At 38.9% G+C, this 72089-nt stretch overlaps 1 protein-coding gene and 2 pseudogenes across 2 annotated transcripts; all 3 read left to right on the plus strand.

The window, feature by feature from the left end:
- Nucleotides 1–7574: 7574 nt before the first annotated feature.
- Nucleotides 7575–9740, plus strand: LOC143303273 (uncharacterized). The gene has a single exon (XM_076622283.1). The coding sequence runs from the start codon at nucleotides 8155–8157 to the stop codon at nucleotides 9721–9723; it is 1569 nt and encodes a 522-aa protein (XP_076478398.1). The 5' UTR covers nucleotides 7575–8154; the 3' UTR covers nucleotides 9724–9740.
- Nucleotides 9741–15616: 5876 nt separating this feature from the next.
- LOC143303265 (glutathione S-transferase-like) lies at nucleotides 15617–17255 on the plus strand (annotated as a pseudogene).
- Nucleotides 17256–51597: 34342 nt separating this feature from the next.
- On the plus strand, nucleotides 51598–53175 carry LOC117153222 (glutathione S-transferase-like; annotated as a pseudogene). The gene is made up of 3 exons (XR_013059335.1): nucleotides 51598–51826; nucleotides 52138–52305; nucleotides 52563–53175. The product of XR_013059335.1 is annotated as a glutathione S-transferase-like (transcript).
- The last annotated feature ends 18914 nt before the right edge of the window (nucleotides 53176–72089 follow it).

Below are 72089 nucleotides of genomic sequence, written 5' to 3' on the forward strand. Positions count from 1 at the left end.
TCCACAACTTCATAGCTTAATTAAATACAATTCTTCGGCGATATAATTACAAATACATTTACAGGAATTGTGTAATATGATAAATATCTCGTTAAAGAAATTGAAATCGTAAATTCCGCGGATAACCAGCGTTTATCATATAGAGACAGGGATTTGCAAAGAATAAAAGTTGTAGAACGTTGAAAGGCGTTGAGAGAAACGTGATGTTATCCCGTTATTCGTTAACGCAACGCAGTTAAAAAAATCCCGTAGGAAGATTACGATAATAGATAACCTGAGTCGAGTGTTTGTCGGGGGATCTAAAAGATTCTTTCGAGTTGAGCGTCTGAGATTGCAGAGAAGAAAATTTGGAAGCCATCGAATTCGTGATGTCGATAGAAATCTTCAGTTGGAATCGTTGTATCATAACGTAGTCTGCTTATTGTCGATAAGACTTTACTAAACTAAAAGTGACTACTAAAAGTTTCTATCCTCTAAATTCTATCTACGATTCTATAATCTAAAAACTGACTTTTGCAAACAAACTATAACATTCGCTTAACGGAAAGACATACGTATCTTGTTTGTACTCGTCTTTTCACAATGAATTCTTGAACGTCTGTCTCTGTGGTGAGACAAATGCAAAGTCATCTCATCAGTTACTCACCTTGCTTCAAATCTCCAAGAGCATCGACGAGCACGTCGCATATCATCGCATCCCATTCGTTCCTTCCCATTAGATCGTACTTCTTCGCCAAGTATCGCGCCACAGCGTTACTCTGCGCTACCGGTTTCCCGTCTATCTCCAGCACAGGCAGCATTTTATAAGGCATTGCTAAGAACAAACATGGCTCATATGAACACTGTGTAGGGGGAAACGATCGATAGGAAATCACAACACAGCTTCCGAGGCCGTTGCGTTCTTGTGAATAAATGAATCGAAATCATTTCGGTTTTAATCAACATGGCCTAGTAAAGAAATACAGAAATGTCTTCTTTCTCCTTTTTTTCTTTTCTTACGATTACGATGGACAAGGTATCGCGTGTTTTTGACTGTTGGGAAGAACCTAAAGTTTTTAAAATCAAGGATAAATGATCGAGTATAAAATTTGTAATTCTCACGGAAAGGAACGAATCTGTCCGATGCGGTGTACTGAATGTACGAGGAACGATCAGTATCGTTTTGCAGCATTGCATAAGGAAGACCTTATGCAATGATAGTGGACTTACAACTGCGAATAAAAAATTCACGTCGCATAATACCAGACACGGAAAAGATATTAGAAAATGTACACGGTTCTTGTAATGAAAATTGAAATGCAAGGAATATAAATCGAATGTCTCTTGCGAACGTAATTTTGTGTTTTACACCGACAGGATTGATTTACAGACTTACGTTGATTTTTGGTTTCTCTATCTGCAAGCGACATATAAGATTATATCGAAGACTAGGTTGCGTAAAACTTTTATTATACTATTTACGATAGAAATGTCGCAACGGAAGATCGAATTTTATGTCTGCTTTGTTCTTTCGACTTTTTAGCTATGTTCTTGTTCATTTCCGAACTGATTTCAATTTTTTATCCTTTTTTTCCGACAAGTCCTAAAAAATTTTTAAATTAACGAGAAACGTAGAAGTATTTTTGTATTCCTATTTTAAGTCACCTATTTACGGTTTTCTCAAAATATTCGAAATGCTTCGATTCATTGAAAACAATAAAGATTGCAACACAAAAATTCGAGAATCGTAAGTGAATTAAGTTGGTATTCGATAAACACGATATTACGGAAGCAAAACTTAATGAAAAGTTCGACTTTATTCCGTATGAAATTTTACTTTAAGTAAGTTTAGCCTGCACGTGAAACGAAAGTTTTATATACAGAAAAGTTTGAGTAAATGGTAGATACCTGAGAGTTGAACGATGAAAGTAAAAATCGATTCTTCACGCTTACAATCCTTGTATTCAGGCCAGAGTTCTTCGGGGATCCTCTCGTCGGTATACTCGATGCCAGTATATGCAAATATGTACCGTATATGTTCGGCACGACCACGGGCATTGAAGTAGATTTGTTTGTAGGTAGGTTCGTCGCTCATTTTCCTTGCTCTGTCAACTTATCGAGAAAAATGATACAATTAACTCGTGTAATTAACAGACTGTGTGCGTGTTTGTGTGTATAGAGAACAATTTATTTATAGATGGAATAATTCGTATAATACGCAAAATAAATCATTTAGAAGGCTGGAATATGTGTTTTTGAAACAATTAATTATGTCGAAAAATATTTCAAACGAGATATAATTATGAAAAAAATAATAATTAAATGTATGTAAATGCATGTAATAATAGTTAAATGTATGTAAATGTAATAATTAAATGTAATTAGTTTCTTTATACGCACGCGATATTATTGGCGATATATGAAGGTCAACTTTATTTTTTTAAATAGATATATTTATACGTATATTTATAGATATAAATACATATATTATATAGATATAATAGTATATATAATATATATAATAATATATATGTCGAGTCTGAATCTCCGAGTCCGAGCTCGAGGCGCCCTCCCGGGCAGGGCTCGCGGGAGATTGCGATTCCGTGTTGGAGTTCTCCATCGTCCGGTCGCGGGTGGGTTACCTTTATTGTCGATAGTGACACTAGTGACGAGGGCCTCAGGCTTAATAACGAATCCGCGGCCAACGGGAGGACTATCATATAAAAAGCAACAGGATACACGAAATAATATAATTCTGACTAGGACAACATAAACGCAAGAAGTGTTGATATTGAAAAAAATATTTAATTTTGTATATAAATATTTTCATATTTAAAAAAGTTTCCGGAAGCAGGAAGATTTACAAACAAATAATATCATAAATCGAATGTTTCATGATCCTTTTCTAATTAGAGTGTGTGACAGCATGTGAGAACGTTTCTTAAAAATATGACTTATTGCAATTACTTAATCGCAATTATAAACGATTAAGACCTTCTCACAACGAGGCAATCTATCCAAAGTGTAAAACTCGTTATACTTGATGAGAAAACAAATCTCTACTTAGGTTTCATTTCGTTTCATCGCGTTCATAAAAAGTGAATTTGTATGAACACATCGTGCAATTTAGTAATTAGGACCGTTGATCTCGCTGCAACATAGATGGATAGAAAAAAGCCATTTAAAATGATACAACGTCGGGAAGACAATTATGAAAATTATAAATGGAGCACAAGATAAAATTGTTTAAGATTAATTCTTCTTTTTTTTTTTTTAATCGCGAGTGTTTGCAAACGAAGTTTCAATCTGTTTACAATGATAGCAATGAGAGGAGGATGTCTATGAAAGTTATAAATGCGATATTGAATAACATTTCTGCGAGTGGGTTTGTTTTTCGTTACAAATGTTTTTTAAACGAATCTGCAATCTGTTGGAAACAACGGAACAGTAACGGGACGACTGATAGGGAAATAAAAAAGATCGCGTTTTATTTGAACAGACAAATCTTTGAAATCTATTCGAAAGTCTATTTGAATTGGTACGAGCTCGAAAGGAACGGCGAATACTATAGAAGAAGGATTAATTAAAATTCTTATTAATCTGTACGCTTTGTATATTAAATACCTTGATCGATGCCAAGATAACAAATTATTATACGAAACAGTGAAGTATCCACGTCTGACATTAATATTGAGTATTACCATTACTGTAATTTAATTTTTAACCGATCCTGAAAATTCCTTAGAACGTAAAAAGTATAAAATGTTACTGTGCATTTCAAGATTAAATGCACTGTAATTTAGAAACAGTTATGAAGCGGAAACAAATAATTTATTCAGAATAAGAATTCTACGTAATCATGTTAAAAAAAAAACGTACTTATAACGCGTTTAAACTCCAAATATGTAAAGACAATAAGGGAAAAAAATTAAACGAAGAATCGTAAATTCACACAAGATTTTATCCAAAAAAAAATTGGCCTGTACCAATATTTTTATTTGTCGTTACAAGTTACGAGAGTATTAAAAAGTTGGCCACGAATGGACCAGAGATAAGAATTTATCAGACTTGCTCTCGTAAATTTCAAGACGTTGCATCGGATATTCTTGAAAATCTTTGGACAATGGCCTCGATATTTCGCAGCTTCTATCCTCGAAGCGGAAGAACTCGGCGTTAAAAGCGACAGAACTGGAGAAACCCGGTGACCGCGAGCCTTTCACGCTCTCGACAGATTTCTCATCCCTCGTAATCCTCCCGGTGTCACCCAATTTCCACCCTCGTATTGCGATTTGTTGCTTCCAACGAGGCGACACCTTGTCTTGTGATTTCCTTTTTCGTCGCGTGAAACACGACCGAACACTTGTTCAAACACACAATTCGTATTTATCTAACTCGACAAAACGCCGTGTCATTGAAACAATAGCATTCTTTGGCTTTTATGTAAATTCCAATAAATTATGATAATGTTCGTGGAGACATTATTGCTACCTATTTTATCTGTCGTGATCCAAATTGATTTGTGGCTACGTATGTATATATATATATTTGTATTTTCTTTTGTTCTTTCTTTTTAATTTATGTGATCTGAGAATTACATTTCTGAGAGTTCGGTGAAATTCGATGCTTTATTTTTATCAGTAGAATCTTCCTTGTCATTGTCAGAACGCAGACGTTTACGCGTTTACGGAAAGTTTAAGGATACAAAAATACAGAAAAATGTAGAAAATATGCAAGAATATGTAAAATATCGAAAGTACAGTACTTCTAATAATACTTAGTAGCATGCTTACAAACAAATTTCTTTTGTATTTCTTGAAATTGCGTAAAGATTCGCGGTAATTATCGGATTTTTGTCCTCTTTTATCTGCTTTTTTTATTCGCAACTTATATGAGATATGAATTAATATTCAACGACGTGCGCTCTGTGCCACGAAATGAATTATCTCGCGTTAAGACTGCGGCAATTCTTACGTTTGATATTTCATTTAACGAACAGCCGCGCGTTCCTGAGTTTAAAAACCGCCACTCTGAACTTACGCTGAGAATAATATCAGGAAAAGCGAACGAGAGATGATTAGAAAGAAAATGCGAGGAGCAGTGAGGGGGATATTACTAGACTGCGCTTTTTTGTGCAAGTATAGCAGGATGTTTGGGAGTGTAAAATTTTAACGAATGCGTATAATATGAAAAAAATATATGAAATATCCAAGGTATAGTTTTATTAAACTTACTTTTTATAATGCTTCGTAGGTAAAACAATTTTCTATCCAGATTCCACTTTCTCAATTATATTTTAAAAAATGCTCGATAAGGAGAACAATTTTCTACCCTTTCTAATTATATCTTCCAAAATTCTTGATAGGTGAAACAATATTCCACCGACGATTTACTTTTTTAATTGTATCCCCCAAAATATGGACCTGCTTAACGTTTAGATATTATTATTTTTTTCGTTGTTACTTGATACGGCTAGCAATTAAATAGTGAGAATAAGAAGAATTGGAAGTGCCATTTTCGAAAAAGAATTTTGGTTTTAAATTGGAAATTAAATTTGGTTTGGACATATATGACACAATTTGTATGGACAATGAAGAGTACGAATCTACGAATTTCGAGGTAAAAGTATTGATATATGTATCGATATTTCTGGTCGTTACAATATCTCTAATCAATACAAAGTTCTAACTGAATGTTAGAATGTTAAACGTTAAAACGTTTAAAACGTTAAAATGTGTATCGAATCGTTGTAATTCCAAAGATGTCAATTGATGTAATGTAATAATAAAGTATAAAGTATAATAAAGTATAAAGTATAATTTCGTCTGTGGTATAATCTTTCTATTCCATTTTGTTACGTCGCACCGCGAGCAATATGGCAACGAGATGTCACCGGATACTCGCAGCGTATCCTCCATAGTTTCAAGTACCTTCCATAAATCTCATAGATTTCCTAGAAAAGGTCCTTCAAACCAAACAAACGTCTGTTTCCGAAGAATTTCTAAAGACTATTGTCTACCCCGACTGGACAAGGGAAAGTTAGTTTTTCTCACGTATGCTGCAACTTTCCTCCCACTAACCACTTTCTCTCGAGGGCGGTTAAGACCCTTCGTTAACCAATTAACAACGAAGCCACTTCCTTCACTCTCCTAACTAAAATCGTCACCAACAAATCCGTATGGTCCCGTGCGCTAGACACACCCATCCTTAGCTTTCCTCCGAGACAGCATCGTCTCCCAAGACAGTTCTGATTTCACATCCTTCGAACGGTCAATATCCTTCCACCGGGTGGGGCACACCCACAGATCAGTCACTCATTCATCTCGTACATATTCTCAACGCGAGAATTGATTGTAATATCAACAAATAAATAAAAAAAAAAAATCTGGTACATACGCACCAGCGTAACTGCCTTCGTTATAAGTTGTTGGAATAAACGGTGAAATATAACTTACTATACTGTGTCATATTCATTTAACCACCTCTTATCTTAACCGAAACAGGGGAACGACTACTTCGCGGCGTCGATTCACCGAATCGTAGCGAGAATTTACGCCTCTCGCTACTGCGACTGCGTCTCTCCGCGAATGGTCGTAACACATTGATCGACAGAAGTACTAAACTCTAATAACATAAATTTATATATTTTCTATTTCCCAGCCACCAGTTTTATAGATTTTTTATCTTCTGTACTACTTTTATCCCTTTTATTTTTTCTTACATGAGATTATTGTAAATTTAATATCATTTGTTCGCAATATTTGTTATTTATCTTTCCTTGAATTTGAAATTTCGCGCTTCAATGTTGTGTGTTGTTCGACGTTTTATCGAACGATGTTTATCGAACTAGTTTATGAATACATACATAATCATTAAAGAATCTATAAACCTTACTAGTTTGTTTTTACTAAGTTTTGTTACAGAAAACATGTTCTCATAAATTTTCAACTTTAATTTATGGAAATTTATTAACCTTAAACTATAAAATCATTCAATGAGTCTTTCCGGATGTTTTTATGTAGTCATAATTTCACATATCAGCACAGCTCCACCAATAGGATAAGAGTTACGTGGAAGCAACAGGGGGGAAGAAGAACATATAGATATCTAAAGGTTATTGTTACGCCGCGCGACTCTCTGCCTGGCCCAGGTCACACACCGCGGGCCAGACGGACACCAGAGGTCCGCTCGTCCGCACGGCGTACCCTCATTATCCTTAAGCACCGTCCATAAATCATAGATTTACTAGAAAGGGTCCTTTAAACAAAACAAACATCTGGTCCCGAGGAGTTGCTAAATACTATTGTCTACCACGGCAGGACAAGGGAAAGTTGTTTTTTTTGTCACGCACGCGGCAACTTTCCCCCCATTAATCACTTTCTCTCGAGGGCAGGTAAGACCCTTCGTTTAACCAATTAAAAACGAAGCCTATTCCCTCACTCTCCTAAATAACATCGGCTCCAACAAATCCGATGGTCCCGTGCGCTGGAGGGACCGATCCTTAGCTTTCCATCGAGACAGCATCGTCTCCCAAAGGCACTGATTTCACATCCTTCGAACGGTCAACATCCTTTGAGCGGGTATACACACCCGCAGATCAGTCACTCACTCATCTCGTACATACGCACCAGTGTAACTATCCTCGTTATAAGTTGTGGAATAAACGGTGAAATATAACTTACTATACTGTGTCATATTCATTCAACCACCTCTGTTATCTTAACCGAAACAGGGGAACGACTACTTCGCGGCGTCGATTCACCGAATCGTAGCGAGAATTTACGCCTCTCGCTGACGCGTTTTCCTCGCGACCGCGTCTCTCCGCGATCGGTCGTAACATTTGGTCCTTCGAGCCGGATTCAGTGACAAGTGAAAAGTGTGGACACGTAACCGGTCGAATCATTCGATCCTCAAAGCCGCATCACGCGTCAAGTGAAAAGCGCACACCAGTGACACCCACTATCATACAGGGCCACGTGAATCCAACATAACCAGCAGCGGAAGCGTTACCCCCCCAGCGAGGTCAGTAACGTCAAGGATCGTCACCCTTGAAGAGGTATTATTCGGTGGTTAAAACGCAACCACGCAACCACGCAACCACGCAACCTCCTGCCGCAACTGGACAATCTTCAACAGAAGTAAGTTATAACCATTCCACTCTCAATTATCTAACAAATAATGGCCACCGGAAACGAGCTTACCGCCTTGCGTCGACGCCGGGGTTATTGCATCGGCCACTTTACACGCTTATCGAAAAAACTAGACGAAATTGAACAATCCGGCTGTCCGCGAGAGAACGAGCTAATTCAAATCAAAAATCGTCTGGAAACATACGAGACGGAGCTCCGCGCCATCCAAAACGAGATTGTAAGCATAGATGAGGAAGAGATCGAGCGCGGCCTCGAGATAGCCGACGAGTACGAGAAATTAGAACTCCGAGTAATTACTCAACTGAGCAACCTACGACTAATTACGACGTCACAATCGACAAATGACGAATCAGCTGCCGGTCGCGAGTCTGCTTCGCTGAAACTGCCGGAGAATCGAATACCCACATTTGATGGTACGCTCGAGAATTGGCAGTCATTTTACGATTCCTTCTCGTCAACGATAGATCAAAACGAACAACTAACACCAGTCCAAAAATTCTATCACCTCCGATCAGCCTTGACTGGGAGGGCCGCGCGAAGTATACAATCGCTAGCCATCACCGAGTCAAACTATGCCATCGCTGTTGACGTACTCAAGGAAAAATTCGACTGCCACCGTCAAATCTGCATGCGCCACCTCGACTTGCTTTTGGACTATCCAAAAATAGTTAAAGAGACACCCGAAGCCATAGACGACTTTCTCGAGACGTTCAAGATAAACATCCAAGCGTTAGAGAACCTCGGTGACCCAATCACATCCGACACCGTTCTTCTCAAATTACTTACATCAAAGTTACCCCCAGCCATCATTCGCAAATGGCAACGCACCTTACCAGACAAGAAGTTACCGTCATACAAGCACCTAATAGACTTCTTGCAAACAAGGACAAACGGCGATCAAACGAACGCTCCAACAACAATGGGAAAAGGGGATACCTACCAACACACTCGTCACCGACAAAACGCACGACATGAACGAACACACATTACAGATTGGATGTGGATGTGTTCGACCTGCAAAGGATCTCACGAACTCAGATATTGCAAGGTTTTTAAGGCCAAATCGGCTACAAAACGCCTCGAAGTTGTAAAACGGGCATCGCTCTGTATAAATTGCTTAGGCAGAGGCCATTCACTCACACAGTGCACATCCGGTTCATGTCACATGTGCGGGCAACGCCATCACACAAATTTACACCGAGCGCTCACTCAGGTCAGTCCACGGATTTCAAGCGATCGGGCCTCAAGCGATCGGTATTCAAGCGGTGGGTCAACGAGCGGTCGGTCAACGAGCGGTCGGTCAACGAGCGGTCGGTCAACGAGCGGTCGGTCAACGAGCGGTCGGTCGTCTGGAGATCGATCGTCGGGCGGTCGTTCGCCGCACAACCGATCCTCTAAGGGACGGTCTCCACCTGGGTCATCGCAACAGCACTTTACACATCGATCGAGACGCACAACCGAATTTTCGCGGAGATCTACCCAGTCGACTCCAAAAGACCGAGAATCTCATCCTCCGCATGAATCTCGAGCATCGTGGAACAAAGGCACCGACCGAAGCTCATCGCCCAAACACCAATCGAAGACGAGGAAGAATTAAATAAAAAAACCTGCGCATTCCTAGCCGCTCTACGCCGATTCAGCTCTCGGCGAGGATACTGCGCGAAAATCATCACGGACAACGGCCTCAACTCCGTCAAGGCCAACAGAGGGCTGCTGAAAATTCGGACCCTACGAACCCAAGAGAAGGGGCACAAGTTTTCTCGACGACCAGCAGATAAAAGGGATTTTCAACCCTTCAAATTCTCTATCCCGTATCACCCAATCTGAGTGATCTCCCTATCCTCATTCCCGGTCACTTCCCAATAGGTGATGCACTAACGAGTTTACGGGAGCGTGATTTCAGGACAGCTTTACCATGCCGGCATCCAGTTGGCAGCGTATCCACCCGATCAAGCACCACTTCAGAAGCTGAGGGAATCATAAGGAACGCTACCGTGCACACGGCAAGCCACGGTCACGACATCCAACGGTCATTCTCCACCGAGGGTCATTACTAAGAGAATGCGATTCGAGCTGGTCATCGGGTGGAATCCAGCCTCCCAGGCAACCTCAAACCGCCGCACCGCGCTTGATGACTCTTCACCAAGCAGCACCGACGTTCCCTTCGACGATACCTCCTGGGCCGAGGTGTTTAACGACACTTCCAGAAGCAAGATTTACGACACTTCTTGGGTCGTGAATTTCACCTGGAAATCGCTCGGCATCGGCGAGGAAGACGGCGATCCAGACTACAAAGGGGACAACGTGCCATCCAGGCAACGGGCCTTCGACCGTATCTTCGAAGTCACCCTGGCGACAACGGCCTCATCCAGACTACCACAAGTCATACGGCAACGAGCATCTTGGAACGACGTGCCACGCAGCGCGTCCTACCAACGAGCCAACCCGATCACGCAGAATAAGGACAATCAGCAATCAACAAGGAGTCGGGCGGCTGCTCCAATTAACTCCACCTTTAATGAAATTTTGATCGGTACCCTCTCAACGGGGGGAGGATGTTACGCCGCGCGACTCTCTGCCTGGCCCAGGTCACACACCGCGGGCCAGACGGACACCAGAGGTCCGCTCGTCCGCACGGCGTACCCTCATTATCCTTAAGCACCGTCCATAAATCATAGATTTACTAGAAAAGGTCCTTTAAACAAAACAAACATCTGGTCCCGAGGAGTTGCTAAATACTATTGTCTACCACGGCAGGACAAGGGAAAGTTGTTTTTTTTGTCACGCACGCGGCAACTTTCCCCCCATTAATCACTTTCTCTCGAGGGCAGGTAAGACCCTTCGTTTAACCAATTAAAAACGAAGCCTATTCCCTCACTCTCCTAAATAACATCGGCTCCAACAAATCCGATGGTCCCGTGCGCTGGAGGGACCGATCCTTAGCTTTCCATCGAGACAGCATCGTCTCCCAAAGGCACTGATTTCACATCCTTCGAACGGTCAACATCCTTTGAGCGGGTATACACACCCGCAGATCAGTCACTCACTCATCTCGTACATACGCACCAGTGTAACTATCCTCGTTATAAGTTGTGGAATAAACGGTGAAATATAACTTACTATACTGTGTCATATTCATTCAACCACCTCTGTTATCTTAACCGAAACAGGGGAACGACTACTTCGCGGCGTCGATTCACCGAATCGTAGCGAGAATTTACGCCTCTCGCTGACGCGTTTTCCTCGCGACCGCGTCTCTCCGCGATCGGTCGTAACAGTTATTTTTGTCTCATTCAAGTTTCTGTTAACCGGCTTGGAAATTTCCTGTGCTTGTTTCGACTTTGAAGTCTTAAAAAAAAAATTGTAAGTAAATAGTATATATATAGTATATATATATCTCGAGTCAAAGTTTCTCTTTATAAATAATAAACCGTTTAAAAACTATATTTTGTATGTTTTTTCCTTATTCATAATTAAATAATAAATATGAAATACTTCTACAGAAAGCCGACATCCTTCAATTAACCGAACAGCAGATGATTTAAAAATTAATAGTTGAAAGAAATAAATGTTATTACATGTTCATAATTGATCGATAAATTTAAGTATACAATTAGATAGATATAGTATACTTTATTAAGACCTAGATAAAAGACTTTTTTCTCGTTTCTCTTCCCTTACTTAATCACTAAGAGTTATATAACGTTTATTCGATAATTCTGCTTCTCCTGACCTTTCCACAAATGGTTGTTTATATCTCGACATTCTTGGTACTTTTAATCAAATTTTAATAACAGTACTTTACTCGTCAGAAGTAAATAAAAAAGCTCTAGGTAGAAGCAAGGATTTACTTACCTTTCCTTTCTCGAATCTCAGTTAGCAATGTCGTTCCTCTTGAAAGATTTTCCAAGTTTCCAAGACAATTTCCACGCTGGTAACATTGTATACATTTCAAGTATCGTGACCACAGGAACTTGTTGAGGCAATATTGAAGAAAGCAAAGAGAATGAAGAAATTGTAGGAACTATGAGAGACTACTCCTTCTTTCACAACTTATTTTCTCTTCGTTTGGGGGGAAAAACACAAATGAACGTAACGGTTGGTTTCATATACGTTTCAGATATCTGCTACTATCGCATGGAGGAGAATCCTGAAAAGAAGGAAGCGAGGAAGAATCAACTTTTGAACGAAACAATACCATTTTACTTGACTAAATTCGACCAGATTATTGGCAAAAATAAAGGATATATCATTCCTTCTACCGTAAGATTTTTTATCCAAATTTAATGTTAAAATTTTTAGTCTTTGTGCAAACTGGGCTATGTTGTCCATAAAAAATTATTGAAACTTTGTTGCGACAAGACAGCTTTAATTGTTGAGAGCAGAGTGTATCTTTAAAATTCACTCCTGTTAGTTTATGTACAAATGAATTTGCCAAGATTTTCAGCTTTTAGATAATTATTCATGTATCTTCCTCATCAAGTTTGATAGAAATTATTACTATCGTAATCAAAGCAAAGATTAAGATATGTAAAATCATTTCTCTGGATATGACACTCTTGTTTAATGAGTGATAAATGATACCATTCGAAATATCATATTTATATAATATATAATGATACTTATAAGTGTAATCACTTAAGTACAGATATCTGAATTTTTCTCACTGTCACTGACATAGATACGTATTATCGTCCCTTAGATTACTTGACCAGTTTATTTCTTTCATCACTGTGTTGTTATATAACAATAATAAATAGTCACATTAAATTAATTTAGTATGATTATGTTGTTTAATAATACGTGTTCATTGCAAAATATTTAGCGATTGAAGGGCTCATAGGAAACATGAAAGTGAAAGAATACTAGAATCTACAGTTTACGATTTCAATTTCTTTAACGAGATATTTATCATATTACACAATTCCTGTAAATGTATTTGTAATTATATCGCCGAAGAATTGTATTTAATTAAGCTATGAAGTTGTGGAATCGTGAGAAGGATTATTTTTATAGAACTGTCTAATTTCCATTCGACATTGATTCAGGATACACATTACTCTTTTTTACATAATACCAGTTTTGTCATTTTTAATTAACAAATACCTCCAAAGGTTGAAGTTTCTAAAATTATCCATTAAATTCTGACAATAAAATAAAAATCCAAATTCTTCCTAAAAAGCTAGTGATCTTTAGTTAAGAGTTCGATTTTTCACATTTTTCAAGGTAAATTAAAAAAATTGTTTAATAGAGGAGGTACAAAATAAATGTATACAAACCTTTTTTCAGACGACATGGGCGGACTTCGTGTTTGCAGCGGCCCTTGAAAATTTCGAGTATATGTTTGGGGCATCAGCTTTGGATAAATATCCACCTCTTCAAGCATTGAAGAAAAGAATTCATAGAATACCAGCCATTTCTGATTGGCTGATTAGGCGCCCATTCACAAACAGCTAAAAAGCTAAAAACGTGTGGAAAAAAGATGACCAGTACACCAGTATATATATATGTACGCTGGCATCGCTATGTTGGTAAATGTTCGATGTTATACGTGTCGTAAAATGTAACAGTTCTATTTAAAGAAAAAATTTCGTTTCTATGAGTACGTTAAAAGTTTAACTATAAAAAGTCTCATCTGAGCTGTGTTCCTTTATGTGAAGGTATTATTGTGTGTAATATTGTGAATTACGACTTTTCCTCTCCGATATTCGTGAATTGAATCACGGTCAACTCAGCTTGAACTAAAATCCTAACTAAAATCGTCACCAACAAATCCGATGGTCCCGTGCGCTAGACACACCCATCCTTAGCTTTCCTCCGAGACAGCATCGTCTCCCAAGACAGTTCTGATTTTACATCCTTCGAACGGTCAATATCCTTCCACCGGGTAGGACACACCCACAGATCAGTCACTCATTCATCTCGTACATACGCACCAGCGTAACTGCCTTCGTTATAAATTGTTGGAATAAACGGTGAAATATAACTTACTATACTGTGTCATATTCATTTAACCACCTCTTATCTTAACCGAAACAGGGGAACGACTACTTCGCGGCGTCGATTCACCGAATCGTAGCGAGAATTTACGCCTCTCGCTACTGCGACTGCGTCTCTCCGCGGACGGTCGTAACACATTGATCGACAGAAGTACTAAACTCTAATAACATAAATTTATATATTTTCTATTTCCCAGCCACCAGTTTTATAGATTTTTCTATCTTCTGTACTACCTTTATCCCTTTTATTTTTTCTTACATGAGATTATTGTAAATTTAATATCATTTGTTCGCAATATTTGTCCTTGAATTTGAAATGTCGCGCTTCAATGTTGTGTGTTGTTCGACGTTTTATCCAACGATGTTTATCGAACTAGTTTATGAATACGTACATAATCATTAAAGAATCTATAAACCTTACTAGTTTGTTTTTACTAAGTTTTGTTACAGAAAACATGTTCTCATAAATTTTCAACTTTAATTTATGGAAATTTATTAACCTTAAACTATAAAATCATTCAATGAGTCTTTCCGGATGTTTTTATGTAGTCATAATTTCACATATCAGCACAGCTCCACCAATAGGATAAGAGTTACGTGGAAGCAACAGAGGGGAAGAAGAACATATAGATATCTAAAGGTTATTTTTGTCTCATTCAAGTTTCTGTTAACCGGCTTGGAAATTTCCTGTGCTTGTTTCGACTTTGAAGTCTTAAAAAAAAAATTGTAAGTAAATAGTATATATATAGTATATATATCTCGAGTCAAAGTTTCTCTTTATAAATAATAAACCGTTTAAAAACTATATTTTGTATGTTTTTTCCTTATTCATAATTAAATAATAAATATGAAATACTTCTACAGACAGCCGACATCCTTCAATTAACCGAACAGCAGATGATTTAAAAATTAGTAGTTGAAAGATATAAATGTTATTACATGTTCATAATTGATCGATAAATTTAAATATACAATTAGAAAATGTTTCTTCTTTATTGATAACTAAATAATACAGATAAGATACAAGATACTTGTACGAAAAGTCGGCGCGTCGTTCAATTAACGGAACAGCAGAGGATTTGAAAATTAGTAGTTGAAAGAAATAAATGTTATCATATGTTCATAATTGATCGATAAATTTAAGTATGCAATTAGAAAATGTTTCTTATGTTTGGAAGAATATATAATCACTGCTGAATGTTTTGTAGTTACGAAAGTTGTATACAAACATACATTGTACATACGACTAGTAATGGTACTAAATTACTGTTAGAGGGTCTTGGGTGTATAGAACCATATGGTTAAATTAATACTAGGGATAACGAATCGCGCGAATGTAATTAATATTTTGAAATGCGTTGTTTGCATTAATTGATAATTTTCTTATAAACTTTTTTATAAACAATTTCATTGCTATAGAAAAAAGATAAATGCCGGTAATATGTCTATCCTACTTAAATAGAAAGTGCAATATTTCGTTATAATATTTGGCGCAAGTTTATACATTATTACATCCAAAAATAATATTCTTTTTATATCTAAGCTATATTAAAATATAAAGATACAAATAGCTATGCGAGTAGTTAGTAGTTGATGCTTTTTACTTAAATTGTCTTATACTTCATAATTTGTAATAATATAATTCTTGTCATCAATGATTCTTTGTTTTTACTTTGTATATATTATACTTCCAGGAAGATGCCGCTCTATAAATTGACTTACTTCCCAGTTACGGCATTGGCAGAACCAATCCGTTCTTCTTCAGCTATGCTAGTATTCCATTTGAAGATGAACGTATCAAAAAGGACGTCTGGCCAGAAATAAAGCCCTGTAAGCTTAAAATTTAAAGAAGTTCTGTTTCTTAAATCTCATCTTTCCTAATTTAACTAAAGTAGCTAAATAAAGTAGAACACAATTATGCAGAGTATAACAGAGATTATTGTTTACTCTCCATTGCTCTATAAGATATGTGGGAGAACAATAGGTATTGTTTGGTCTTTCCAAAACAGATAACAGGAAGCTAGATATTTAAGAAGCATCATAATCTGTTTGTTCGATAGAATCTTTGATTCTATTAGTTGTATGTTTTTAGTGACTCCTTATGGCCTGCTTCCTATGCTCGTAGCTGATAGAAGGAAGGTTGCTCAGTCTACAGCTATTTGCCGTTACTTAGCCAAACAATATGACTTAGCTGGAAAGACTGACTGGGCAAATCTTCATATTGATGCCACTCTTGATACTATTCATGATATTCGTCATAGTGAGTATCCAGTGCTGTTTTGCATAAATCTTATGAGAATCTTGATAACAGATAGTACATATCTGTTCAGGTATTTATTAGTTGAAATCCGATTTAATATTTGATTTAATCGAACGATACACGTATGTCAACAATACAAGACAAAGGATTAAAAAGGATTGTAATTCTATCTTCAGTATCATTTAAATTTCGCACAACACTGTATTCAAGTTAGTATAACATTAGCGAATAGTATTTAACTGAAAACAAATTTTCAGAAATTGCCGCCTTCCACTATGAGGAGGACGAGAAGGTCAAAGCTGCAAAACGCAAGGCTGCTGAAGAGACGCTGCCGTTCATTTTAGAACGTTTGGACCAGCAAGTGAAGGAAAATGACGGCTACTTCTACGATGGTACTCTCTCTTGGGCTGATTTAACATTCGTTGCTCTGCTCGATTATTTGAACTTTATGTACAAGTCTGATCTGATCGAGAATTACGAGAATCTGAAGCTGCTGGAGAAAAAGGTCCTCCTTCTGCCCAAGATCAAAAACTGGATTGAGAGACGCCCAGTTAGCGAATTCTAAACTTCACGATTGCTTATGGTTTTATAAGCGTTTAAAGATTGCGGTCTTAGTGTGTTGAGAGAACGAAGAACGAATCGTGTTGATGGAAGTTTGTATGGAATATACTGATTGCTTTTAACATTCATTAGTTCCAGCTATTACCGATATTTTTGTCATTTAGTTAGGGTTTTCCCTTTAGATTACGTTGTGATAGAGAACTATTATTTGTGTATTCCTACAGAAACATACGAACTATATAAACTGTTGACACGATGTTGTGCTTTTGTATTATAGAGATAATAATAAAACCATCAAACAATCATTAATTATGTTTTTTATTATATTCATTAAGAATTGAAGATTACCTCCTTGGTGATCTTGATAATATCGTATTTTACAAATGTTGAACAAAAAAAAATGTATGATTATTTTATTCAATACGTTATGAGGGTTGCTTTAAAAAAAATACGAGTTACATATTTCTTTGAAGAAAGCATGATTTTTATCGATACAATAATGTTCTTCTGTTATCGCTTTAAAGTTGAGTACTTCGTTGATTACACGAGAGAACTCGCCTACAGCAAACAAGATACGACCGTGTGTAAAGTAATTAATCTGGTTGCTCGTTGCTAGCTACACATAAGGCTTGCGTAAAAAAAAATATGCATTTCAGTTCAGGCGGAGAATTATGTAGGAAGTCATTTTGTCGATCAATAACTTAGTTAATAAAAGATCAAATTTTCATGTACATAAATGTAAGTAACGTTCAAGTATTAATCATTACATACAATTTTTGTATAATTCGATATCTTGGTCACTTACATCTTACAAATGATACATAGATAATATTTATGAGATACATTGGAGCTATCTTTTAGTTAACGCCATTTTTTCTTGTTTTCTCTGTACTTTTACTATTCTTCCAAAAATATCAAAGGATCGATGACTTCAAATTAAACTAGAATTGCTTCGGTATATTGTCAATCAATGGCTATTTGTATTCACATCTATATCAAAGGAAAACCGATTGCAAAATTAATTACCCTTGCAACTCCGCAATATGAAAATATGTGTGATCGACCTTGAAGATGACAAATCTCAATGTTTGAAGTAGTACAAAAAGATGATAATTTAATTTCGCTTTATCAAACTGTACAAAATTTGTATACACATACAGAAAAAAAACGGAGTTCAAACATTAATCAACATGAATTATCGGTTATTATTGTTGAGTAATTATTAGGATTAGAGTTTTGGAGTATCGATCGTATCGAGGTTTAACTATCGGTTTCCGCAATTTATTGTTTTTCTAAATTATGTCTAAATGGTATCAGTTTTTGAATATTTTATAGTTTACACTCCAACATACTGACGTAAGCTATCGAAAATAATTGTAAATTATGCAATATCATTTTTTTTATATTTCATAATCTAAATTTCAATCTATTTTTTGTATTTAACATCCCTTATTTATTGTTCGTGTTCCGTCTTGTACGTTCTTCAAAAAATCTTAATTTTTTTTCGATAAAATCTTGTGTGAATTTACAAAAAATACGATTCTTCGTTTAATTTTTTTCCCTTATTGTCTTTACATATTTGGAGTTTAAACGCGTTATAAGTACGTCTTTTTTTAACATGATTACGTAGAATTCTTATTCTGAATAAATTATTTGTTTCCGCTTCATAACTGTTTCTAAATTACAGTGCATTTAATCTTGAAATGCACAGTAACATTTTACACTTTTTACGTTCTAAGGAATTCTCAGGATCGGTTAAAAATTAAATTACAGTAATGGTAATACTCAATATTAATGTCAGACGTGGATACTTCACTGTTTTGTATAATAATTTGTTATCTTGGCATCGATCAAGGTACAAAACTCGTGGCCATACACCACGTTGTCCATATTATTTTCATCTCGATAATATATTTTGTATATTTATGATGTTATTATTTTACTAGTATAACGATTATTGCACTATATTCTATAAGATGGAGCTTTTGTACGAACAATTTCAGGAACTTTTATAACAAAGGAAAGTACTAATTTTTAACATTAACTACCCACGACAATTTACGACAATTACTTTAACCTACGTTCTTACTCTAATTCTTATTCGCTCGCCTAATGTTTGAATTTTTAATCAATCATTGTTGATGAAAAATTGCGATGATAATTGCATTGCGGATATTTATGCAAATGCATATTTTCGTGGATACAATAATACAATTGAAAGATTTGATACAATCGAAAGGACTTGGGCAAAAGTATGTTTCTATCCATTAAATATCATCGATAGTGCTGTACTTTTGGATATTTTACAAAATTTTGCGTCATACGCATTCTATAAATTTTCGTATCTTCGAATCACCCATAATTGCATAAAAATCCACTGTTTTGTGATAATGAATATTAATGACGGTGGAATTTAAGATTCCCGGATTCAGTAACTTGTCTTACTCTAATACATGTATTGCACGTTTTTGGAAGACTAAAGATTCTTTGCTCGAGATCAACGCGACAAATATTGTACTTCGTGGTGAACGTTTCGCTACAGCCTTTCGACCTCTGTGATCGAGTTTACGCTTTTCCTCGATTTTATACTCGATCTCCGTAGCATGCTACTCCTTAAAGGCTCACCGCGAAGCAACGCTCTCATCGAATTCCTCGCACTGCATTTAGAAAATGATCGGAACATGGCGACCGGTGGTGTCTCTTCGTCCTCGCGTTTCCTGTCAAAACATTGCGTTTAAAAATATTGAATCCAATCGCTTAAAGATTTGAATAACTTCCCAACTCGATCCTTCTCTTCTGTTCAAAAGATTTAAAAAGCATTTGAAGAAAGAAGATAGTCCAGTTTTCTTTTGAGAGATTTAACAGATTTTAAGAAGAAAGTAATACGAAAGCATACGAAGATGTAGATCTAACAGAATGCTTGAGAATCTTGAACTTCGAGCTTGAAGATCTGTGAATATCTTTGAAAAAAGGAGACCGAAAGTTCCTTTATGTGATTTTACCTTCCGATACAAGGTATATCCCACATCTTCTGATCTTTTCCAAAATCCTCGCTGTCCTGCAGCGTCTGCGGAAGATCCTTATTCAATGTTTCCGGCAAAAAGAGAGTCAGAAGACCGCCCATAATTTCGAGTGTGCCCAGCACAAGAAGAGGTAGGAACGAGGACACAACATTGAGATAGACTACGAAGGGTGCGAGGATACTAGCAACGTATCCCATTATATGTATCAAAGCTACACCCTGAGCTCTAACCACAGTTGGTAATACTTCAGCCGCATATTGGAGACCGATATTGTATGAAATGTTTATCCAAAATCTACCGAGAATTGCCAGAGAAGCTGTATATATACCTGAGGAAAAAATTTTAGCATTAGTTTTTAATTCTAATTTTTCATGAAATAATTTTAGAAAATTTTAAGGAATAAAAAGGGAAGAAATTATTTTATCTGTCTGTAATTTGTCTGGTTGTCTGCAATAGTTGATACAAGCATTTGCTAAGCTTAATATAAGCGTGCTTAGCTCTAAGCTAAGCACAAGCAATAAACTTCTTATCTATAAAACGTTAATCTAGCCAATTTGAATCTAAGGGATTGTATTATGGATTACGGCTACTGAAAGCCATATAGCACTGCTGGAGCGCTGAAGCCCATCATTGTGAGGACTATTGCCAACGCCCTTTGATATATGCGGAAATACGAAGCGATCTTATGATCAAAGCAGTAGAAGGGGAAATAAAATATCTATACAACGGATACATGATAGGGCTTGGAAACTATTCTAGCAATGTAGCAAATAATCTACAAGCATTTGCATGTTATAAATATTCCAAAATATACATTCTCTTCCTTTCAAAAAGCACAATGTTATACGAATGAAAAATATTCGTCTGATTAAGTCAGAATTATCGACTTAAGTTATTTAGAAGATTGATCAGTAATATAGAAGGGTGAATATATAAAAACGAAATGTACGAACTATTGGAAACGGCAGAAGCCCAGATGCTGAAGATACCAGAAATGACGAGGGAACCACACGCCAGCCATCTTCTGCCCCATCGATCAAGAACGAGCGTGAGGAACGTGTCAGCAGGCAGCTCGGTTGCTGCAGCAATCGTGAACGTAACAAACACGTCCAGGCCTAAATTATCGACGTTTCGTACGTGACCATCGAACACCAAAGAAATCGCCATCCTATATTTCGTAAAACAATTTCATATGATAAAGGAAAGCACGCTATCATATTTCATGTGAGAAGCAAATTCCTTGCTTCAGAAATGAAGTATTTTTAGACAAAAGATATAAAACTGTTCGTGAGATTTTTACAAGATACAATTCCGATTTTACGTCAATCTATTTGATATCTGTTTAATAGCGATACGAACCAAATAACAATAAATAGAATCGTGATATTCCGTAGTCGTGGCGTTCTAAATAGATCCAACACGGAGTACGTTTTGTCTGCTTCCTCCTCTTTGCAGATTCTGGCACAGGTTTCCTGTTATTAGCAAATTTTTAACTAGTTAATGTCGTTTGTCTGTTTTTCTTACAAATTTATGTGAATCTGTTATGTGTACAAAGATTACGATAAAATCCGGAAGAAAGTTTATGTTATATTTGTATGAGACGATCCTTTCGAAATAGTTTACTTGGACGTTCGCAAATTTTTTCATTTTACTTTATAAAACATCAAACCTCTGAAAGTCGATTATCTCCTTATATCGTACATTAATGTTAATATTGCCATGATCTATTCATAGACTGAGCAGTTTCCAAATGTTTAATCTATTTGTATAAAAATTTTCAAAGATAAAAACAATATACAAATTCAATAAATAACATTACAGAAATAGACAATAACAGACAATAACAGAAATTGACAGCAATTTATCGCTGGCAATTTAGGTGATGAATAAGATATAAAATTACTAGGTTGTAAACAAATTTTCATTACGTAAAAGACCCAATTAGACTTCTATTCAAAGAAAATGATTATATGATATGCTTAAAGGCATATAAATTGGTATTTATAGAACGCACATAAAGCAGGAAAGATCATAAAAGTAGAAAATACGGAAAAGATTGCGGTAATCGGTTTATTTACCCGGAATCGTCTATAGATGTCATCGGGCACCTTGGTGCCGTTGATTCGCTCGAATTTACCAAGGATTTTAATGGCCCTGTCTATCTGACCTTGGCTGACCAGCCATCGAGCGCTTTCCGGTATCAACCATGGCGTACCTACGGCTAGAACAAGAGGAACTGAGGTGACAATACAGGTCATCCTCCAGTCGGCCAAATAATAGGCGATCCAGGGTAGAATGCAAGTTGCAAATGTGAAGAATATTGCGATCGACATATTCGCCACGAATGTCCTCCACTTTGGTCCAACGTATTCTAATACTGGAATAAAAAACATAATATTTAGAAGAATCATCTGTAAAAGAAATATTCTGTGAATAAAGAATGGAACAATATATTAGGTTGTCGCAGAAATTTCTTTCGTCTCGTAAGGAGATAATAGACGCATACTATTTTTTGTTTTATATTATTTTATTGAATTATATTCATTGGGACAAAATAGATCATACGTAATTCAATAAAATAATATAAAACGAAAGAAACTTTTGGGGCAACTTAACGCAATATGAAGAAGAAAAATTTGAGTTACAAATATATAAAAAGTAGATATACAATATATAGATTAATTTAACAAACGTGTTTAGTTCTACGATTAAATCGTGTTTAGATCTAATAACAAGGACTTTAATAATTTCCCGATGATTGTTCAAGCCCATTTAAATTTCCGTAAGTGTTTCGATACTTATCGACAAGAATACGTTTCTATTTACGAATTATACAGGGTGGTTGGTAACTGGTGGTACACGCGGAAAGGGGATGATTCTACGTGAAAAAAGAAGTCGGAAATATAGAATAAAAATTTTTCGTTTGAGGCTTTGTTTTCGAGAAAATCGACTTTGAATTTTCGCTCGGTACGCGTGCACTTTATCACGTCTCGTTATAACGGATCTCACTGTAGATCGTTGTCTCAATTGACGTTATTTTTAAAATTTTTTAAATTTTTAAATTTTTAAATTTTTAAATTTTTAAATTTTTAAATTTTTAAATTTTTAAATTTTTAAATTTTTAAATTTTTAAATTTTTATTCTATATTTTCGACTTCTTTTTTCGCGTAGAATCACCCCCTTTCCGCTTGTACCACCAATTACCAATCACCCTGTATTTCTTAAAGATACAAAAGGTAGAATCACGCGTAACTAGCAATATCATAAATTAACTGTGAATAAACGGATCGTTGGAGTCAAAGGATCATTTACATAATTCAAACACGAGCGTGTGTTACCTTGTTAAGCTATTTATGGTAGATATTGAAAGATCGATAAGCCTGAGATACATATTTATGTCGAAACGAACATTCTCTACGGAAAGTCGAGTCTAATTCGATGAAAACAATTGACTTCCTGAACGAACATATCGATATATATCCACAGTGCAATGACAAGTAAATATTACTCTATTTTCGTACAAGAAAACAGATTAAAACGATGAGAAGTTATCTTGAACAATTGAACTGACCTTCGCGATGAATGAATCTCGCAATTTCACGAATACGTAGACGAAATTAATGTCTGGTGCGTATACGTCCAATAAATTAGAAACGCAAGGTTGTAACTCTTTAATCGCATAACAGGACAAGATGCGATAAACACGTGGAAATATATCAGAGTGAACAACGTCTATTTGTAGTTGTCGTAAAATAGGGAGTAATTGCTCTTAATGAAGCAACCGTGTTAGCCACTTAATAGTGGCTTGCTTCTAATCCGGAATCACCTTCAATTAGTTGTAACTAGTGGCTTCCTGATAATTACCGCTCAGTGGTTGTTTCTTTTTTCTTTTTTTTTTTTTTGCTTTATTATAATTGCGATGCTCGAACCATGTTTACCATGGAACTCGCTTCCTTATTTAAAATCACTTTGTACCATTGAATTTTACTTTTCATGCTTCATAATGAACCAATTTATAATTCACAATAAACCAAAATGACGAACGTTCGTTTAAATCACGAGTTTCAGATATTTCTATTCTCTAAAATTACCTGAATTAATTTTTATTAAATAAAATAGCTATAGGATAATTCCACAAATCAGATATTTTGAGCAAATATCTCGGAATTTCCTGTTTAATTCGCCGTAAATTTTTCCAATACGCTCTGGACCTCCTACATATATATAACGTGTCTATACATAACTGTTAATTCATCATTTTCTCGTAATCCTAACAAACAATGCTTAAAAACTTTAACTACATTTTGGATTATTATCTCGCACGAATAAATTTTAAGCTATTAATCGCTTTCCTGAAAATCTGGGTTGGTTATCAGCTTCGGTACGAGACCATCGAGTAACTCGGTACGCATGAACGGAAATAATCTCCCAGTTATATCCAAATGTTTAATAATTTTCTACATAGAAATTTAATGAAAAATAAGAATAGAAGAACCTAGCATTACAAAAATCAACTTCCATGAAATCTAAATATTATTTATGTTGTCTGTAATTTTCAACATCTTCTTTCGCAAATCATCATCACCATCATCATCATCATCACCATTGCGACAGCCATTCTAAAATATATGTATCATTAATTTAATAGAAAATAAGAGTAGAAGAACCTCACGTTATAAAAATCAATATTCATAAAACCAACAAAATATCGTTTTTTAAATATATGTATCATTCAGTTTGTATTGCCTTTACAACGCGTAGATAGGGCGAGGAGATCTCTTCTGAAGACGAGATATTATTCTCATAGAAAGGATACAGAAAGGAGAAGAAGACGTAAAGAAGCTTCTCTGAGACCACTCGTTTCATCACTTCGCCTCTCAAGGTTTACTGCCTTTAACATTACATTATTCGCGCAGAAAAAGTATTCGCTTTTCTCCCAGCTGTTTCCGTCACCCTGTAATTTCATATCGTGTTACCGTTCGATCAAAAGCGACAACTCATTTATTGTAAACGAAGATTCCGTGCGGCACAGTTAGCAAAGATAAATTACAGACGATCGTATTAATAATAATAATCTGACCGATATCTCGCAATGCGACCAATCGATAAACGCGAGCACCGTCCAACGCAAGGACGTTGTTAACGTTTCGAAACTGATTAACGTTCGTTCTCTTCTTTCTTTTCTTTCGTTTCTTCCTTCTCGCCTGTTGGCTCGTAAAAGTACCTTAGCATTTATAGACATTTTTTATTTATTTATATTTATTATATATGATGGTATCATAATTAGTACAACAAAGTATTATTACGTTTCTGTTATATATTCATGAATATATTGGAATTTCATTAGGATCGTAATAAAGTCATATAATAATTATATCGAATATGACGTCAGAATTATAAATACGGTTATTATAATGCAGAGTTTCAATTAAGTAAATTTAAAAATCTATATACAAGATACAAAATTATTTAGCGTAATTATATATTTCACAGTAATTACAAAAATATTTAATTATAAAAATAGTCAAACATTTATTATATTAATAAATCCCGATATTTGATAACCATTTATTACATGTTTAAGATAACTATTTATGCTGTATATTTGTACTAAATAAATGTTTGCATTAAATATCTCGTAACTTCTATGTGCATCTTCAGAAATGCTTCAAACTTTACCAATATAATCATTACAATGCTAATGAAATTTCAGAATGTTTTATATAACACATATTCTACATACATATAAATTTTCTGTGGCAAATATGTAAATGCTTTTATAAACTACTAGGTTTATACGCTTTGCAGTCTCATATTTTCCTCCCACTGTTAGCATTATCTGCAGTTTGTATGTGAGTTGTATGAAGTTGATCGAATTCTACGCTTTCAACGATCTGGTCGAGTGACGTTCTGCTTGAGTAAGTTATAAATCCTGGCAGGAAGAAAGGCACGTGTTATTGATATCGACTGGTTAGCTGGAATGTTGAATAGGAATTTAAAGAACCAACTCAAACTTTATCGATAATAAAATATGGAAAATATGACTGCAATTAATACGTGAAAAATAATGGAAATATTCTATAGGATACTTGAATGTTTATTAGAGAATTTTAATAATAATATGGAACATAAAGAAGAAAGAAATTCGATGATACTAAATAATGATGATACTGAAAATTTCAGTGATTTTTATTAATATAAAATTAACATTAATATAAATAAAAACAAAATCTATTATAAATGATATAGACGAACTTTTTAACTAAATATCGTTAGAAAGAAAAGTGACACAAGTATACATACGAAACAATACAAAAAATCCGCATCTATCTAGAGAAATTTGTTATGAATTTCAAAGTCTGTATAAATACGTATACTAATACATAAAGCTTCTAAAGCTCTAAAGTTTTAATGTTTAAAAAAAAGTACAAAAATATTTCTATTAAAATATATATGATATTTTCCACGGTATTTTCTACGCAGTTTCTACAATTCAGGATTTCCTCGTTCCCATCGATTTTCCTCTAGTTGTGAGACCCTCGGATAATCACGTCCCTTTCATTTTATCTTCGCTACGCTCGATTATAAATACGGAACTGAATATAGAATTATTTGCAAATCAATGAATCCGATGATGTAATTTGTTACGCGCTCGAAACGAATTAGTATCACTTATCTTAGTTTCAATCAATACCTCACTTTCTCAAGTCATTGATTAAAATACGATTTACATTCGTACAGATCGAGCCTTCTTTCACAATATTTCCGTCGAATATTCGTGATCAATCGTTTAATCGACCTTGATAATTAGAATAGAAATAAGAAAATTCGAACGCCAAATCATTAACGAACCAGCCACTTGCTCACGAATCTCGTCAACTTGGCCTTGTTTTGTCCAACAAATTGTAAATTTTTCCAACCTCGGCTTGAGTCATCGATTCAGGGTTAATGCACGTCACCTGAGTTTCTTTGGTCTCGATTTTCACAATTGGAATGCTGTCTGCAGGACAAACTTGCTATTCGATCAAGAAAACTCGTTTCAATGACTCGTCTGATGAACTTTCAATCAGCGTTCTTACGTTTCAACAGAGTCTCTTCAAAAGTTTCAATCAGGGTCTTAACGCTGTACTTTCAGGGTATAAAATATCTTTCAAGACAGAGACTAGTCTAGATTTTCTGTTCAGTATACTGATATTAGAACAATAACTGGAAAATATATTTCTACAGTATTATAATTGAAATTTTTTCATGTAGAGTTATAATAAAATTTTGTATTATAAATTGCCTGTATTATGGATATCAGACAATGAATTCAGCATGAATTATATCGATCTTATATTAAACAATTTATTAGAATTTTCAATGGAATATTTAAAATGTTACTTGATTGTTTTATATTATTATGTGATATTTTTACGAATTTTAAATAAGTTTGCTAGAAGAAGATGTTCATTTTAATTAAAACCATATACATGTATGTATGTATATATATACGTAGATTTATAGTTGTGGAAGCGTTCGTTGTAGAACCATTCATTCGTTACCTTCGCTTTCCGTTGGGAAGTGAAAATTTATGAAAACCCTGGTATGCTATAGTTGTCCAGAAATGAAAAGCAATTTTGAACAACTAATCCTTTGTAATCAGAATATTGTCTCGTTAAAAGAGAAAACAAAATTATAATTGATCGCGAGTACAGAGGGAAAATATTAGTATAGAAAATGATTGCTGTTACGACCGTTCGCGGAGAGACGCGGTCGCGAGGAAAACGCGTCAGCGAGAGGCGTAAATTCTCGCTACGATTCGGTGAATCGACGCCGCGAAATAGTCGTTCCCCTGTTTCGATTAAGATAATAGAGGTGGTTGAATGAATATGACACAGTAGTAAGTTATATTTCACCGTTTATTCCACAACTTATAACGAGGATAGTTACACTGGTGCGTATGTACGAGATGAGTGAGTGACTGATCTGCGGGTGTGTATACCCGCTCGAAGGATGTTGACCGTTCGAAGGATGTAAAATCAGTACAGTACTGGGAGACGATGATGTGTCGGAGGAAAGCTAAGGATGGGTGTGTCTAGCGCACGGGACCATCGGATTTGTTGGTGCCGATGTTATTTAGGAGAGTGAGGGAATAGGCTTCGTTTCTAATTGGTTAAACGAAGGGTCTTAACCGCCCTCGAGAGAAAGTGGTTAGTGGGAGGACAGTTGCAGCGTACGTGCGAAAAACCAACTTTCCTTAGTTAAGCCGTGGTAGACAATAGTCTCGAGAAATTCCTCGGAAACAGATGTTTGTTTGAAGAACCTTAGCAGGCAAGTGACTCAGGTTTATGACGGATGCTTAAGGCTATTGAGGGTACGCCGTACGGAAGAGCGGACATCTGGTGTCCGTCTGGCCCGCGGTGTGTGACCTGGGCCAGGCAGAGAGTCTCCCGGCGTAACAATTGCGAACTAACTACCTTTAAATATTATAAATATTCAATGGTATATATAAATCCAACTATCTTAAAGTTTCATATTTTTATCTTGCATGAAATTCTTATAAAACAGGAAAATTTATTTTTCTCTGTCTCTCTCCCTCTCTTTGATATAAACGCCGCAGTTGAAAAATAAATATGTATGACCTCATGTTGTTACGCCGCGCGACTCTCTGCCTGGCCCAGGTCACACACCGCGGGCCAGACGGACACCAGAGGTCCGCTCTTCCGCACGGCGTACCCTCATTAGCCTTAAGCACCGTCCATAAATCATAGATTTACGAGAAAAGGTCCTTTAAACAAAACAAACATCTGGTCCCGAGGAGTTTCTAAACACTATTGTCTACCACGGCAGGACAAGGGAAAGTTGTTTTTTGTCACGTACGCGGCAACTTTCCCCCCATTAATCACTTTCTCTCGAGGGCAGTTAAGACCCTTCGTTTAACCAATTAAAAACGAAGCCTATTCCCTCACTCTCCTAAATAACATCGGCTCCAACAAATCCGATGGTCCCGTGCGCTGGAGGGACCGATCCTTAGCCTTCCACCGAGACAGCATCGTCTCCAAAGGACACTGATTCTACATCCTTCGAACGGTCAACATCCTTCGAGCGAGTATACACACCCGCAGATCAGTCACTCACTCATCTCGTACACACGCACCAGTGTAACTATCCTCGTTATAAGTTGTGGAATAAACGGTGACCTAACTTACTACTGTGTAATATTCAATCAACCACCTCTGTTATCTTAACCGAAACAGGGGAACGACTACTTCGCGGCGTCGATTCACCGAATCGTAGCGAGAATTTACGCCTCTCGCTGACGCGTTTTCCTAGCGACCGCGTCTCTCCGCGATCGGTCGTAACATTTGGTCCTTCGAGCCGGATCATCAGTGGCAGTGGATAGTTTTGTCACCCATCCGGTCGAAACATTTGGTCCTTCGAGCCGGATTCAGTGACAAGTGAAAAGTGTGGACACGTAACCGGTCGAATCATTCGATCCTCAAAGCCGCATCACGCGTCAAGTGAAAAGCGCATACCAGTGACACCCACTAGCATACAGTGCCACGTGAATCCAACATAACCAGCAGCGGAAGCGTTACCCCCCAGCGAGGTCAGTAACGTCAAGGATCGTCACCCTTGAAGAGGTAAAATTCGGTGGTTAAAACGCAACCACGCAACCTCCTGCCGCAACTGGACAATCTTCAACAGAAGTAAGTTATAACCATTCCACTTATCTAACAAACAATGGCAACCGGAAACGCAGAGAAAATCACCTCCTTGCATCGGGAGCGAAGCAATCTAAGCGACCAATTCCAGGCCGTATCGAAATCACTCGACGAATACGAACAGTCTGGTCAGCACTACAAGGCCACCTTAAGAACTTATCGAAAACAAGTGGACGACATTTGGAAACGGTTTAACATTGTCAACGACCAATTACTTGAGCTCGACGACTTCGCACCTGTGGACTTACTCGATGTCTATGTGGATCTGGTAGTACGATTGAGCGCTCTCATCGAACTTAATTCCTCCTCAACGGATGCCTCCAAGAGAGTAGCGAATCCAAAACCTCCGGAATGCAGCAACAAAGCTCCTAGCAGGTTCCAGAGACCACCGATCCCATCGCAAGACACGCGAAGCTCATCGCATCACACTCGCAACGTGTCACCTAAACGCGGCCCGACGACAACCACATTAGCATCGAACGTTCATGACTCTTTAACCGCAGCCCACAACCTAGATAGTAACGGGTCGAATCCCATCCAGGATAGTTACAAGGTCAACGTCGAGTCGAAACCTACTGTAAAGGCTTCGAAATCCATTGTGCTCAAACCATCCAGGGGCAGTGTTTCTTCGGGCAATACTTCTACGATGGACGTCCAACACAACGTATCGACGTCCAATCATCTCTCTTACATCACGTCATCTGCACCACCCGAGATTAGAAACATTGCATCGGACAGTCACACTTCGAGACGTAACGCGAAGACTCCTACTTCGCCACCTCAGAGATGTGCTACGCCTGCAATTGGCCCTACTCAGAATCATTGCCTCATTATTAATACCATGACTAATCACTCAAATGGTATCGGTAATTTACAGAACATTCTATCTGATCTCAACGATTCGCTGCTGAGTTCACAGAGCGCCACACCGAACAAGTCGCGTGTCACGGACTTCTCCCTGAAGTCACCCTTGGCTGCAACGACGCTACCACACTCTCCAATGGCAAAACAAGTCCAAATCACGACGCCCAACGCTTCTCCTCTATCAAGAATCATCACTAAGAGAATGCGATTCGAGCGGGTCATCGGGGGGAGTCCAGCCTCCCAATCAACCTCAAACCGCCGCACCGCGCTTGATGAATCTTCACCAAGCATCACCGACGTTCCCTTCGACGATACTTCCTGGGCCGAGGTGTTTAACGACACTTCCAGAAGCAAGATTCACGACACTTCTTGGGTCGTGAATTTCACCTGGAAATCGCTCGGCATCGGCGAGGAAGACGGCGATCCAGACTACAAAGGGGACAACGTGCCATCCAGGCAACGGGCCTTCGACCGTATCTTCGAAGTCACCCTGGCGACAACGGCCTCATCCAGACTACCACAAGTCATACGGCAACGAGCATCTTGGAACGACGTGTCACGCAGCGCGTCCTACCAACGAGCCAACCCGATCACGCAGAATAAGGACAATCAGCAATCAACAAGGAGTAGGGCGGCTGCTCCAATTAACTCCACCTTTAATGAAATTTTGATCGGTACCCTCTCAACGGGGGGAGGATGTTACGCCGCGCGACTCTCTGCCTGGCCCAGGTCACACACCGCGGGCCAGACGGACACCAGAGGTCCGCTCTTCCGCACGGCGTACCCTCATTAGCCTTAAGCACCGTCCATAAATCATAGATTTACGAGAAAAGGTCCTTTAAACAAAACAAACATCTGGTCCCGAGGAGTTTCTAAACACTATTGTCTACCACGGCAGGACAAGGGAAAGTTGTTTTTTGTCACGTACGCGGCAACTTTCCCCCCATTAATCACTTTCTCTCGAGGGCAGTTAAGACCCTTCGTTTAACCAATTAAAAACGAAGCCTATTCCCTCACTCTCCTAAATAACATCGGCTCCAACAAATCCGATGGTCCCGTGCGCTGGAGGGACCGATCCTTAGCCTTCCACCGAGACAGCATCGTCTCCAAAGGACACTGATTCTACATCCTTCGAACGGTCAACATCCTTCGAGCGAGTATACACACCCGCAGATCAGTCACTCACTCATCTCGTACACACGCACCAGTGTAACTATCCTCGTTATAAGTTGTGGAATAAACGGTGACCTAACTTACTACTGTGTAATATTCAATCAACCACCTCTGTTATCTTAACCGAAACAGGGGAACGACTACTTCGCGGCGTCGATTCACCGAATCGTAGCGAGAATTTACGCCTCTCGCTGACGCGTTTTCCTAGCGACCGCGTCTCTCCGCGATCGGTCGTAACACATGTATATTCATATGTATTTAAGCATCTTTCTTCGTAACTTTGAATGGTTTTCAATTTCATTTAAATTGTTGCATGGCAACGTGAGTTCTGTTGCAAAATTCATATACTTGTAGAAACGTCAGTCGTAAATCAAGCATAACAACAGTTTTACAGTATGTTGTAGAGATTACTTTGTTATTTAAACTTAGAGATCTTCCTGCTTACAGTAATTACAAAAAGTAACTGTACACCATCGTATTTAGAACGTCATTTATATATATACCAATTAATTAAGACTAAGTCTTAAGATAAGACTGATTAAAATATTAGCTTTCGTATCATTTGTAATACTTTCATACATGCTTATAAATAATTAATGCTATCAAAATGAAACGTAAAAACTGATTTAAAAAAAAGGAAGAGAGACGCTTCATTGGGAAATAAGAATACATACGTACAAGTACTTTTTGTAGCCACTGTGTGGCTTTCAAACTCAATTCCAGGGCAAAAAAGAAATTATTGAAAAACGGTTACCTAATATGTACATCATAGTGAAGCAATTATCAAAGGCGAATCCAACGAAAAAAACGACACAAAGTGAACTGCCAGAAGCTACCCGTGAACGCAGTAGCCACCCCAGCGAGAAATCCCATTAAATTAGCTCCGAGCAAAGCTGGTATTCTTCCATATTGATCAGCAACCCATCCAAAAATTAATCCTCCGAAGATAGCGCCGATGAAGAAGATACTTTGAGCTATGGTTGGCAGTGCATCATACTGACAAACCCATCCCAGCTGCAACAGAAAACTACAGTCGAATGATTTACTTCTGATCACTATCAGCATCACGGGAATCTTATAGCAATTTCAACGCCTCGATTAAACGAATTTTCGATCAAAGTTTCGAAATTCCTAATGAAGCGCGCCTCTGTCCTTTTTCCTTTCCCTTTGAGGAAAAAAGAAGGAGAAGCTTAAGACCCTGCGCGTTCTCGCGTCCTTCTTCTGGATGCTTCCTACCCCTCGATGAATAATTCTCCTCCTGACGAGCGACGCAAAGTTCATGGAAATCCACTGGAGCAAAAAGTCTTGCAATTTATGTCGAACAAATCTGTGTGTTCGCGCTGTTGCTCGTTATAACGTTTTATTAAAGTTTCTTTTCAATCCGGTATTTTCATTTTCAGTTTCATTTTCAGATTGTATTTTATTTGGCAATGTAACGCTTGAATTTAGAATGTACTCTGTAATTTCACTACATGCACTAATTATTACTGCAATATGTACTAGTAATTCTGTTACGTACTATAATTTTCCTCTGTGGAAATCGACATTGTTAATTTTCCCACTTCTGAACTATCGATCTTTCCACAAACGTTTATTCGACCCTTTCCATCGTTCTTCTTTCTTTCCAAAAATTGTACACTACGCTTATTTTTTATCGAAATAGATCATGCAAATAATCGAATACGACATACACAGTATAAAGGGATTGATTGATAGGAACAGATAAAATATTCAAAAAGCAGGAAATTACAAGTCGAACATTTTCTGTCACCTCGGATGCCACAGACGCATAAGGGACGGTGGTATAATTAAATTCCCATCCTTGTTGGCAATCTTTCGTTGGCCACGATGGGTCCGGTACGTGGCTTCCATTTAGCAAAATTTCCGTGTAATTTACATCGTACATGCTGCATCTCGAGTAACCTTCGCGGTTGACTGGTATCGCCAGCGACAGCCTGAAACGAAGGAGAAGATAACGTAGATTGGTTCACGGTCTTCGATGCCGATGGACGTTCCGACAAGCGAGTAATTAACTTTCTATTTGAAACTCGACAAAAAATATTGGGAATCTCGAGTATTTATTGAGCTAATAATATTGATTGTTAGTCGAGTCTGATAAAACGTATTTGACTGGAATTTCATTTAAAGCGAAGAAAGTTATTTTCAATTGTAGCTGGATGTACGTTAATTGCTGTTTTCCTGTCTTTACAAATTACTCATTCCTTTGTTTCATCAGCCTTTTCGATTATTATTGTCTCGTATTATTATTGTCGAGTATTGTCTCGTTGTTATTATCTCAACGCTTTTATCGTGTCAATTTATTGCGTTGTGTTCATACGGGTTTGTAGAATATATAATAAACAATGCAATGAGAAATGAAAATGAGAAAATTTTGAAGAATTATTAAATTAGGTAAATTGAAGGGAAAGAAGTTCTGTGAAGGAACTGGATTGGATCTAAACAGATAATAAAGAAAGATGATCCAAGATTTGCGACCTCCGACGTATGTCGAAAACACTTACTCATTAATAACGAATGTCATTAAGATAATTCAGTGACGGTAATTGCGTCTGTTATTCTGATGAATGTTACATAACGAGATAGGAAGTCGATGTCATGATGACTGGCGCTGTCTGAATCAAATCAACCCTATTCACAACCAGATAATACCGTCAAACGATGTTTACATTATTATAATATGAAATCCAATTTGAAGGCTTCGTGAATTTCTATTATCCTTCAATGAAATTATGAAATAATGGCGCAATTTAATGATAAAGATTATTATTATTTCATTAGGCTTGCTGTATAATTTGCTAGATTGTCTTCAACCAGATAAATATATCAATAATTTTGGCAATGGCTATCATCACATACTTTATCGAAAGAGAGAACATTGGTTCTCTTTGATTTTCGATCGTTGAATCGTCGAAAGAAAACTTCGCGGCTCAGAGAAAGTTCTCCTACAAACACGTACATAGCATAAAAATAGGTAACACGCGGAAGTTCTACAGGAAAAAAATCAAAAAGACTTGCTGAGCAAGGCAAGAACTTTCCAATAGAAGGTGAGCATAATAATAAATAACACTTGCACGGATGCTTGCGGAGGAGTCGTTGACTATATTAAACTAATACTAATTATGAAACAATGTAACAGTAACGGTACTAGTCGTAATTAACATACTATCGTTAACATTATCGTGATATCGAAATTTCTTCCCACAAGATCACCGATTAATTGCATCGATTTGCGAAATTCTTAGTGTTCGATGATTATCATAGTCGAGGAAAGGTATTTACAAGACATTAACATCCGCATCTAATCACATCTCGTAGCATCGCGACTTATCACGCGTATCGCCTAACCTTTACATGAATATTGAACGAACGAACACTTCGAACGCATTATGCAAGTGTACGTTACGTTTTTCATTCGCCGGTAAAAGCTTTCAAAAACGAGTTAATGAGCGAATGATACGTGGCATGCGCGAAAGAAACGAATGCTTGCCCATAGAATAGCTGAAAATGATTCGAAAAGTATACTAGCAAAATAACAATAGATTCAGATGATAACTGACCAGTCGACCAGGATTAGTCACAGCCTTTTAACAATTCTATCGATTTTTTGCTACTATTATACTTATTTACTCCAAAGCTAAGATCCTATCTAGGCTAAACTAAACTCACAGGCTAAACTATGACTCACAGTTGGAAAATGCACTTATCTTATACGTAATCATTTATCAATTACTGAGTTCGTTAAGTTCTATTTTTGTTTGCTGAAAGGAAAAAATCTTACATTAATTAATCATCGCTATATCGTTGTTTGCTATTGTCTTTCGTCTGATCGACAATCATTTACCCATTCCATCGTTGTAGAACTCTTCATTTCTGGTTCCTATAATCTGGTATTTAATATCATCGAATTTATTTTGAAGCACGTGCACGTGCCAAAAAATTAGGTCACGGAAGTTTTATGCATTTCTGTGAAATCTGAAAGGGCAAAATTGCAAAGTACACGTGTGACACGTGGAAATATAAAAAAACATCGGAAAGTAGCACGCTTTGTAACGTTTAATCGAGGTAAAACAATTTTTTATCCAGCTTCTAGTTTTTTCTTTCGCTTCCTTTATATTCTGAAAAATATGCGTAAAAATCCGCAGGCTACGTATTATGACGTAAACGGAATGGAACGAATCAATAATAGAATAAATTAAATAATATTAATATTAAAATATTAAATAATATTAATATTAATATATTAAATAATATTAATATTAAAATATTAAATAATATTAATATTAAAATATTAAATAATATTAATATTAAAATATTAAATAATATTAATATTAATATAAAAATTATAATAATAATAATCGATAATAAAAGAAATTAAGGACAATGGAACACATATTCGATTTATACTAAATATCCGCGGCTGTCCTGATATTTATTGCCAGTCGCGTACATACGTTCAAGTTATAATTTCTAATACCATTAGAAAGTTAGGAGAATTTTAATCGAGAACGAGCTCTATACCCTTTGAACGTAATTTGTTCGTCACTTAATCGCTGCACGCGGTAAACACTAACGAGCAGCTCTTAAACAAAAGTATTTGTACGTTATGGTCAACAACGGGGTGACTAGTTATTCGCGCGTTCTCCTGTTTCATTGAAATTTTAATTGCATCAACGTAGTACGTTCTATGGTCGACGTCTTAACATAATTGTACGGATCGAATGTCTTTACGTAAAACTGTCCCGTGCATGTTGACGATTCGCGGCCAATCAACGATATCAGGCCGAATGTTACGTGCTCGACGCTATTTTTTCGCCTTCACGCTCTCATTGTTTGCGCGAAGGTTCAACGCGTTCGCGCGGCGTACGCGATAATACGCGCTCCGGGAATTTTATCCAAGGAGCATTGTGCGAGCGCAACACGTTGCGACACCACATCCTTTGCCTCTCTCGAAACGTCTTAATAACGAATTATGGTGCAATCGAACCATGCGCGTATAGCAAAAAGCAATCGTTTCTAGCCGTTCACTTTGAACACCGCGAAGGTTAATTTGGCAACTACATATATATCCATGTATTGTGTTTCTAACGATTGCCAAATGCTATTTTCATGCATATAGTGATGCCATCCTTTTGTTACGAAGGATTAGCATCAGAGAAATTTTCGGCTTATTACGCATATTGAAAATGTAACGTAAGATTCATCTTTTTTTTCAGCAAATATGCAGAGATACGCACAGGTGCGTTTGAGTATTAGAGCACCTACTGGTTACATTTATTGGAACGCTCTAGCGGATTTTACGCTGTAAAACATACGACGTGAATGAAAGTTCGGATTTATAATAAAATAAGCAGAAGATACAATCGGAAAAAGGATCTCAGCAAGACGATAGTATTAGGACAGCGTTAGGAAACGGTAGGCCAAGAAAAGCCGGTCGAAAGATGATTCGTAGAACTAAAGGAAAGTGTTGAGATATTGATCCGTTTCATAGCGCCGATGCGAGCGAAAAGCGAACTAAAAATTGCGCGTTTAAGCACTAAAATGTCTATATACTATCACGAAACTACGAAATATTACTAATCTTCTATTTACAACGAAGCTCGTAAGTCTCGTGACCAATTTACACGAAAAAAGATCGAGTTAGAGACACGATAACGCGTTAATGAAACTTCTAATCTCTAAATCTCTAGAGAGAAATCCTTAAAAGCTGTAGATCCTTAATAAACAATTTACCGATTACGACGATAAGTCCCCTGATGCTCGTAACCAATTTTACACAGAAAACGGATCACCAAAGTTGCAAGACTTTCGAGTTGGAGGGAATGACGCGTTAACGAGAGCGTCGCGACGTATAATGTTTACAAAGTTTGCGTGGAAATTAACACGATCACCGTTGTCACCGTTTACGATCGTGTTTCCGAGATGAAAGAAACAGCTACTATTATGCAATCGATCGTTTCGAACTAGTAAACGGCGTAGCGAAATAAAACTCGGTGTAAGTCTTAACATACGTTCACTAGCAGGAACGTGTTTTATTGAAACTTTTACGACTCGCTACCGGCTGCCCCAGCCGTTGCATTATTTGAATAACATCGAAGGTTGTTGACCTAGCAACCGAACGAAGGTGCGATCCAATTGGAGGTGGATGTAATTACACCTTGAAATACCTTTCGTCATCGAGCATTTCCAATTCCCCGCCGAGTGTCCTCCATTTTTGCGCTTAGCCTTTACGCTCGATATCGTCGCGATTTGCAAGCACTCGCTAGCAACAGAATGTGCGATCGTCGTCGCGCGTCGCCGTTTCGACAGAATTAACGTCGTTGGAATCTCACAACGATTGAGAAACCGCATATTTACTTCGCGCGAAAACCACGATGAACGAGTTATGTCTCGTTCGGGCTAATTTCTTTGAAGTAGTCAATGTGTCGATTTTTAATTTATGCTTCAAATATGTAATATCGGAAAATAAGGATAGAAATTTTTTTCCGATTACTTACAATTTATTAATATTAAATTGAATATACAAATATAAATTGGACAGAGAACGATATTTATTTAACGGAAACTAAATGCAATACTCGTATCTATATCAAATAACTTTGCAGTTATTTGATCACTCTCGTCACAACGAATCTAACACACACACTCTCTCTCTCTCTAACAACTCTATCAATTCTCACGACTCTACTCTTCGACGACTCGAAACCTCCAACGACTCTACTCTTCGACGACTCAATTAGCTCTGATCTTCGCCAATACACTCCTGCTCGGTCGTGCTCGCTCTTGCTCTCGTCCTCTCTCACACACACACACGCACACTTTTCGGCTCACATACTCTGGCCTCTCGACTGCCACTCCTTGAAATGTGGAACCGTACTTCTGTTTCGACGCTGCTTATCTTTTCTCGCGTCACTGTTACTAGGCGCTCTTGGATGTAAACAAACCACGAAAGACGACGTACACGGTGTTTTCTAATTTCAGCCGATCTCCAATCAAAGCTATTCTACGATATTACAAATATTAAGAATCGAAGATCCAGTGTGGAGAATTTGAAGGGTTGACTCTGAGATTTGAGAGTAATTTCAGAGAATAGAAGCTTAATTCCTGCGATTACTTCCTTCACATACTTCCCCTTTTCGGATCTTGACACTACGCAAGTCTCTTTCGGTCGTGCCGTACACCTCGCTGCAATATGTCCAAATCCGCTGCACTCGGAACACCTAACACCTTCTCCCCTCTCCGGACACTTAACACTTAGATGATCCTCACTACCGCAAATGAAGCATCTTCTTTTCTTCATTGCATCTACAGATTGACTGGGCTTCCCGTTCTTCTGGGTTTTAGCCGGCTTCACAATCGACTTTGCTCTGCGACTCTTCTGCTCTTCGTACATCACTAACCTCTTCCTCAACTCTTTGATTGACGTAGCGCCGTACAATATAGCCTTATTGTTCTCGTCGTCTATTATTCCATCCACTATGTATTCCACCTTTGCTTCCTCCTCTATGTCCACATGGCTGGCTATTTCGAGCATGCGGTACATGTAAGCCAAACATGCTTCATCACTCTCCTTTTTTGTTTCTTCAAGTTTCTGATGTACTTGCCTACTGTTGACTTTCCACGAAAATTCTTTCACTAGCCCCCTCTTCAACTCATGCCAAGTCCTGGCATGACACTCGAAGCTCGCAAATATTTTCGCTGATCCCTTCAGCAGCTTCCTGGCGTAGACTGCCTTCTGCCCATCCGACCACATGCACGTATCAGCGACTTCCTCGAACGACTCGAACCATCGTTCGACATTTTCACCTTTGTCGCCACTAAACGACTCTAATGCATCTTCGACGTCTCTAAAACTCAGTGTCGAACCAACACATGCCCTTCGACAATATTCATCACGGTCCTGATACACCTGTGGCGGATCGGTATCAACAGGACGCCGACAGGTCGAGGCATCAACGCGGCGCAACACCTCCCGGGCGATCCGCGGGTACCAACCGCCAACACTAGAGGGCTACGACGACAACGAGTCTATCTGTCTAACTCGCTAGCGATCGAATATACGAGCGATTGATACAAATACCGCACCTAGCGAGACTCCCTCTACGTCTAAGGCAGGGACTACCGGGCATAGCCTTACTGACGAGTCCACCGGTAGTCCCGGGACGAAACGCAAACACTCTCCCTCTCTTTTCATTAGCCTCATTGGTGACCACCGACAACGAACACGCACCTTTGGAGAAGGAGTCAGGAAAGGAGCCAACCACCGACGACGACCAAGCCAGGAAGTGATGTAGCCATTGCAATAGTTCATGGGCATCACCTCCAGCAGCACGTCAGAGGAGGCGACAACCACCTCGTCCCCACGACGATCAGCCTTCCATCATCGACGACGAGCCATTCCCTCTAACTTGTATCGCGCTATATAGCTTTGGGGTCACGCTATAGCGCTAGGGGGAGGCTGTGTGGCGGATCGGTATCAACAGGACGCCGACAGGTCGAGGCATCAACGCGGCGCAACACCTCCCGGGCGATCCGCGGGTACCAACCGCCAACACTAGAGGGCTACGACGACAACGAGTCTGTCTGTCTAACTCGCTAGCGGTCGAATATACGAGCGATTGATATAAATACCGCACCTAGCGAGACTCCCTCTACGTCTAAGGCAGGGACTACCGGGCATAGCCTTACTGACGAGTCCACCGGTAGTCCCGGGACGAAACGCAAACACTCACACTCTCTTTTCATTCGCCTCACACCCTTCGCGTATCTCTCTTGTATCCTCTTGCGTTTTTCTTGTCATCTTCATCCTCACTTTCGTCGTCGCTTTCTTCTTCCGACGATATGTCGTTACCATCCATGGCCGCTTGTAGCCGTGCGCGTAATTCTACTTTTCTGCCCGTCGTTTTTAAACCCAAACTAGCGAGGCGCTCCTTCAACTCCTTCGTATTCATTTTCTCAACATCTTCATCTTCGTTACAATCACGCTCAGCTCTCTGTATGTTTCCTAAATCTCGTTGACCGGTTAGCTCTTCACCGCCCGTCGATCCCTTAGGATACGATTGTCCAGCCCTACACGCCCGATTCAGCCTTGCAATCAGCACTGACCTCGCACCAGATATAGGGAGGTTCATTCGCGCGAGCTTACTCCTCAGCTCCTCCAGCGTCGAACCCTCTTCACCCGACAATCGTTCGTCCCCAACGTTTGCCATTTTTCACACTACACAAACTTAAACAGTCAACGATATCGTCTTTTACCGCACCGCGTACCGGTAAATTCACAACTAGCTCGAATAGCTCTGTTAAACCGTTTCGTTTTCTGTCTTGTCCAATCCCGGACGAGCCCCCAAAAATATGTAATATCGTGATATAATGTATTTACAAGGAGTGGACAATAGAGATGTTAATCAGACAGAAAAAGACGATTGTTGTTCAACCTGAACTATTCACGCCAAACGTACAGAAAACAGCGCAACTAAATAACTAGATAGCGACTCGACTTTTACCAAAACGCAATCAACACTCTCTCGGCAACGCCACTCGCAAACTCTGTCTCCGCTCAACTCGCACTCGGCTCCTCGACTCACACTCTGTTTCTCGACTCACACTCTGGCCGTTGTCGCATTCTATTGCCTTTTTCCTAGGCCCGCCGCACACGTGTTCTGCAGACGCTCGTAGCCAGGGTCACGTAGGTCTTTTCCACGAAACTATGCACTTGAAAAGACCGATGACACATTGATGGGCCCGACGGCGCCTCGGCTCTCGCGACATTGTTCATAGTTCGCCCGATATTTCTTAGCCCTTTCGTCCACGATACTACATATATGTAGTGGTGTACTGGTCATCTTTTTTCCACACGTTTTTAGCTTTTTAGCTGTTTGTGTATGGGCGCCTAATCAGCCAATCAGAAATAGCCGGTATTCTATGAATCCTTTTCTTCAATGCTCGAAGAGCTGGATATTTATCCAAAGCTGATGCCCCAAACATATACTCGAAATTTTCAAGGGCCGCTGCAAACACGAAGTCCGCCCATGTCGTCTGAAAAAAGGTTTGTATACATTTATTTTGTACCTCCTCTATTAAACAATTTTTTTAATTTACCTTGAAACATGTGAAAAATCGAACTCTTAACTAAAGATCACTAGCTTTTTAGGAAGAATTTGCATTTTTATTTTATTGTCAGAATTTAATGGATAATTTTAGAAACTTCAACCTTTGGAGGTATTTGTTAATTAAAAATGACAAAACTGGTATTATGTAAAAAAGAGTAATGTGTATCCTGAATCAATGTCGAATGGAAATTAGACAGTTCTATAAAAATAATCCTTCTCACGATTCCACAACTTCATAGCTTAATTAAATACAATTCTTCGGCGATATAATTACAAATACATTTACAGGAATTGTGTAATATGATAAATATCTCGTTAAAGAAATTGAAATCGTAAATTCCGCGGATAACCAGCGTTTATCATATAGAGACAGGGATTTGCAAAGAATAAAAGTTGTAGAACGTTGAAAGGCGTTGAGAGAAACGTGATGTTATCCCGTTATTCGTTAACGCAACGCAGTTAAAAAAATCCCGTAGGAAGATTACGATAATAGATAACCTGAGTCGAGTGTTTGTCGGGGGATCTAAAAGATTCTTTCGAGTTGAGCGTCTGAGATTGCAGAGAAGAAAATTTGGAAGCCATCGAATTCGTGATGTCGATAGAAATCTTCAGTTGGAATCGTTGTATCATAACGTAGTCTGCTTATTGTCGACAAGACTTTACTAAACTAAAAGTGACTACTAAAAGTTTCTATCCTCTAAATTCTATCTACGATTCTATAATCTAAAAACTGACTTTTGCAAACAAACTGTAACATTCGCTTAACGGAAAGACATACGTATCTTGTTTGTACACGTCTTTTCACAATGAATTCTTAAACGTCTGTCTCTGTGGTGAGACAAATGCAAAGTCATCTCATCAGTTACTCACCTTGCTTCAAATCTCCAAGAGCATCGACGAGCACGTCGCATATCATCGCATCCCATTCGTTCCTTCCCATTAGATCGTACTTCTTCGCCAAGTATCGCGCCACAGCGTTACTCTGCGCTACCGGTTTCCTGTCTATCTCCAGCACAGGCAGCATTTTATAAGGCATTGCTAAGAACAAACATGGCTCATATGAACACTGTGTAGAGGGAAACGATCGATAGGAAATCACAACACAGCTTCCGAGGCCGTTGCGTTCTTGTGAATAAATGAATCGAAATCATTTCGGTTTTAATCAACATGGCCTAGTAAAGAAATACAGAAATGTCTTCTTTCTCCTTTTTTTCTTTTCTTACGATTACGATGGACAAGGTATCGCGTGTTTTTGACTGTTGGGAAGAACCTAAAGTTTTTAAAATCAAGGATAAATGATCGAGTATAAAATTTGTAATTCTCACGGAAAGGAACGAATCTGTCCGATGCGGTGTACTGAATGTACGAGGAACGATCAGTATCGTTTTGCAGCATTGCATAAGGAAGACCTTATGCAATGATAGTGGACTTACAACTGCGAATAAAAAATTCACGTCGCATAATACCAGACACGGAAAAGATATTAGAAAATGTACACGGTTCTTGTAATGAAAATTGAAATGCAAGGTATATAAATCGAATGTCTCTTGCGAACGTAATTTTGTGTTTTACACCGACAGGATTGATTTACAGACTTACGTTGATTTTTGGTTTCTCTATCTGCAAGCGACATATAAGATTATATCGAAGACTATGTTGCGTAAAACTTTTATTATACTATTTACGATAGAAATGTCGCAACGGAAGATCGAATTTTATGTCTGCTTTGTTCTTTCGACTTTTTAGCTATGTTCTTGTTCATTTCCGAACTGATTTCAATTTTTTATCCTTTTTTTCCGACAAGTCCTAAAAAATTTTTAAATTAACGAGAAACGTAGAAGTATTTTTGTATTCCTATTTTAAGTCACCTATTTACGGTTTTCTCAAAATATTCGAAATGCTTCGATTCATTGAAAACAATAAAGATTGCAACACAAAAATTCGAGAATCGTAAGTGAATTAAGTTGGTATTCGATAAACACGATATTACGGAAGCAAAACTTAATGAAAAGTTCGACTTTATTCCGTATGAAATTTTACTTTAAGTAAGTTTAGCCTGCACGTGAAACGAAAGTTTTATATACAGAAAAGTTTGAGTAAATGGTAGATACCTGAGAGTTGAACGATGAAAGTAAAAATCGATTCTTCACGCTTACAATCCTTGTATTCAGGCCAGAGTTCTTCGGGGATCCTCTCGTCGGTATACTCGATGCCAGTATATGCAAATATGTACCGTATATGTTCGGCACGACCACGGGCATTGAAGTAGATTTGTTTGCAGGTAGGTTCGTCGCTCATTTTCCTTGCTCTGTCAACTTATCGAGAAAAATGATACAATTAACTCGTGTAATTAACAGACTGTGTGCGTGTTTGTGTGTATAGAGAACAATTTATTTATAGATGGAATAATTCGTATAATACGCAAAATAAATCATTTAGAAGGCTGGAATATGTGTTTTTGAAACAATTAATTATGTCGAAAAATATTTCAAACGAGATATAATTATGAAAAAAATAATAATTAAATGTATGTAAATGCATGTAATAATAGTTAAATGTATGTAAATGTAATAATTAAATGTAATTAGTTTCTTTATACGCACGCGATATTATTGGCGATATATGAAGGTCAACTTTATTTTTTTAAATAGATATATTTATACGTATATTTATAGATATAAATACATATATTATATAGATATAATAGTATATATAATATATATAATAATATATATGTCGAGTCTGAATCTCCGAGTCCGAGCTCGAGGCGCCCTCCCGGGGAGGGCTCGCGGGAGGTAGCGGTTCTGCGTTGAAGTTCTCCATCGTCCGGTCGCGCGTGGGGTACCTTTATTGTCGATAGTTACACTAGCGACGAGGGCCTCAGGCTTGATAACGAATCCGTGACCAACGGGAGGACAGGTTCCCTTGCTCTAACTCACACGTGCACCACTCCCTGCTCGTAAGGCACTCGACTTCCTTCACCGATCAGCTCTCTAGCAAGACTGCTCGTCATCCCAACGACGCCACCGAAACAAGACTCCGGTCGAGTGTCTCAGTACACACGATCCTCCGATCGACGTACGATTACTATCGGTTTGGATACTTGCGATTGTTTCGTTATGGCTATATTAGGCTCTAGGTTGCAAGGTTAGGGTGTTGTCCTGAAGTTCCACAGGGGCCCCGGCGTCCTTTTGTCTCCGACTCGGCCATCCTGACACTTACACGTCCTCGTGTGTGGCCTGCTGGCTTAGTCCACCCGTCGGGGCTTCCACCACGCAGGCATCGACCCGGCGCTCGTCCTCGGGGCAATGTATTTCTTCTCGCCGCGATGGACAGCGAGACGCGATGTGTCCCGGCATGTGGCAGTGAAAGCACAACGCTTTTGGTGGTGCAGCCGGTCAGCTTTCCTCCGGACGTCGGGGGTCCTCCTTCGGTTACCACTTCGCCCTCTTGCGGCATTCGAATGTCGGATGTCCGTAAATACCGCAGTGGCCACACCTGGTCCAGGGGGCGGGTGACCTGCCTCGTTTGTTTCCGGAGCTCGCTAATGACCTCCACGGCGGGGGCGTTGGCCACTCCGTGTATAGGAAGGGCTTCATTTCTCTTTGGAATTGTTTCACCGACGTGATGTCACTCGTGAGCGCTAATCGTTTAAAACGTTCATCGCGCGAGCCCAGCAGATGGAGGGCGGTGGCGGCGAGTACCTCTTTCCTGGTTGAATTTCGCCACTTCGACTCCAGGAGGGTGATGATACGATTTCCGTACGCTCCTGGTGTTTCGCCGTCCCGCGGTAGTTCCTCGGCTACCTTGATTAGCGACGCGGCTGCTACTTCTTGGCCACCGAAGTGCGCGGCGAATTGTTCCTTAAAATCTGGCCAGGTGAGCTCGTCGCCGTTCATTATCTGCGTAAGCCAATACGCTGCCGGACCCTCTAGGGCACGGTTTAGGGCAGAATACAGTGCGCTGTTTTTCAGGCGGTGGTCCCTCATGAGCAGGCCGACGGCTGTGCACAGGCGGCTGGATCTGCGTCCGCGGCTTCGGGGTTGAAGCGCGGCAGCGATACCCAGGTTGCCCGGTGTCCTTTCTTCTTCTTCTTCTTCTTCTTCTTCTTCTTCTTCCTCTTCTTCTTCCCTAGCGACCGCTTTAGTGCGCGCACGATACTCTTACGATCCCGTGCCGACAACGTGTGTTCGGATGCCACTTCTGATGTCGAGTCTGAATCCGAATCCGAGCTCGAGTCACATTCCGAGTCCGAGCTCGAGGCGCCCTCCCGGGCAGGGCTCGCGGGAGATTGCGATTCCGTGTTGGAGTTCTCCATCGTCCGGTCGCGGGTGGGGTACCTTTATTGTCGATAGTGACACTAGTGACGAGGGCCTCAGGCTTAATAACGAATCCGCGGCCAACGGGAGGACTATCATATAAAAAGCAACAGGATACACGAAATAATATAATTCTGACTAGGACAACATAAACGCAAGAAGTGTTGATATTGAAAAAAATATTTAATTTTGTATATAAATATTTTCATATTTAAAAAAGTTTCCGGAAGCAGGAAGATTTACAAACAAATAATATCATAAACCGAATGTTTCATGATCCTTTTCTAATTAGAGTGTGTGACAGCATGTGAGAACGTTTCTTAAAAATATGACTTATTGCAATTACTTAATCGCAATTATAAACGATTAAGACCTTCTCACAACGAGGCAATCTATCCAAAGTGTAAAACTCGTTATACTTGATGAGAAAACAAATCTCTACTTAGGTTTCATTTCGTTTCATCGCGTTCATAAAAAGTGAATTTGTATGAACACATCGTGCAATTTAGTAATTAGGACCGTTGATCTCGCTGCAACATAGATGGATAGAAAAAAGCCATTTAAAATGATACAACGTCGGGAAGACAATTATGAAAATTATAAATGGAGCACAAGATAAAATTGTTTAAGATTAATTCTTCTTTTTTTTTTTTTAATCGCGAGTGTTTGCAAACGAAGTTTCAATCTGTTTACAATGATAGCAATGAGAGGAGGATGTCTATGAAAGTTATAAATGCGATATTGAATAACATTTCTGCGAGTGGGTTTGTTTTTCGTTACAAATGTTTTTTAAGCGAATCTGCAATCTGTTGGAAACAACGGAACAGTAACGGGACGACTGATAGGGAAATAAAAAAGATCGCGTTTTATTTGAACAGACAAATCTTTGAAATCTATTCGAAAGTCTATTTGAATTGGTACGAGCTCGAAAGGAACGGCGAATACTATAGAAGAAGGATTAATTAAAATTCTTATTAATCTGTACGCTTTGTATATTAAATACCTTGATCGATGCCAAGATAACAAATTATTATACGAAACAGTGAAGTATCCACGTCTGACATTAATATTGAGTATTACCATTACTGTAATTTAATTTTTAACCGATCCTGAAAATTCCTTAGAACGTAAAAAGTATAAAATGTTACTGTGCATTTCAAGATTAAATGCACTGGAATTTAGAAACAGTTATGAAGCGGAAACAAATAATTTATTCAGAATAAGAATTCTACGTAATCATGTTAAAAAAAAAACGTACTTATAACGCGTTTAAACTCCAAATATGTAAAGACAATAAGGGAAAAAAATTAAACGAAGAATCGTAAATTCACACAAGATTTTATCCAAAAAAAAATTGGCCTGTACCAATATTTTTATTTGTCGTTACAAGTTACGAGGGTATTAAAAAGTTGGCCACGAATGGACCAGAGATAAGAATTTATCAGACTTGCTCTCGTAAATTTCAAGACGTTGCATCGGATATTCTTGAAAATCTTTGGACAATGGCCTCGATATTTCGCAGCTTCTATCCTCGAAGCGGAAGAACTCGGCGTTAAAAGCGACAGAACTGGAGAAACCCGGTGACCGCGAGCCTTTCACGCTCTCGACAGATTTCTCATCCCTCGTAATCCTCCCGGTGTCACCCAATTTCCACCCTCGTATTGCGATTTGTTGCTTCCAACGAGGCGACACCTTGACTTGTGATTTCCTTTTTCGTCGCGTGAAACACGACCGAACACTTGTTCAAACACACAATTCATATTTATCTAACTCGACAAAACGCCGTGTCATTGAAACAATAGCATTCTTTGGCTTTTATGTAAATTCCAATAAATTATGATAATGTTCGTGGAGACATTATTGCTACCTATTTTATCTGTCGTGATCCAAATTGATTTGTGGCTACGTATGTATATATATATATTTGTATTTTCTTTTGTTCTTTCTTTTTAATTTATGTGATCTGAGAATTACATTTCTGAGAGTTCGGTGAAATTCGATGCTTTATTTTTATCAGTAGAATCTTCCTTGTCATTGTCAGAACGCAGACGTTTACGCGTTTACGGAAAGTTTAAGGATACAAAAATACAGAAAAATGTAGAAAATATGCAAGAATATGTAAAATATCGAAAGTACAGTACTTCTAATAATACTTAGTAGCATGCTTACAAACAAATTTCTTTTGTATTTCTTGAAATTGCGTAAAGATTCGCGGTAATTATCGGATTTTTGTCCTCTTTTATCTGCTTTTTTTATTCGCAACTTATATGAGATATGAATTAATATTCAACGACGTGCGCTCTGTGCCACGAAATGAATTATCTCGCGTTCAGACTGCGGCAATTCTTACGTTTGATATTTCATTTAACGAACAGCCGCGCGTTCCTGAGTTTAAAAACCGCCACTCTGAACTTACGCTGAGAATAATATCAGGAAAAGCGAACGAGAGATGATTAGAAAGAAAATGCGAGGAGCAGTGAGGGAGATATTACTAGACTGCGCTTTTTTGTGCAAGTATAGCAGGATGTTTGGGAATGTAAAATTTTAACGAATGCGTATAATATGAAAAAATATATGAAATATCCAAGGTATAGTTTTATTAAACTTACTTTTTATAATGCTTCGTAGGTAAAACAATTTTCTATCCAGATTCCACTTTCTCAATCATATTTTAAAAAATGCTCGATAAGGAGTACAATTTTCTACCCTTTCTAATTATATCTTCCAAAATTCTTGATAGATGAAACAATATTCCACCGACGATTTACTTTTTTAATTGTATCCCCCAAAATATGGACCTGCTTAACGTTTAGATATTATTATTTTTTTCGTTGTTACTTGATACAGCTAGCAATTAAATAGTGAGAATAAGAAGAATTGGAAGTGCCATTTTCGAAAAAGAATTTTGGTTTTAAATTGGAAATTAAATTTGGTTTGGACATATATGACACAATTTGTATGGACAATGAAGAGTACGAATCTACGAATTTCGAGGTAAAAGTATTGATATATGTATCGATATTTCTGGTCGTTACAATATCTCTAATCAATACAAAGTTCTAACTGAATGTTAGAATGTTAAACGTTAAAACGTTTAAAACGTTAAAATGTGTATCGAATCGTTGTAATTCCAAAGGTGTCAATTGATGTAATGTAATAATAAAGTATAAAGTATAATAAAGTATAAAGTATAATTTCGTCTGTGGTATAATCTTTCTATTCCATTTTGTTACGTCGCACCGCGAGCAATATGGCAACGAGATGTCACCGGATACTCGCAGCGTATCCTCCATAGTTTCAAGTACCTTCCATAAATCTCATAGATTTCCTAGAAAAGGTCCTTCAAACCAAACAAACGTCTGTTTCCGAAGAATTTCTAAAGACTATTGTCTACCCCGACTGGACAAGGGAAAGTTAGTTTTTCTCACGTATGCTGCAACTTTCCTCCCACTAACCACTTTCTCTCGAGGGCGGTTAAGACCCTTCGTTAACCAATTAACAACGAAGCCACTTCCTTCACTCTCCTAACTAAAATCGTCACCAACAAATCCGTATGGTCCCGTGCGCTAGACACACCCATCCTTAGCTTTCCTCCGAGACAGCATCGTCTCCCAAGACAGTTCTGATTTCACATCCTTCGAACGGTCAATATCCTTCCACCGGGTAGGACACACCCACAGATCAGTCACTCATTCATCTCGTACATATTCTCAACGCGAGAATTGATTGTAATTTCAACAAATAAATAAAAAAAAAAATCTGGTACATACGCACCAGCGTAACTGCCTTCGTTATAAGTTGTTGGAATAAACGGTGAAATATAACTTACTATACTGTGTCATATTCATTTAACCACCTCTTATCTTAACCGAAACAGGGGAACGACTACTTCGCGGCGTCGATTCACCGAATCGTAGCGAGAATTTACGCCTCTCGCTACTGCGACTGCGTCTCTCCGCGAACGGTCGTAACACATTGATCGACAGAAGTACTAAACTCTAATAACATAAATTTATATATTTTCTATTTCCCAGCCACCAGTTTTATAGATTTTTCTATCTTCTGTACTACCTTTATCCCTTTTATTTTGTCTTACATGAGATTATTGTAAATTTAATATCATTTGTTCGCAATATTTGTCCTTGAATTTGAAATGTCGCGCTTCAATGTTGTGTGTTGTTCGACGTTTTATCGAACGATGTTTATCGAACTAGTTTATGAATACGTACATAATCATTAAAGAATCTATAAACCTTACTAGTTTGTTTTTACTAAGTTTTGTTACAGAAAACATGTTCTCATAAATTTTCAACTTTAATTTATGGAAATTTATTAACCTTAAACTATAAAATCATTCAATGAGTCTTTCCGGATGTTTTTATGTAGTCATAATTTCACATATCAGCACAGCTCCACCAATAGGATAAGAGTTACGTGGAAGCAACAGGGGGGAAGAAGAACATATAGATATCTAAAGGTTATTTTTGTCTCATTCAAGTTTCTGTTAACCGGCTTGGAAATTTCCTGTGCTTGTTTCGACTTTGAAGTCTTAAAAAAAAAATTGTAAGTAAATAGTATATATATAGTATATATATCTCGAGCCAAAGTTTCTCTTTATAAATAATAAACCGTTTAAAAACTATATTTTGTATGTTTTTTCCTTATTCATAATTAAATAATAAATATGAAATACTTCTACAGAAAGCCGACATCCTTCAATTAACCGAACAGCAGATGATTTAAAAATTAGTAGTTGAAAGAAATAAATGTTATTACATGTTCATAATTGATCGATAAATTTAAATATACAATTAGAAAATGTTTCTTCTTTATTGATAACTAAATAATACAGATAAGATACAAGATACTTGTACGAAAAGTCGGCGCGTCGTTCAATTAACGGAACAGCAGAGGATTTGAAAATTAGTAGTTGAAAGAAATAAATGTTATCATATGTTCATAATTGATCGATAAATTTAAGTATGCAATTAGAAAATGTTTCTTATGTTTGGAAGAATATATAATCACTGCTGAATGTTTTGTAGTTACGAAAGTTGTATACAAACATACATTGTACATACGACTAGTAATGGCACTAAATTACTGTTAGAGGGTCTTGGGTGTATAGAACCATATGGTTAAATTAATACTAGGGATAACGAATCGCGCGAATGTAATTAATATTTTGAAATGCGTTGTTTGCATTAATTGATAGTTTTCTTATAAACTTTTTTATAAACAATTTCATTGCTATAGAAAAAATATAAATGCCGGTAATATGTCTATCCTACTTAAATAGAAAGTGCAATATTTTGTTATAATATTTGGCGCAAGTTTATACATTATTACATCCAAAAATAATATTCTTTTTATATCTAAGCTATATTAAAATATAAAGATACAAATAGCTATGCGAGTAGTTAGTAATTGATGCTTTTTACTTAAATTGTCTTATACTTCATAATTTGTAATAATATAATTCTTGTCATCAATGATTCTTTGTTTTTACTTTGTATATATTATACTTCCAGGAAGATGCCGCTCTATAAATTGACTTACTTCCCAGTTACGGCATTGGCAGAACCAATCCGTTCTTCTTCAGCTATGCTAGTATTCCATTTGAAGATGAACGTATCAAAAAGGACGTCTGGCCAGAAATAAAGCCCTGTAAGCTTAAAATTTAAAGAAGTTCTGTTTCTTAAATCTCATCTTTCCTAATTTAACTAAAGTAGCTAAATAAAGTAGAATACAATTATGCAGAGTATAACAGAGATTATTGTTTACTCTCCATTGCTCTATAAGATATGTGGGAGAACAATAGGTATTGTTAAGGAGACAATGCCCTTTGTTTGCTGATAAATTAACAATAAATTAAATTATATCTTTCCAAAACAGATAACAGGAAGCTAGATATTTAAGAAGCATCATAATCTGTTTGTTCGATAGAATCTTTGATTCTATTAGTTGTATGTTTTTAGTGACTCCTTATGGCCTGCTTCCTATGCTCGTAGCTGATAGAAGGAAGGTTGCTCAGTCTACAGCTATTTGCCGTTACTTAGCCAAACAATATGACTTAGCTGGAAAGACTGACTGGGCAAATCTTCATATTGATGCCACTGTTGATACTATTCATGATATTCGTCATAGTGAGTATCCAGTGCTGCTTTGCATAAATCTTATGAGAATCTTGATAGCAGATAGTACATATCTGTTCAGGTATTTATTAGTTGAAATCCGATTTAATATTTGATTTAATCGAACGATACACGTATGTCAACAATACAAGACAAAGGATTAAAAAGGATTGTAATTCTATCTTCAGTATCATTTAAATTTCGCACAAGACTGTATTCAAGTTAGTATAACATTAGCGAATAGTATTTAACTGAAAACAAATTTTCAGAAATTGCCGCCTTCCGCTATGAGGAGGACGAGAAGGTCAAAGCTGCAAAACGCAAGGCTGCTGAAGAGACGCTGCCGTTCATTTTAGAACGTTTGGACCAGCAAGTGAAGGAAAATGACGGCTACTTCTACGATGGTACTCTCTCTTGGGCTGATTTAACATTCGTTGCTCTGCTCGATTATTTGAACTTTATGTACAAGTCTGATCTGATCGAGAATTACGAGAATCTGAAGCTGCTGGAGAAAAAGGTCCTCCTTCTGCCCAAGATCAAAAACTGGATTGAGAGACGCCCAGTTAGCGAATTCTAAACTTCACGATTGCTTATGGTTTTATAAGCGTTTAAAGATTGCGGTCTTAGTGTGTTGAGAGAACGAAGAACGAATCGTGTTGATGGAAGTTTGTATGGAATATACTGATTGCTTTTAACATTCATTAGTTCCAGCTATTACCGATATTTTTGTCATTTAGTTAGGGTTTTCCCTTTAGATTACGTTGTGATAGAGAACTATTATTTGTGTATTCCTACAGAAACATACGAACTATATAAACTGTTGACACGATGTTGTGCTTTTGTATTATAGAGATAATAATAAAACCATCAAACAATCATTAATTATGTTTTTTATTATATTCATTAAGAATTGAAGATTACCTCCTTGGTGATCTTGATAATATCGTATTTTACAAATGTTGAACAAAAAAAAAATGTATGATTATTTTATTCAATACGTTATGAGGGTTGCTTTAAAAAAAATACGAGTTACATATTTCTTTGAAAAAAGCATGATTTTTATCGATACAATAATGTTCTTCTGTTATCGCTTTAAAGTTGAGTACTTCGTTGATTACACGAGAGAACTCGCCTACAGCAAACAAGATACGACCGTGTGTAAAGTAATTAATCTGTTTGCTCGTTGCTAGCTACACATAAGGCTTGCGTAAAAAAAAATATGCATTTCAGTTCAGGCGGAGAATTATGTAGGAAGTCATTTTGTCGATCAATAACTTAGTTAATAAAAGATCAAATTTTCATGTACATAAATGTAAGTAACGTTCAAGTATTAATCATTACATACAATTTTTGTATAATTCGATATCTTGGTCACTTACATCTTACAAATGATACATAGATAATATTTATGAGATACATTGGAGCTATCTTTTAGTTAACGCCATTTTTTCTTGTTTTCTCTGTACTTTTACTATTCTTCCAAAAATATCAAAGGATCGATGACTTCAAATTAAACTAGAATTGCTTCGGTATATTGTCAATCAATGGCTATTTGTAATCACATCTATATCAAAGGAAAACCGATTGCAAAATTAATTACCCTTGCAACTCCGCAATATGAAAATATGTGTGATCGACCTTGAAGATGACAAATCTCAATGTTTGAAGTAGTACAAAAAGATGATAATTTAATTTCGCTTTATCAAACTGTACAAGATTTGTATACACATACAGAAAAAAAACGGAGTTCAAACATTAATCAACATGAATTATCGGTTATTATTGTTGAGTAATTATTAGGATTAGAGTTTTGGAGTATCGATCGTATCGACTTTTAACTATCGGTTTCCGCAATTTATTGTTTTTCTAAATTATGTCTAAATGGTATCAGTTTTTGAATATTTTATAGTTTACACTCCAACATACTGACGTAAGCTATCGAAAATAATTGTAAATTATGCAATATCATTATTTTTATATTTCATAATCTAAATTTCAATCTATTTTTTGTATTTAACATCCCTTATTTATTGTTCGTGTTCCGTCTTGTACGTTCTTCAAAAAATCTTAATTTTTTTTTCGATAAAATCTTGTGTGAATTTACAAAAAATACGATTCTTCGTTTAATTTTTTTCCCTTATTGTCTTTACATATTTGGAGTTTAAACGCGTTATAAGTACGTTTTTTTTTAACATGATTACGTAAAATTCTTATTCTGAATAAATTATTTGTTTCCGCTTCATAACTGTTTCTAAATTACAGTGCATTTAATCTTGAAATGCACAGTAACATTTTATACTTTTTACGTTCTAAGGAATTTTCAGGATCGGTTAAAAATTAAATTACAATAATGGTAATACTCAATATTCATGTCAGACGTACAGTACAGTACATGTTCAAAGCGTACAGATTAATAAGAATTTTAATTAATCCTTCTTCTATAGTATTCACCGTTCTTTTCGAGCTCGTACCATTTCAAATAGACTTTCGAATAGATTTCAAAGATTTGTCTGTTCAAATAAAACGCGATCTTTATTATTTCCCTATCAGTCGTCCCGTTACTGTTCCGTTGTTTCCAACAGATTGCAGATTCGTTTAAAAAACATTTGTAACGAAAAACAAACCCACTCGCAGAAATGTTATTCAATATCGCATTTATAACTTTCATAGACATCCTCCTCTCATTGCTATCATTGTAAACAGATTGAAACTTCGTTTGCAAACACTCGCGATTAAAAAAAAAAAAGAAGAATTAATCTTAAACAATTTTATCTTGTGTTCCATTTATAATTTTCATAATTGTCTTCCCGACGTTGTATCATTTTAAATGGCTTTTTTCTATCCATCTATGTTGCAGCGAGATCAACGGTCCTAATTACTAAATTGCACGATGTGTTCATACAAATTCACTTTTTATGAACGCGATGAAACGAAATGAAACCTAAGTAGAGATTTGTTTTCTCATCAAGTATAACGAGTTTTATACTTTGGATAGATTGCCTCGTTGTGAGAAGGTCTTAATCGTTTATAATTGCGATTAAGTAATTGCAATAAGTCATATTTTTAAGAAACGTTCTCACATGCTGTCACACACTCTAATTAGAAAAGGATCATGAAACATTCGGTTTATGATATTATTTGTTTGTAAATCTTCCTGCTTCCGGAAACTTTTTTAAATATGAAAATATTTATATACAAAATTAAATATTTTTTTCAATATCAACACTTCTTGCGTTTATGTTGTCCTAGTCAGAATTAAATTATTTCGTGTATCCTGTTGCTTTTTATATGATAGTCCTCCCGTTGGCCGCGGATTCGTTATCAAGCCTGAGGCTCTCGTCACTAGTGTCACTATCGACAATAAAGGTACCCCACCCGCGACCGGACGATGGAGAACTCCAACACGGAATCGCAATCTCCCGCGAGCCCTGCCCGGGAGGGCGCCTCGAGCTCGGACTCGGAATGTGACTCGAGCTCGGATTCGGATTCAGACTCGACATCAGAAGTGGCATCCGAACACACGTTGTCGGCACGGGATCGTAAGAGTATCGTGCGCGCACTAAAGCGGTCGCTAGGGAAGAAGAAGAGGAAGAAGAAGAAGAAGAAGAAGAAAGGACACCGGGCAACCTGGGTATCGCTACCGCGATTCAACCCCGAAGCCGCGGACGCAGATCCAGCCGCCTGGTGCACAGCCATCGGCCTGCTCATGAGGGACCACCCCCTGAAAAACAGCGCACTGTATTCTGCCCTAAACCGTACCCTAGAGGGTCCGGCAGCGTATTGGCTTACGCAGATAATGAACGGCGACGAGCTCACCTGGCCAGATTTTAAGGAACAATTCGCCGCGCACTTCGGTGGCCAAGAAGTAGCAGCCGCGTCGCTAATCAAGGTAGCCGAGGAACTACCGCGGGACGGCGAAACACCAGGAGCGTACGGAAATCGTATCATCACCCTCCTGGGGTCGAAGTGGCGAAATTCAACCAGGGAAGAGGTACTCGCCGCCACCGCCCTCCATCTGCTGGGCTCGCGCGATGAACGTTTTAAACGATTAGCGCTCACGAGTGACATCACGTCGGTGAAACAATTCCAAAGAGAAATGAAGCCCTTCCTATACACGGAGTGGCCAACGCCCCCGCCGTGGAGGTCATTAGCGAGCTCCGGAAACAAACGAGGCAGGTCACCCGCCCCCTGGACCAGGTGTGGCCACTGCGGTATTTACGGACATCCGACATTCGAATGCCGCAAGAGGGCGAAGTGGTAACCGAAGGAGGACCCCCGACGCCCGGAGGAAAGCCGGCCGGCTGCCCCACCAAAAGCGTTGTGCTTTCACTGCCACATGCCGGGACACATCGCGTATCGCTGTCCATCGCGGCGAGAAGAAAAACATTGCCCCGAGGACGAGCGCCGGGTCGATGCCTGTGTCACAGACGAAATTCGAGCAACTGTATATAACAAACCGAAATTCCGAACGCCTTATCGCGTGTGACCGTCCGGTCAGCACCCGTTCTCAGCCGCCTGAGTGGCATTCGATCACTCCAGCCGTTCTCCGAATTTTACACTAAGTATAAACAAAACCTTCTCCCACTCCAACGAATGGAAGAATATAAATGCTCCCTTCAAAATCATCCAGTCAGTCTAATAAAAAAATTCTTAACTAATCCAAGTATCGAAAGTGTATCATCGCGAACCGAAAGAATTGTATAAATTGAGTAAAAAAAATAAAAAGAACTTAATCTCCTTTTCGGAAATTAACAAGTTCCTTATTTTTACCTTAATTTTACACGACACCTGCGTGGTGGAAGCCCCGACGGGTAGACTAAGCCAGCAGGCCACACACGAGGACGTGTAAGTGTCAGAATGGCCGAGTCGGAGACGAAAGGACGCCGGGGCCCCTCTGGAACTTCAGGACAACACCCTAACCTTGCAACCTAGAGCCTAATATAGCCATAACGAAACAATCGCAAGTATCCAAACCGATAGCAATCGTACGTCGATCGGAGGATCGTGTGTACTGAGACACTCGACCGGAGTCTTGTTTCGGTGGCGTCGTTGGGATGACGAGCAGTCTTGCTAGAGAGCTGATCGGTGACGGAAGTCGAGTGCCTTACGAGCAGGGAGTGGTGCACGTGTGAGTTAGAGCAAGGGAACCTGTCCTCCCGTTGGTCACGGATTTGTTATCAAACCTGAGGCCCTCGTCACTAGTGTAACTATCGACAATAAAGGTACCCCACGCGCGACCGGACGATGGAGAACTTCAACGCAGAACCGCTACCCCTCCCGCGAGCCCGCCCCGGGAGGGCGCCTCGAGCTCGGACTCGGAGATTCAGACTCGACATATATATTATTATATATATTATATATACTATTATATCTATATAATATATGTATTTATATCTATAAATATATGTATAAATATATCTATTTAAAAAAATAAAGTTGACCTTCATATATCGCCAATAATATCGCGTGCGTAAAAAGAAACTAATTACATTTAATTCTTTTTTTACATTTATTTATTTTTTATTATTATTTTTTTCACAACTAATTACATTTAATTATTACATTTACATACATTTAACTATTATTACATACATTTACATATATTTAATTATTATTTTTTTCATAATTATATCTCGTTTGAAATGTTTTTCGACATAATTAATTGTTTCAAAAACACATATTCCAGCCTTCTAAATGATTTATTTTGCGTATTATACGAATTATTCCATCTACAAATAAATTGTTCTCCCTACACACAAACACGCACACAGTCTGTTAATTACACGAGTTAATTGTAACATTTTTCTCGATAAGTTGATAGAGCAAGGAAAATGAGCGACGAACATACCTACAAACTAATCTACTTCAATGCCCGTGGTCGTGCCGAACATATACGGTACATATTTGCATATACTGGCATCGAGTATACCGACGAGAGGATCCCCGAAGAACTCTGGCCTGAATACAAGGATTGTAAGCGTGAAGAATCGATTTTTACTTTCATCGTTCAACTCTCAGATATCTACCATTTACTCAAACTTTTCTGCATATAAAACTTTCGTTTCACGTGCAGGCTAAACTTACTTAAAGTAAAATTTCATACGGAATAAAGTCGAACTTTTCATTAAGTTTTGCTTCCGTAATATCGTGTTTATCGAATACCAACTTAATTCACTTACGATTCTCGAATTTTTGTGTTGCAATCTTTATTGTTTTCAATGAATCGAAGCATTTCGAATATTTTGAGAAAACCGTAAATAGGTGACTTAAAATAGGAATACAAAATTACTTCTACGTTTCTCGTTAATTTAAAAACTTTTTAGGACTTGTCGGAAAAAAAGGATAAAAAATTGAAATCAGTTCGGAAATGAACAAGAACATAGCTAAAAAGTCGAAAGAACAAAGCAGACATAAATTTCGATCTTCCGTTGCGACATTTCTATCGTAAATAGTATAATAAAAGTTTTACGCAGCATAGTCTTCGATATAATCTTATATGTCGCTTGCAGATAGAGAAACCAAAAATCAACGTAAGTCTGTAAATCAATCCTGTCGGTGTAAAACACAAAATTACGTTCGCAAGAGACATTCGATTCATATTCCTTGCATTTCAATTTTCATTACAAGAACCGTGTACATTTTCTAATATTTTTTCCGTGTCTGGTATTATCTTTTATCCTTGATTTTAAAAACTTTAGGTTCTTCCCAACAGTCAAAAACACGCGATACCCTGTCCATCGTAATCGTAAGAAAAGAAAAAAAGGAGAAAGAAGACATTTCTGTATTTCTTTACTAGGCCATGTTGATTAAAACCGAAATGATTTCGATTCATCTATTCACAAGAACGCAACGGCCTCGGAAGCTGTGTTGTGATTTCCTATCGATCGTTTCCCTCTACACAGTGTTCATATGAGCCATGTTTGTTCTTAGCAATGCCTTATAAAAAGCTGCCTGTGCTGGAGATAGACGGGAAACCGGTAGCGCAGAGTAACGCTGTGGCGCGATACTTGGCGAGGAAGTACGATCTAATGGGAAAGGACGAATGGGATGCGATGATATGCGACGAGCTCGTCGATACTCTTGGAGATTTGAAGCAAGGTGAGTAACTGATGAGATGACTTTGCATTTGTCTCACCACAGAGACAGACGTTCAAGAATTCATTGTGAAAAGACGAGTACAAACAATATACGTATGTCTTTCCGTTAAGCGAATGTTACAGTTTGTTTGCAAAAGTCAGTTTTTAGATTATAGAATCGTAGATAGAATTTAGAGGATAGAAACTTTTAGTAGTCACTTTTAGCAACTGTAGTCTTTGTGCAAACTGGGCCATGTTGTCCATAAAAAATTATTGAAACTTTGTTGCGACAAGACAGCTTTAATTGTTGAGAGCAGAGTGTATCTTTAAAATTCACTCCTGTTAGTTTATGTACAAATGAATTTGCCAAGATTTTCAGCTTTTAGATAATTATTCATGTATCTTCCTCATCAAGTTTGATAGAAATTATTACTATCGTAATCAAAGCAAAGATTAAGATATGTAAAATCATTTCTCTGGATATGACACTCTTGTTTAATGAGTGATAAATGATACCATTCGAAATATCATATTTATATAATATATAATGATACTTATAAGTGTAATCACTTAAGTACAGATATCTGAATTTTTCTCACTGTCACTGACATAGATACGTATTATCGTCCCTTAGATTACTTGACCAGTTTATTTCTTTCATCACTGTGTTATTATATAATAATAATAAATAGTCACATTAAATTAATTTAGTATGATTATGTTGTTTAATAATACGTGTTTCATTGCAAAATATTTAGCGATTGAAGGGCTCATAGGAAACATGAAAGTGAAAGAATACTAGAATCTATAGTTTACGATTTCAATTTCTTTAACGAGATATTTATCATATTACACAATTCCTGTAAATGTATTTGTAATTATATCGCCGAAGAATTGTATTTAATTAAGCTATGAAGTTGTGGAATCGTGAGAAGGATTATTTTTATAGAACTGTCTAATTTCCATTCGACATTGATTCAGGATACACATTACTCACCAACGCACTCGCTATGGCGCAAAGACGCATAGCAACACTGGAGGCGGCGGTATAGGCACTCCGAAAAGAGCCGGCCTCGCGCCCCACCGCGGATGAGAGCAGCTACAGGGCGCGTCTCGCTGCAGTCAAACACCATGCAGAGGAGATGAGATCCTTGCTGCACCGACTGGAGGAACGACTGCAGAGAATAGAAAAAGGAGAAGGAAACCACGGTGTCGGAGGCATTACAGGCCAAGGTGTTGGACCACCTGTACATATTCATGGAGGTGGTCGCACCTGTACCTGGAATGCCGACGACAAACGACGGGCACGGCCCGCCGAGGGAGAGGCGCGCGCGCCCACCGCCCAGATGGAAAATAAAAGAAAGGAATGAAGATCTACTCCGAGCGGCTGCTATAGCAACAGCTTGGAGCTGGGAGGCCTCGACAACGACGACCGAAGCAGACGTGGAAGAGGAGGCCGAGAACCTCCGCCAAGCCACGACAGCAATCTGCGACGCATCCATGCCACGGGCCACACCGGGCACGGTGCGAAGCGGAGCAGTTTACTGGTGGAACCCCGACATCGCGGAACTGAGGACGAGATGTGTCCGGGCCCGAAGACAGTACTTAAGGGCCCGCCGCTGGCGACGACGCGACGAAGAAGAAGTCTCCTTGCGCTACCGGGCGTACCGCGCGCTACGGCGCTCGCTACAAAAGGAAATTAAAAAAGCGAAGGACCGTGCTTGGTCCGAACTGGTCGAAACAGTCGAGTCGGACCCATGGGGAAGGCCATACAGGACGGTGACACAGAAACTACGCGCGAAGGCCCCCCTGACAACGACGGAGATGGAACCTGCGCTGCTGACGCGGATCACCGGAACGCTCTTTCCCCCACAAGAAAACAGAGCGGTGGAACGGCCACGGGAAACGACACGACCGCTGGAATGGAGGGACGACTGGGAAGTCACGGAGGAGGAGATATGGGAGGCTACCAGAAGAATGACCTCCCGCAACGTGGCACCGGGCCCGGACGGAATCCCTGGCCGGATCTGGGGGGAAGTGATGGGGGTCATGGCCGCCAGACTCCGGCACCTCTTCACAAGATGCCTGAGGGAGGGAGTCTACCCCCGGGCGTGGCGGACGACGAGACTGGTCCTGCTCCATAAAGAGGGCCAACCGACGACCTCGCCGTCAGTGTACCGGCCGATATGCCTACTGGACGAGGTCGGCAAACTACTCGAGAGGGTAGTCGCCGCCCGTTTGGAACGACACATAGCGGGCCAAGTGCCAGGTTTGCGCGAAAGCCAGTACGGCTTCCGGAAGGGGCGCTCGATGATTGACGCGGTCAGACGCGTACGAGCGATTGCGGAGGACATGGTCTCCCGGAAAGGCGCGGCGCTGGCGGTTTCCCTGGACATCGTCAACGCGTTCAACACCATGCCATGGGACAGGATAGTGACGGCCCTGGAGCACTTCGAGGTTCCCAGCTACCTCGTCCGATTGATCCGAGCCTACCTCGACGACAGGTGGGTGTGTTACACCAGTAAGGAAGGAGAGGAAAAGCGATCCGTCGAGCGTAGCGTCCCGCAGGGCTCGGTGCTGGGCCCCATACTATGGAACGTTGCGTACGACGAGGTACTGCGATGCCCGCTATCCCCAGGCGCGGCCATGATATGTTATGCGGACGACACCCTAATCCTGGTCGAGGGTCGTGACTGGCACGAGACGCTGCGCATTGGCGAAATCGCAACGGCCTGTGCGATCCGTGCCGTGAACGAACTGGGCCTGAGAGTCTTCCGTGCGAAGTCGGAGGCCACCTGGTTCTTTGACAGGAAGAGGCGAGGGACACCACCGCCCGGCCTATGCATAAACATAGCAGGTAAAACCGTCCGGGTGGGATCACAGATGAAGTATCTGGGACTCACCATCGACAGCCAGTGGACGTTCGAGCCGCACTTCGACTCACTGATCCCGAAGGTGTCAGCGGCTGCCAATGCCCTGTGCGGCCTACTACCGAACATCGGCGGGGCCGGAGACGCGGTGCGCCGACTTTACGAGGGCGTCGTTCGGTCAAGAGTGATGTACGGGGCCCCAGTATGGGCGGACGACCTGATGGCAAGCCGTCGCAGCATTCTGCTCCTGAGAAGGCTGCACAGAGTGACCGCCATCAGAATCATTAGGGGATACCGGACGGTGTCTCACGCGTCGGCGTCCACCCTAGCCGCGCCCCCCCCCCCCGTGGGAGCTGCGGGCGCTGGCGCTCAAAAAGAGATACACCCGCCGGAGAGAATGGCATCCGGGAGAAGACCCCACCGAGCAGGCGGCTCCAAACGACACAGGAACCGCCGAGGAGGACACATGGAACCTGTGGCGATCCCAACTGATCAACGGGAGAAGCGAACACCGAGGCGCGGAAGCGGTCCTACCAAACTGGGAGGCATGTAGGAGCCGCCACGGCCTCCCACTCACATTCAGGATGACACAAGTGATCACCGGACACGGCGTGTTCGGTGAGTTCTTGAAGAGAATAAGGCGAGAGACGACAGACACCTGCCACCGCTGCGGAGAGGGCAGGGACACAGCGCAGCCCTGCGGCACGCCATAGGAGAAACGTTGACACCCTCAGCGATTGTAGAAGCGATGTTGAGAGGGTCACAGGAATACGAGGCCGTCCGCCTCTTCTGCGAGCGAGTTATGCTCGCGAAGGAGCGAGCGGAAAGGGAGAGAAAAAAAAACTCTCACCCCTGCAGGATAAGACGATGGAGAAGGATGGCAGTCAGACGACCCAGAGCCGCCCCGCCACCACCCCAACGGACTACGACCAGAAGAAGTGACAGCGCTAGGAGCAACGACCTCCCCCTAACGCCTACTCAATAGCCGGCTCGAACAAGAGAACGCGAGAAGGGGGTGCAACTGAAGTTAATTCATAAGAAGTTCCTGGAGCACCCCTGTCACGCGCATAAGATGGTCATCGTGGAGTTTTAGTCGGTAGGAGTCCGACACTACTCTGCTGTTACGCGATTATTGCAGCAGCGGAGTGTCCATGAGGATTTCTCAACGTACAAAAAAAAAAAGGTTACGAACGTTCGGAACGCGGGATCGAATCCCGGCGACCGAAGTCCGATTTTTATTCCACGATTCTAAATAGGAAGAAAATATAGCAGTACCCCCAGCAGCGACATCTACAGCCACCAACCACAATCATCACGGACTCGACTCATCCTCTACACATTATTTGACTCCAACAATAAAATAAAAACGATCCTCAGTAATCAAACCGCACTTATCAAACGCGTGCTAGACTATGCTAAGACGAATCAACTCGAAAACGTTAGCAACGTCATACGCAAGATTGAAAACCATAACGAGAAAAACGAAATATTGATCTCTTTACTAATTCGGACTGAATCTACCATATCGGAGCTCCATATTAACATCGACTAAATTTTTAACACTGTAGTATCAGGAAAACAAGGAATCATAAACCCGCAAATTATGGAACCTAAACAATTCTTAACAACACTCGACCAAATAACGAAGCAAAACTTTATGAGTAATCATATCGATCTTTCAGTTCAAAACTTTCTACTAATTCTAGATCTAAGTAAACTAAAATTATGGACAAATGATAACAAACTCATATATACGATAACTGTATCGTTTTCAGAAGACAACGAATGGAAAATAATAAAAATTTATCCGATACCTTTCAAGCAAAACTCTGTATTTATCGCACCTGTAGTAGAAACTGATACTAATCAGCTTAGAACGATACACCTTTGTCGATAGCCACTACTTAAACAAATATAAACGAACGGCAATCATCGACATTTGTAAGGGAACTCAGTCAAGTCACAATAGAATCAGTTCACCTGAATGTAGAATCGAATTAATTAATAATCAACAGACAGTCAAAACCTGCCCAACTGCTGTATTCAAGTTGGAAGAATCGACGTTCGTACCCTTACAGACAGAAAATCATTATATCATTATCATTAGGAAAAATGTGCAGATCGACGTATCGTGTAAAACACATAAAATCTTAGAAATCAGACAACCGAGTTTAATTAGCAGCAAAACTGGAGTTCGATTCGAGACGTCGTTGCTTGCGGACGTGTTTGCCGCGAGCTCCCGCTCGTGAGCATAAGGCTAGTTGTAATAGTAGTTGGTTAGGGGTAGATGTGTCATATCGTGGGTGGAATTGGTTTAAAGGAAACATGAGAAATACCAATTTTTAACGAGCTAGATAGTGATGGATAATTCCCATTTGAGATGAATTAGGGTGTCGTGGGTACGTACAGTGATTTTAGTTTATTGTTGACTTGAATAAGATGAGAGGATTTAACGGATGCAAGAAGTCACAGGCTAAATTGGAAGGCGTAGCGGGGCTAAAATCGATATAACAATTAATGTTATTGAGTGAGTAAGCGTTTAGTGGATTTTAATTGAAGTTAAAGTGAGCTAAATTAATATTAAGTTAATCTATTGGCTAAATTAAAGGAAATAGAAATTAGAATTTGACTAGGATAGGAATTGAAATAAAGTGTAATTACGGTTCGGGAACTATAACAAATGAATAACTACGAGTCACATGTTAAGGTGAACGTAGGTTATAGACAGAAGTCTGGTTCGCGACGCAATTGAGAGCGGACATGTTGGTGGATCGCTCTCGCTAGCTAGGTGTTTGACAATATACGATGATACATGCGTGTGAAAATGCAAGCAGGATTGCTAAGGATTGTGGTGAATTACAAGGGGGTGTGAGTGGAATAATATTGAGACGATATCAGAGTGTATGCATATGGAGGCGACAAGGATTATAATCATATGATCGTTTGAGTACAATTAAAGTGGGAGAAACATGAAGCGTGGCGGTCAATATTGGCATTATAAGTTGTAGGGGAATAGCTGTTAAATTAACTCGAGTACAGCAGCAGCAGCGTAGGATAAAAAAGTGTGTGATGCATTAACGGCTCATTGGTGATGGTGTCTATGATGGATAGCGGTGAATAAGTAAAAGGAGGAGTAATATAATATGTGAGTGTTAGCATACGCTGGTGATCTTCAAACCAAACAAGGGAAAAAGAACGAGTAGCATACATTATATGAATAAATATGTCGGGTTTACATTAGAATTAGGGTTAGGGGCGTGAAACGAATCTTCGTTAGGGTTACACGTTGTCGTTATGCAATAGAGAAGACATTGACTAGTGCAAATAGGATTACCATAGAACCGGACAAGTAACCGTGGTGATTAGATACTCGAGAAACTAATGACAATAATCCTAGGTTCAATAACGAATCCGCGGTCGACGGGATGATAGATGAACGTACTCACAAAATCTAAGTCGGACGCGTAATATTCACTGGTCGTAGAGAGTTACTCCTTTCATCAATGAGATCGCGAGCGAGAATGCCTTTTCCGTCCCGATGATGCCACAGAGGAAAACTATAATGGGGTGTGTCTAAGGATACGAGATCATCGGATTCGTCGAGAAAAGCCTTCGTTCAGAAAGTAAGGGAAATTGGCGTTGCTGCTAATCGGTCAATCTCCATATCGGTGGTTAGAAAAAGATGCTAGTCGCCCTCGAGGGAAAGTTGCTAGTGGGAGACGCCGCTCGTTGAAAAATAGGTCTCCCCTATTTTCCCGTAGTTGGGACAAAGACTGTTTGTCTGTTTGAAGGACTTTAGTTGACTAAATCTTAAGATTTATAACAGGCCCTCGGGCTAGCTGAACATGTACAGCGGAGACGCATCGACATCTGGCAATCATCTTACTCGAAGAATAGGGTCTGCGTGTGGCGAGCTACGGAACACAGACCGTTGGAATGTTTACTGTCGAGTGTTACAACTATTTCCTTTTTAAAGAGAGCTATAGAATTATTCCATGCCTTTGTTAGACAAAGCGTTCATCCCGTGACCGCGGCTACGTTTGGCGACTGACTGTCGCCTCGAGCCCAAGCTCATTATCACAACTCGCGAACAATTACAATCGGATTGAATAACTACAATTGTTCAATTACAGCTATAGTAGACTCTGGGTTGCAATGTTGCGGGATTATCCAAAATTCCAAAGGCTCCGGTGTTCTTTCATCTCCGATATATATTACACTCCGAAGACCTCGATAACCTTCTTGTACGCACGCTTGTTGTCAACCGACCCCACCAGATTCTTCTAACAGCTTCGAATCGTCTTTTGTCTCAACTGAGACCTGGACGCTCTCCGACGCTTACACACACATTCACATGTACAGTGTAAATGTATCGTCTACCTAACAGTAGTAAAATTTATTGTATGAATCCAAAATAGTGACGGTTCAGAGTGCTATAATAAAAAAGATATCGAGCGCTAATTTAGAAAGGTTTTTATGCTGAGGTTTTAGTCCCCCTGTAGGGATTATCGCCGGGTGTATATCAGAGGCGGCTATTCCGTTACTATCTGGTTATTGTTTCGATAGCTGTGGCATGCAGTATATTTTGTTCACCCTATTACTACTTCTTAACATGTGACATTACTGAGCGTGTGACACTAGCACATCCGATACCAGGCGGGCCCGTCAGCCTCGCGGTAGACGCATCGGATTACGCCATAGGAGCAGTATTACATCAACGCGTGAACGACAAATGGCTGCCGCTAAGATTCGTTACAACATCCTTGACCTCCGCGCAGCAAAAAAATATAGAGCATATGACCGCGAATTTCTTGCTTTGTACACCGCAGTTAAACGTTTTAGATAAGCCGTAGGAGGGAGAAATTTCGCGATATAAACCGATTACAAACCCCTCATGTGCGCGTTCAATCAATATCTACACAAATGTTCGCCGCGACAATTTCGCCATCTTGACTACTTCGGACAGTTCACGACCGACATCCGATACATTAAAGGCTTGGACAATAATGTAACCGACGCTCTATCTGGCATCGAAGCGATAGGGAAATCTGTGGACCATAAAACTCTCGCCGCAGCGCAAGAAAACGACACCGAGCTACGCGACATCGTCAAGTCCGATACATCCGTATTACAATTAAAGAAGATACGTTTTCCTGATTACGGCGTATCAGGCGATTTTGTATGACCGTTTGTATCGAAATCCTTGCGGCACAGCGTATATAATTCGCTCAGGGACTTTCCCATCTTTGGATACGCGCTACGCAAAACATGGAGACGACGTGTTTCGTCCGATCGTCAATAAACAAAGATTGTCGAAACTGGGCACGACAATGCCTGGCAGCCTATGGTCCACGTACCGTCATTCCGGTCCTCAATAAACCTAAGGACCCACCATAAACCTTAAATTTTTAGTTTAATTGTTAGCACATATTTTCAAGTTAATGTGCTTATCCGGAAGGATTTTCTAATCCTATAAGTGTTTTCGGTTTATGGCTGGTTCTTAGAAAACTCGTCAGGTTTATTAGACTCTGTTAAACATTACGGAGAGAGCGGGTAGTCACCTAATGGGAAAAACGAATGTTTGTCTAACGACAAAGCTGGTCTTTTCCATGAACAAGTTCACCCATGAGCCACGTTGGTAGGAGGCTTCCTCCTCATACCTTTATGCATTAAGGTGGGTTATAATCAAGCGGCATCGCGGACCGTTACCCTCACTTTTCATAACGAAAAGTGTGAACAACGAATCCGCTTCCTTTGTTCAAAAAATACCTACAAACCGAGCTTCCCTCCATAATTACATGAGAGCGGAAGTTCAGTTAACTCTCCATTCTAACATACTCAACACCTCAAGACTTCCTCTACGACAACATATCTACTAGGACTCGAGCTCTGTCTTCAGATCAGTCATCGTCTCTACACTGATTGTCTCATCTAAGAGCAATCCATTTATTCTTCACTTACCTCTTACGTATCGGCGTTACTATCTTGTGTAAAGTTGTTGGAAATACATATTTTATAACCCTGTTAATCGCAGCGTTATATCACCTCAACCACCCCTATTATCTCAACGGAAATCAGGGGATCGATTTGTTCGCGGCGTCGATTATTACAATCGTAACGGGAATTTACGACTTCCGTGGCGAATTTCCTAGCGAAAGCGTCTCCCCACGACTGGTCGAAAATACAGTATGCTTATGCGAATTTCAAGAAAATTGCAATGGGTTACAATGGATTACAAAGGGAGAGGGAAGTGCAATGAATTATTACGATAAATTGTAAGGGGTGTGAAGTGGGATGAGATGATAGGAGAATTGGTGTGAGTGGAATAGTATTAAGTGAATATCAGGGTGTATGTTACAAGGGAGTCGACGTGGATTATGATCGAGTGAGTAAGTTACAATATGTTTGGGTATAATTAAATGGTAATATCCTAGCTGAACAAAAATAAATGGAATAATTGGAGGATCTAATGTTAAATGTGAGAGAAACAAGAAGTGTAATGCTCGATAATCATGGCGTGATGAGTCATAGGTGAACAATAACGAAGAACATAAAGCAATAAATTATTGAACTATTGAATTAAAATATGAAGAGGAGTTGGTAAAGTCGAATATCTATAGAAAATGCAATTACGAATTTCAATTTAAATGATAAAACTTTAAAAGGAAATAAAATTAGAATTGAATTAGAAGAAGCCAGAGTTAAATAAAATATAATAAAGAGTGGTAATATAATGGAGGAGTATTCTACGTAATATAATTGAAGAGCTATATAAATATAAAGTTTTAAGAAGAAATTTATTTTCAATCTTAAGTAATTTAAATACAATAGCTTAGGATAAATATATTTGGAACTATAATGACTCATCAGATAAAATCAGTTCATAATGGAAAACAGTGGAAGAATTAGAAAGTGGTAGTATATATCGTTGATTTTCAAAACTAAAAAGGAAAGGAATTAGTAGGAAACAGTAAATAATTTAAAAAGTAATAAATTAATGTATATAACGTATTCGTAAATGTTTAATATGCGTGAGTACGTTGTTGTAGATAATTCGAAAGGACGTTGGTTGTTCGCATTTATTGACGAGTTATTATAGCTCCATAACTACAAATTAATTAATTAATTACAAACTACTAAATTAATGGTTAGGGCAAGAATTGACACAATTCGAATTTTTTACATTAAGCTACGTTATATGGGATAGAATATAGAAAATCAAAAAATGTAACTAAATAAAGTTTAGCTAAATAAAAAGTGAAAGATTAAAAACGCCTTTAATAACAATAACTCATCACGCTAAGCCTGTTTATCGTGTTTTGTTTTTGTTTTAGTCGTTATTTATTTTACTTTTAACTGAATAACGAGAATGGTTTTGTATTAATTGACAACGCAACAATATTTAATATTGGCTTCGAGATGATAATTAATATAATAGATTTAAATGTTGTAAGATTATGAAGTATGATAGAGAATGCAATTGCACACGATGGAACACAATAGTACACTAACACTACCCTTTGGGTGGCTTCGACACGGTTAATACCTGCTGGATTGGCACATGAATATCAGTAGATCGATGAATTGAAGAAAGTACATGTGGGTGGTAGCACTCATTGGGACACGGTGGGGTTTTCTTGTCACTGGGGTCAACTGTGAGTTGATGGGATAGGGGAAATGCAAATGCAAATACTTATATGCAGTGGAGTGTAGGAAGTAGGGATCACATAATAGTTTCAACGACGTGATGAGACGCGCACGTGTCGCACGGTTGCCATATTGGTAAGCGGACCCCTTCTTTAGGGGCTTTATGATACATGAAGGAGTGGTGCCATCTACATGCATGAAGTAAAGTATTATTCAATATGAAATGGTATGTGTCAATCTGGCTAAGTGGGTCACCTGGTAGCAATGGTTAATTAGGAAAGCTTAGTAACAAGTACCGAGGGACATCTATGCAGTAGGGCTCGATGTTACGGTGTTACGGTGGAAACCTCATGTACCTCCGAATTAAAAAGGGTTTACCCTCCGACGGGCAAGAAAAATCATAATTATTGCCGGAATGAACAGTTGATGAAGTTAAGAAAGGAGGAGGTGATGACGACGAGAAGAAGAACTCAGAGAGCAGTGGCGTGAGGAACTGAAGACGCGGTACAGTGGGTTCGGGAGTTGCGGAAAAAGAAGAGGCAGACGAGGAAACTGATTCGAGCCTTTGTCGATGAGCTTTTCTTAACGAGACCGAGGGGAAATATAAGTAGAATCCACGGGAGTATTAGTGTCAGCGAGGGCTTGATCACGAAGGAAGCGCTACTGGATGCCGGAGCTGAGATGAACCGGAATAAAGCGGTTGGTGTAGATGGCATACCAGGAACGATGGTAAAAGAAATTGAAGATTGCAAAATTACGTGTTGAACAGTGTTATCAACTGAGCACGAAGAAATTCGTTTTTCTTGAAAATGAAGCTTTATACGGAAAGATTTTATTCCACATTTTTCTCTTATTTTTGCACGTAAAATAACTTCCATCTGCTTAATCGGTAACTAACCAAATTTATATATTTCAAACAGATTTCCAAGATCAATTTTCTCGAAAACAAAGCCTGTTATTCTTTATATCTTTCTTGTTTTTCTTCGTACAAAACTGTTTTTCGTTTGTTCCTAGTACTTGACCGGACCTTATGTTTCACATATTCTAACATACTCTATTCATATAAAAATTCGTAGTATAATAATCGTTATTTTCGATATTAAAATTATTATTAAATATTCGTCTAATTAATCTCAAAATTCTGATACAATTATGAAAAGCTATCAAAAGAATGATGTCTAGATTTTACAAGCATGCCACAAAATATATGTCGGGTTTACATTAGAATTAGGGTTAGGGGCGTGAAACGAATCTTCGTTTGGGTTACACGTTGTCGTTATGCAATAGAGAAGACATTGACTAGTGCAAATACGATTATTATAGAACCGGACAAGTAACCGCGGTAGTTAGGTACACGAGAAACTAATGACAATGATCCTAGGTTCAATAACGAATCCGCGGTCGACGGGATGATAGATGAACGTACTCACAAAATCTAAGTCGGACGCGTAATATTCACTGGTCGTAGAGAGTTACTCCTTTCATCAATGAGATCGCGAGCGAGAATGCCTTTCCCGTCCCGATGATGCCACAGAGGAAAACTATAATGGGGTGTGTCTAAGGATACGAGATCATCGGATTCGTCGAGAAAAGCCTTCGTTCAGAAAGTAAGGGAAATTGGCGTTGCTGCTAATCGGTCAATCTCCATATCGGTGGTTAGAAAAAGATGCTAGTCGCCCTCGAGGGAAAGTTGCTAGTGGGAGACGCCGCTCGTTGAAAAATAGGTCTCCCCTATTTTCCCGTAGTTGGGACAAAGACTGTTTGTCTGTTTGAAGGACTTTAGTTGACTAAATCTTAAGATTTATAACAGGCCCTCGGGCTAGCTGAACATGTACTGCGGAGACGCATCGACATCTGGCAATCATCTTACTCGAAAAATAGGGTCTGCGTGTGGCGAGCTACGGCACAGAGACCGTTGGAATGTTTACTGTCGAGTGTTACAACTATTTCCTTTTTAAAGAGAGCTATAGAATTATGCCTTTGTTATGCCTTTGTTAGACAAAGCGTTCATCCCGTGACCGCGGCTACGTTTGGCGACTGACTGTCGCCTCGAGCCCAAGCTCATTATCACAACTCGCGAACAATTACAATCGGATTGAATGGTGATGATAACGAGCAGAAGCCAAGGATATTTGCGTATGGATTTTACTGGGATAACAACCCTGATTTAACTCTCCTTCAGCGTAAAGAGTAATCTAGCGAT

This window comes from Bombus vancouverensis, chromosome 10, assembly GCF_051014615.1.
Source record: "Bombus vancouverensis nearcticus chromosome 10, iyBomVanc1_principal, whole genome shotgun sequence".
Lineage (NCBI taxonomy): Eukaryota > Metazoa > Arthropoda > Insecta > Hymenoptera > Apidae > Bombus > Bombus vancouverensis.

What these genes read in the sequence shown, in the direction of transcription:
- LOC143303273 (XM_076622283.1), top strand. Translation starts at nt 8,155, where the DNA reads ATGGCCACCGGAAACGAGCTTACCGCCTTGCGTCGACGCCGGGGTTAT.